The 70,104-nt window shown below is 57.6% G+C and overlaps 1 protein-coding gene across 1 annotated transcript; it reads right to left on the reverse strand.

Moving 5' to 3' along the window:
- Positions 1-5,024: 5,024 nt before the first annotated feature.
- Positions 5,025-59,488, reverse strand: TRPM8 (transient receptor potential cation channel subfamily M member 8). The gene is made up of 24 exons (XM_045845727.1): positions 59,372-59,488; positions 56,499-56,572; positions 53,025-53,187; positions 51,872-52,049; positions 51,367-51,539; positions 48,516-48,690; positions 47,274-47,341; positions 44,700-44,897; positions 41,331-41,433; positions 39,855-39,973; positions 35,326-35,616; positions 33,713-33,808; positions 32,767-32,896; positions 31,195-31,340; positions 29,979-30,091; positions 29,348-29,564; positions 27,253-27,344; positions 25,328-25,469; positions 24,090-24,261; positions 22,018-22,195; positions 17,123-17,313; positions 9,111-9,210; positions 8,023-8,056; positions 5,025-5,075 (listed from the first exon to the last, which is right to left on the reverse strand). The coding sequence occupies exons 1-24, from the start codon at positions 59,486-59,488 to the stop codon at positions 5,025-5,027; spliced, it is 3,321 nt and encodes a 1,106-aa protein (XP_045701683.1).
- Positions 59,489-70,104: the final 10,616 nt, after the last annotated feature.

Here is a 70,104-nt window from a genome sequence, read left to right on the forward strand (position 1 = left end):
CTTAACTCCGCTGCCCCCACAAAACGAAAAGGCTTTTTAAAAAAAAAAAATTGGTTCATGCTTTTGTGGTTTTTCTAATTAGATGATCCTGTTAACAGCTTCCTTCTAAGATTTTCTACTTTAGCCACTGAGTTTTATAGTCTATTCAAAGCTGAAAAAAAAGTAATGGTGAACACCGAGATTGCCTTACAGGCAGCCGGCCCAGCTCTTTGGGGTGACGGTGCCACCGCTCCCAGAGACAGTGGGGACCAGGGGCATCTAGTATGACAGTCTCTCCAATCCCCCACCGGTGCCTTCAGCAGCCATAACATTTATTTACGCAGACTCACCAGCTTCTTCCTACACTGAGGGTTAAATACAATACTTTGCGTTAAGAGTTCTAGATTCACCTAAGATCTCACGTCTTATGTACTCAAGTTAAGGATTCCTATTGGCTATATATTGACGCAAAAGCCTTGCGAGTGGTCTGATCCCCAACACCCGTGCGTGGGAATCAGGCCTCGGGGCAACTTCCCGAAGGTGGGAGGGTGCGTGCGCAAAGGGGCCCCGCCCCCTGGCCGCCCGGGCACAGCCTCCAACGGCCAGCCTTGCGGAACTCGTTAGGGGCTGAACATCATGCACTTACGAACGGAATGTCTAAGAAGACCTCGACTATACAGAAAACATCTGATAAAATGCTGAGTGAAAAAGCTTACATGAAATTGCACAGGGGGTACGACGACACTGTGAAATGTTCTGAAAGAGAACTAAAACCTCCACAGGACAAAGCAGACTTGGAGAAGCGTCCCGAAGCATCAGCGGCGGCTGTCTCTGGGTAGCGGGACGCCTTCCATTCCTTCCACTCCTTCATGCAGTCGGAATTTTCTGTGATGCCCCGGAATCATTTTTAACGGGGAACTAATAAACAGGAGGGGTCGGAGGAGCACGCCGTGGAAACGGGAGCAGCCTCACAAGGTTCCACCTTGGGGGGCGTCTCACACCGCCAGGGACGGGGTGCTCCCGTCGGCCGGAGCCCCCAGTGAGTGAGAGGGAAGGGTGAGTCTCGGGGTGCTCCCCCCGAGACAGAAAGCACAGTGAAACCAGTTCCTCCTGCAAAGAGCAGGGTCCTCTTGCGACAGCACGTTTTAAAGTCTGGCCTGATTTGGGAGACTTTTAAGTATTTGCCAACTAATGAGCCGCACGATACAGAGAGGAAAACAAGGGAGAGCGGACTGGAGGCGCGCAGAGGAGCCCGGCGGACACAGAGGGGAAGGGAGCCTGGCCGGGCCCCCTTTCCCGGGTGAGCCGGGCCCCTGCCGCAGGCGTGGGCGGACGGGGGAGCAGCAAAGGTCAAAGGAGGGGACAGACTCTGGAACTGTCTGCAGCAGGTGCTGGTCACGGGGACCCAGAGGGGCCGGGAGCTGCCGCGAAGCAGACGTGGGGGTGCCCTCCCCCCATCTCCGTCCTCTCGGGTGAAGTCGGTCACACGTCCTGTCGGCAGGCCTGAGCGCAGCAGGGGGACGGAGACCGTCGCCGGGCAGGTCGAGTTGGGGAACAGAGCTGGGCATCGGCCCCCCGGAGTGTCGCCCTCCCAGAGGTCTGACGCCGCCTGCAGGGGCAGAGAGAGAACAGCGTGTGAAGAATGGAGCTCCCACTTTCGTTCTCGCGGCACAACTTATTCCAAATGCACCGGCAGTGGGCCGGTAGTGGGGACAGATGTACTGCCCAAAGCAGAGAGGACTGAAGTGGCCACGAGACCGTCTGGTGGGTTCTGGCCAGTCCGCCGGCGGGCACGGCAGGACCACAGCCGAACGGCCGCGGCTCACGCCGTCCGTCCAGGTGGAGACCCAGGGAATCTCCAGGTGCCTCACCTGCTCTGCGGTTTCTGCACAAGGAGAGGGACGGGCTGATGAGAGAGTTACGAAGTGCCGTTGATTATCCAAATGATGCTTGGTGATAAGTCCCAAAGGAACTCCAAGTTCCCTCGCTGAACTGGAATTTCAGTGCCGCAGATGCAAGAACCGATGGGTTATATGATGTGAGGGTTAGTCAATTTCCAGGGACCACTCCTCCCTGGGGACCCTTGGGTCCCGAGGATGCAGCTACGAGAAAACTGATGGCTTCACTCTCACCCTGGGTCTTACTTCCCCGCAACCTTAGTGCAGGAGAAAGACACACATGTGCAACCGTCTCCCGGTCTCACCCCACGTCACGGGGCCTGAGGCTGGGGCAGGGAAGATGATCCCAGAGGGGCCGATGGGTCAAGACCTGCCGCCAGGTGTCCGTTGCTGCCCTCCCGCCACTGGGGTCAGGCCCCACGCACCTGGGTTGGCCTTCTCCTCCCCTGCCCCTGCCCAAGGAGAGGTGGCTGTCACCCCTCTAGAGAGAGAGAAGGATCCAGGGGGGCGCAGGAAGAGTCGCATTTTAGCAGCGTGTAGCTGGTCGCCTAAAAAACCGCATGTTCAGTGAAGGTCTTAAGGACATGCCAGGTGGAGAACACCCCAAAAAGGAATGGATCTTATGTCCAGATGACAAAAGTGCACCCACAGACGGGACCGGCGCGGTTCACCATGTCTGCAGTCACCAGCGGCTGGGACTCAGGGGACATCTGTCTCCTGTCAGACAGATGTCTGGCATCTGTCTGACAGATGTCTGGCACGCTCCTCCCCCCGGCCTCGGTCTCTCACGGAGGGTCACCCGGAAATGACGGCCTTCTCCCGGCTCACTGTCACTCACTCATGAGTGAGTGAACTCTCCAGGTCCCAGTAAAAATGTATATTTAAGCAAAGGGCCAGCCGACCAGGAGCCAGTCTGTTTTCTCAGCTCACTCGGGGCCCACGCACTCGGAAAGGAAGGAGACGCGTGGAAGTGGGGGCCGTACGAGGTGTTTGAGTGCACCAGGTCTGTCCGGAAAAAGTCCGGCCATTGTCAACGTAACGAGAACAGTTTGCACGCCATCGATGTCACCCAGCAGCCAAGGAGAGTGGACCGGAATGCGCATGTGTGAACAATGACGACGTCACTATGCTCGTCAGCGGGGGCAGTAGACGCCATTGAGTGAGCCTGTGCACTGCATGGCCGTCCCATTCAAACTGGCTGAGCGAGTAGAGCAACGAATCTGCATCAGATTTTGCATTAATCTTGACCATTCCTCCACGGAAACTGTTCAGATGACTCAGAAGGCCGCAGCTGTGGCCAACTGGTGACTGGCAGTTTCATCATGACCATGTGCCTGCTCATGCATCATGTCCTGTGCAGAGTTTTTTTGTGAAACTTCAAGTCACCCAGGTGACTCAGCCCCCCTACAGCCCAGATGTGGTGCCCTGTGACTTCTGGCTTTTCCCAACACTACAATCACCTTTGAAAGGGAAGAGATTTCAGACCATCGATGAGATTCAGGAAAACACAACAGGGCCGTTGAGGGCAATTCCAACCGAGGATTGTGAAGAGTGTTTTAAACAGTGGGAGAGACGCTGGAAGAACTGTGCGAGGTCTCCAGGTGCCGACCTTGAAGGGGACTGAGGCATCCTTGTCCTGCGTACAATGTCTCTTGTGTCTTGTATCTTCTTCAACACACGTCTCTGTTTTTCCTATTACATGAGTGGGCACTTTCTGGAAAGACCTTGTACACACATCTCTTCGTGTATCTTTTCTGACTATGATACCACTATGATTTTTAAAAATCATTATCACTGTTTCATCTCTTCCTGATTTTTTAAAGTATTTGAGCTCATAACTTAAAACAAAATGGCAACTGTTCTAAAACTGAAATTACAATTTCCTGTAAGGTGAAATACTGTTTTCATGTACCGTGATGAAGGAGTTGAAGTACATTCTTCCTAAACATGCAAAGTTTGTTTTCTTGAGCAACTCGGGAGGCTACACCTGCCTTCCCAATGACAGAAAACATGCTGCAACCTCATCCTAACAAAGCCCCCCCACCCTCTGTGATCAGTGTGGGCTTGTCCGTGTGCCCTGTGATTGTCAGGGCTGAGGGAAGGCACCGAGGGCCTGGGTGTGTTGGAAGGAACCTGGTGACCTCAGTGTCCCTGCAACACAGTCACTCGGGGAAGAGAAATGCCACAGCGCACCTAATGCACAGCAGGACGCGGTGCCTGAGCCTCAGCCCGGGTCTGGCAGGGGCCTCTCAGCGCTTAGTAGGCCCTCAGCAGGAGGGAGGGAGGGAGAGAAGGTTTTCATCCCTTAATGTGTTTTCATTCCTTGCAATTCACTTTCTCAAAAGAAAAAAAAAATCTACTCAAAGGGAATGGCTGTTGTTTTCCCCCTGGCTCTTTGTGTCCCTAATGACGTTTTCAGCTTCGGCTTCAGAATCTGGACAGGTAATGGGAAAACATCATTAAAGCAAATGGCAAGGTGGGGGAGCCAACCCTTGGGTTCAAGTTCGCCACTTAATTGAATTCCATTTTTATTGTGCAAATGAGCTGTTGCCGAAACCCTGGAACGCTTGACTGAAACATGTCTGGTCATCAAACGGGATCGATACACGTGTGCCGTCAGCGACACAAGCAGGCGAGCACGCATTTGCCCTGTCCCGCAGCAAAAAGCATCCACGGTGTGTCTTGAGAACGAGGTACGTTTTTCAGGCACTAATGGGTAAAGACAGCAGGGACACAGAGTTAAGGACAAAAGAAAAAGGAAGCCTCTGGACAGTGTGACCTTGATTCAGTTATTGCCGACACAGCTGCACGGGTTGCCAGCGCTTTTAGAACAGCCAGAGGGAGGCGGGACCTCCGGCCGGCTGTGGCGGGGCCCCTGGGCTGGGAGCGAGGTTGGTGCGGAAGGTCATGTGACCAGGGGCGTGGCTTCCTCTTGCTCCTCCCTACAACCCCGTAGTGGTCACGTGTTTTACACCACACGTCATTTCCAATCTGATAATACGTGAACATAGAAGACCCGAGGATAATATTGCAATTTTGAAATCAGTCTGAAAATATGTACATTTTCAGAGCAAAAAAAAAAAAGAAAATCCATTGGAACAACTCACCTTGTGGGACAAGATTTCTCTCCATCGCAGCCCACGAGTTTCATTTGATTTTATTGGCGATCTCCTTCAGAAGACACTTGAGATCGTTGAGCTGGGGAGGGGAGAAAGAACTGGTCTTAAGATCGATGTGTCAACTTTGAAACGTAAATGATCGCACTCCAGCTGTCCCGTGAAACACAAATGTTCTCGTGCACCAGACAGAGACTGTGGTGCGTGCGGGACGGAACAGAATGAGTGACGGCACGTGTCGCCCCTGTCCCTGCTTCCCTTGGAATCACAGCACGAGCAGGGGACCATCCCCATCAATCGGCATTAGCTTCACTCAAATGCACATCACTAGTGAATCCTACGTAGAAATAATAGATTTTCACAACACAGAGAAATACTATTTAGAAATGATGTTCCGGGTGACGAATACCAATACAAATTAGGAGATACAATACAATAAAGTTGTGCTTTGACATAAGGATAATGCTAATGAAAGTAATATGTAATATTAATAAATCAAGTTTTTGCCAAGTGTCTCCCCTCCCCACAAAACAGCGTATGTGGTAGAGAAATGCAGGTAAAAGGCCTGACAAAATTATTTTTGACACACGCGTGTTTCACAAGTTTATTTCACAAGATGCACGAAGCGCGTTCAGAATCACACGCCCCGGCTGTACGTTTGATCCAAGCTGCAGACGCAACACAGTTTCTGCGCCTTGGTTTCTAACTAACTGGCTGTGTCCCTCACTCAGGAAAAAAGCTGTGCTTCCCTTGGGCTCCTTTTCAGCAATAACCTCTTCCCTTAACTTCCTTTTTTTAAAGAACAAAAGGAAGCCCCCGGGGATGGGAGCCCGCCTGCAATAAGCAAGGCGCAGTGAGTGCAGTGCCCCCTGCAGACGGAAGGTGGGCTGTGCATGCCTTCGGTTTCTGGGCGCGGGCAGCGCTCTGCGCTAACTCCTGGGACAGCGGCTCCGATGCGCTGCTTAAAGTAGGAGTGAGATTCCAAGAGCTTGCTCACGAAACAAGAGATGGCCCCTACATTTTCTCCGGATGGAAAGTCTATTTTTGTTGCTCAGGAGAGGAGGCATAGAGGACAGAGGGGGGAACAAACAGGGGGAGGAGCAGGGAGCAGGACGAGGAGGGGGAGAGGTAGGGAAACCCCATGGGTGACCCCCCAGGCTCTGTGCTGTGAACTTGGGGTCTTCCCTGGGACCCGCCCAACGTCTCCCCAGACCTACAGGACGATGGTGGCGGTGGGCTTCTCGCGCCGACCAGCAAAGGGGCTGAGCTCCCCAGCCAGGGACGTGCGAAGGAGACCGGACCTGCAGACACTCTCGGAGGTCCCCAGAGACCCCGGCTTGCACACGTATGTATGGAGACAGCCTTCGGTATGATTCCATGATGCGTGACCCCCTCAGCCCCCATCTGCCATGACCCCCACTGTTCAGGCCCACTGTCCCCACTGACAGTGTCCCCTGCCCGGACCGTTACTGGTTGGGAGGTCACCCCTGGTCCTAGGAGTCAGTGCCCCAGGCTCCCGACGGCCTCTGCACATGCCCAGCAGGCACCCAGGCGGCCCGAGGCTCCAGCCTGCTCCTCTCTGCCCGTCCGCGGCGGTCTCCGTCTTGACCATCCTCTGCACGCCCGGGGCAGGGCAGCACCGGAGCGCGGCTCCCACAGTGTCAGCCCAGCCCTCAGTCTTACTTCCCATGAGCTCCTGGCAGGGCCACCCCGGGGAGCCCAGGAGGGACACGACACACTGAAACAGAGCCTGTTTTCTCTTCAAACACAACACCCGGACGAACACGTCCCCAGCTCCTGGGTCCCCCGACCAGACGACCTGGAAGGCCTGGGGACACGCAGAGGAACCCGCTACCGCACCCAACCCTGCACAGTTCAGCCTGCACATGCTCCTCCCCCGAACCGCTGAACAGGGGGCCCTCCCGAAATCCAGGGGCCACGTCTGCCGTGACTGCACCGGGCCCGATGCCCGGCCCGTGCTATGACATAACACATAAATGTTATGTGTTACGTGGTCCAGGCCCAGAAGCAGCAGACAGTACGAGCATGTGTTTCAATGTAAATGTATAATGTGGAAAGGTGACTATATCACGTAAGGTTTTCCATACCTTACATATCAGCCTGTGTCTCACAGAAATCGTCTTAGCACGTGGTCCCCTATTGCTCCTTTCCTACTATTTCTTAATAGTCTGCAGACTGTTTCTGATCTTCAAACATGTCCGGCGTTTTTCCCTTCCCTCCCGCCGCTAGGATCACGAGCTGCGTCCGGCGTGACCGTGACCGAGAGTGTGCGGCACTCGACCCCACGAACACAGGGGTCTTCCCGGCCCCGCAGCTGGGAATCAGCAAGAGGACCACCGCAGGACGGGAGCGGCCGGGACAAGACTCACTGCGGCGGGGTGGCGTGTCCCCAAAGGGGCTGCCACCACGCCCTCTCTCCCCGTAGGCACGTGCTGCTCCCCCCACCCCCCACCGGGCCCCGGGCTGGCCGGGGACCGCTCTGTTCAGCAGACCCTGGAGGAAGGGACGTCGTGCGGGGTTCAGGTCTGCTCGCCCTATACCTAATGCTCAGTGCATGCTCATGTATCTGTGTTCATGCGCCTGCCACGCCCTGCAGTGTAATAGGTGCCAGATCCCAGTGGCCTCAAAGCCAAGCACAGTGGCTCCCAGACCCCCAAACCATGCCCCGGGCCTCTCTGGGTGCTCCCGTGATGGCCAGCATCTTCCACCTGCCTCTGCAGCCGCGAGACAGGGGGGCCGTCCCGGGTCAGAGAGAAAAGACTTTGGAGATCGTAGAAACGGGACTTCAGGACTATGCCCACTGGGCTGACTGATCACCCCGGAAACAGTTCCGCCCTGGCACCCAGGCCCTGCCCTGTGAACGGAGAAAGCTGGATACGGTCAGCGTCATGTCTGCTTTTTAATAATGAACTTCTTTCATTTTAGACCGTAACCACGGGCTTCCAGTTGAAAGCTCTAAGATAATAGAGATGAAAATATTATTTCTTAAACTATAAACAAAACTGTACCTTTGTATCCAGCTGTCTAAACCGATGCCTCATTCTTCAAGGGGGGGGGGGAGGGCGTGGAGAGAGAGAGAGAGAGAGAGGGAAAACGAAAACTATTAAACTCCATTTTCCAGTCTTTAAAAAAACAAAACACAGATCATTTTCACGTCCAACTAACTCAACATCTGCTGCATTTACCTGCCGTAGTTTCTTCCAATCCCCCACAGAATCCCACTCTCGCCCGGGTTAGAGGTACAGCAGGCAGCAGCCACTGTGCTGAGGGGGTGGTGGGAGGGGCCCCGCAAGGCCCGTCCCTCCCTCCGGACACCAGGGTCTCAGAGTCCAGAAGGGGAGGAAGCTTGGGGCGTCTGCTTCGTCACTCGGAGGGAAAGAGCACGAGCCCCCCGCTGGCTGTGCGGTGGCTGTGCCGAAGCTCACCGGCGGGTCCGCGGTGCCTCTGTCTACTCCTTCCTGTTTGAGTGAATTCTGAGGTGTCCGGAGCTCTCGCATCTGGGGCCCTGCCCAGTACCAGTGTCGCCCCGCACGGTAAGAAGGGCAGGCTCCCAGGGGCCCGGCATAAACGTCACGTGGTGCCACCTGTGCACTTGGGGGCCCACATAGTCCTACGTGATGCTCATGAACAGCTCCACGGACCGGTAAAGGACGTTCTGGACAGTCTCAGGGACAGTCTCAGGGACAGTGTGACACGTCGACCAAACGGCTTTTCCATCTTCTGACGCCCCTCCCTCTCGTCACAGAGACACACACGGGTGGCCCCTGCCAGGGGAGGCCCACTGCCCGTCCCCTGAGGGACTTCCCGGGATCTGCCTCTGCAACCGCGGCAGGGGGACCTGCACTGCGGTCACCTGGCCCCGAGGCCCTGCCCTGCAGGCTCCAAACACCGCTGCCTCCCCGGGGAGCCTTGAAGGATGGTGCGGAACTGACCGCAGGCTGGCGGCTGCGCCCTGCCCGATGGGCGGGCCCACGTTCACTGCCCGAGCTCCGGCTCCCCACCCTGACCCCTCCCCACAGACCCACAGAGCTCTCCCGGCCCCGCCGGCCGCAACACGGGGGGCGCCTCGCAGAGCGGAAACCAGGGGCTGACATACTCCTCTGAGGCGTCGCTGGCCTTCGTGTTGACCTTGACCAGGTAGTTTTCCTTCATGACGCCTTCCCACGCCAGAGTCTCGTTGTCCTCGTTCGTGAAACCTTGAGAAACGAGACAGAGAAAGACACACACGTTGTTCGCATGTCGTTTCGCACGCCCCTGACTCCTGAAGCCACACCCACTGTGCACCTGGCGATTCCGGGGCCGGGAGAATCCCATCGGTCCAGCGCGGGCTGGTCTGACTGCTTCTGCTCACGGGTGACGGCAGCAGAAAGACGGGACACTAAGGGACGTGCTGGTAGCATCAGCAGGGGATGAAACGGGAACATGGTCTTCATTCTACCCCCAGAGGCCCGGAGCCCGCCTCTGTGTTTTGCGACTCAGCACAACCACGTCACTAGTGACTGTGGTTCTCGTTTCACGGTGCTCCTCTCCCGTCGTGACCGCATAACCCTGCTGCCCTGACCGTGCCGTCGAAGGACTGCACACGGGTTGCCCACCCTGGACCTGACGGGGCAGCGACTTCGGCACAGGAGGCCTGCCATCGCCCCCCACCCCCGAGATGGAGTGTCTGGGCGCGGACCTCCGGGAAAATCCTGTCTCCTCTTTTCCTCCAGGGGTGCCTGGGCTGTGCTGCACAGGGGGCCTGGGGCGCATACCAGCAAGGGGCTCCTTCAGCTCCCTGCGGCCCCTCGCCTTTCGGGGGCCCAGCAGGTGAGAGAACGGAGCGACAGCTCACCTGGGTTTCAGACCAGGGACGGCCATCCTCACGTGTCCCTGCAGGTGTCCCCTCGGACCAAATGCATCTAGTTTTCACTTAGGGATTTGTCCTGGACACGGTAGAGCTCAGGGAAAGTTAGACCATCTTCCCGGATTTCGGAAGAAGTGATTGGCCGTCAAAGACAGCCAAAAAGTAGGGGACAGGTTCAAAGCCAATCCTATTATAGCAGGCACGGATTTATTTCTTTTCTTTATTTTTCCCATTTTTCAAATTTTTTCAGATGTACTTTTAAATGGTGGTTATTCACTTTAGAAAATAACTCCTAACCAAATGCCTTTCTGGTGTATTTTCCCTGGCAGTGCCGTTTCCGATGTCTCTTCCGGTCGTTGAAATGCACGCACAGACCCAGGCGGAGCGCGGCAGGGGCCAGGCCATCCTGGGCCCAGATGGCAGCGAGCAGGAACGGCAAACGAACGAGGAAAACCACCCCCCTTAGTCGAGGAAATGCCGGTGGAAGGGACGACGTAGCACTTCCACCAGCCAAACAGGAAAGCAGGAGGTTCTGCCGTAACAACAGCTAGCTCCTGCGTCGGCAACGATGCAGGCGAACAGGCTTGCCGTGTGCTGGGAAACCTGTCACCCGTCACAGCCACGGGGGACGGTGACCGCAGGGGGCCAGACAAGATCAGAAGATGTAAACGTACACGTTCTCTTGGTCTACAGTCGTCTCTTCTGGAAACAGCTCGGAGGATGTGCTCAAAAATTAACGCGTAGAACTGTGTATCATAGTACTACATGATAACAAAGGGGCTGAAAACTCTACACATTTAACCACAAGAGGATGATAAAATTAACTGTGGTACATTGAGATGCTGGAATATTCCAGTTAAAAACTGTCACGCAGATTGGTATTCGTGGACTTGGAAAATGGTTGTGATGTATTACTAGTTAAATGAACAAATCCGATTATGAATGTGCGCGCACAGCTCAAATTATTACACAGCCGCACGGGAACCAGAGAGTAAGTGCCAGCGTGTGGGCATTTATCTGTGGGTGGTGGTTACGTTTGCCTGTGCTCTTTTTCATTCGTGCTTTCTTGTATTTTTCCAATGTTCTATTGATAAATATGAATTCCTTTCTCGTCTTTTATAAAAATAGAATTACTGGGCAGCATCCTTTTTTTTGTTGCCTGAGGGCGTCACCAACCACAGAAGCCTGGACCCTATCTTTTCTGAAAGTTATTTGAAAACCCTTGCATCTCTCTCCAGAGAAAAGAGATTTCCAGCTTAAATTCCCCATCACCGGAGGCAAACGCGAAGTGAAGTCAGGGCGTGGGTCGCCGGGGGAGGCTGTGGCGACCACGGTGCTGCAGCTTCTGCAACGAGAGTCTCCCAGGAGGACCCTGCGCGGTGCGCGGCTGGTCTGTGGTGAGTCCTGGCCCCAGGTTCCCCGCTCCTGCCACCACCGCCGCCGGGGGAGCGGGCAAGGAGCCCATCCTCCGGTGGTCTCCCAACCCTCCGCGATTCCTTCCTGAGAGTGAGGGCCCGTGAGGAGGGCAGATGTCCAGAGCTCACGGGTCTGTCTCTCCACCTGTAAGATCTCAGCCGGCCCGGGGCGGGAAGGAGACAGACGCAGGCTCACAGGCTCACAGGCTCGGTGGGTCACTTCCTGTGACTTCCTGTCGGCTTCCTCCAGCTGAGGCACCCACCCATTTGCTGGCCAAATGGTGACGGGTTTGTTTCCATCTTTCTGTTCCCATTGCGCTTAGCCATGAAGTCTTGAGGAAACGGGATGCACGTTGTCCTGCCTTTCCCGCCGCAGCAGAGCCCAGAGGACTGGCTTGTCTTCACAGAGTATCCAGGCTCCGCTGACCCTGGACTGCGCACGCGCCTCTCTGGAGAGCTGGCCTTCCCCGCACGCAGCCCCCGGCTGCCCACCCCCACCCGGAGTCCCACCGCGGAGAGACGGTCACCACCTCCCTCGGCTGCTCATCCTTCTCCCTGATAGGCTGCTTGTGGGGCTTCGTCTTCAATTTACATGGAGTTCCATCTTCCTCCCTGCACCTTTTCACTGTGTTTGTGTTTTCTCTGCAATGATTCAGGACAACAACAACAACAACAACAACAATAATAATACAGAACCTGTTGTCAGAGTCTCTGGTTGGCAATTCACATCCTTAAATTTGCTTTGCGTTCACCTCCAAATCTGAAGGCCTCGGTGGCCCCCTGCGCCTCCCCCCGGGTCTCGTAGACACTCGTCCTCGTGACGTGGCTTCGGGACAGCAGCCAGAGCCACGTCTGGGGTCCGTCCTCACGTGCCTCTGGCCTTCGGGCACCGTCCTGCAGTACGGATTCCAGACCCGCACTTCCCAGACCCACACTTCCCATCCCCGCCTCTGACATACAGACAGACTGTCCACTCTCTCAGCCTGAAACCACTCCCCTTGCCCTCTGCGGTGCGACGGTGGGCAAAAAGAGGGTCACAACTGTCCTCACAACTCATCCAAACTGTCACAACACCTCTCTTCATCAGGAAAGGCAGGGACATAGCTGTGACGTCTAATGGCGTCCCAAAGGGGACACTTATGTCTCGAAGTGACGCTGTTGGAAGAGGCGACGACAAGGAGTCTTGAACCCGTGACGTGAGGCTGGGCGTCGCCGGCACATTTGCATCCGGAAAGCCCGGCTCCGGGGCGTCGAGGTCCCGGGACAGCACGCAAGTGGGTGGTGACCAGTAAGGAAGGTCATGTTCGTGAGCGTCTTGCCTCCCTTTCTAGGTAGTTAAGGAACTCCACACACACAAAATACAATGATGTTTCTTATCACGTTAAATTTTTCTTAATTGTTTAGGTTAGTAAAATCCATCTTTTGCTTCCTGAATCATCTCAATGTGTGGGCTCCACTGACGCGACGGGAATGATCCTCCCAGTGTGAAACGTGAACCCCCGCAGGGCGGCCGGGGGCCCTCTCACTGGCTACGACACAGAGAAGCCCAGAGGGAGACGCCCGCCCGCCCCCGGTGGCCCCGGGGCCACCCAGCACCTGAGAGCAGCGGGCACAAGGCCCCAGCATAGCAGAAGACCCCCACCTCGCCCTGCAAAACCCACATGGAGACGGGCACAGCGCGCCCGTAAACCCCCAGTGAGCTGTGCCGGGTTCTGCCCGGGTCACCTCTTCCCGAACCGCCCTCCACACCTGCAGGGGCCGGCAGAGGCAGCGCCGCTGAGCATGGTTGGCCGGAACGTGAGTGCCTCACACGAGATGGACAGCCATGTGAACACGCCACCTAAAACGTCACATGGTGTGCGTGAGTGTGCTGTTGTTACGTTACCGAACTACTACAGGCTTATGAGTTTGTAGTAAAAGACTGTTATGTAGTAAAAATGAGGTGTTATGTGTGCCAGACCCTGTACTTTTCCCCCTGTAACAGAGACTTTTTTTTTATCATTAGTTCTCCAGTGGGAGGATCACATTTCCAGACCCTCCCCCAAACTCCAAAGTGACTGCTCCTCGCCAAGGCAGGAGAAGGGGCGTCAGCATCTGCGGGGCGTCACGTTGATCTGGGGCGTCTTGGCTCACTTCCGGTCGAGGGAGACAAGCCCATTCAGCAGAGGGGTGCACTATTGTGATGTGCACTTCGGGACTTGTGTCACCGTTTCTTGCACTCTCGTGTCTTCTGTCTATGTTTTCCCTTCCCCTGGGATTTAGGGCGACACCCTGTGACATGGTGGGCTGGGGACAGGAGGCGGGGGGACTGAGTGGAGCTCGCACCTGGCTGTGGGACACGGCCCAGGGCCTTTCATCAGTCCCCCTGCAGCCCACGGCTCCAGGGACGCCTCTCCTCTCACCTGAGGGCCCCGACTTCCTCCTCCTCCTGACCACCCCCACTCTGCGGCCCCTCCCAGCCTGTGCCCCTTTCTTTGCCTGGCTGACTTCCAGCTCATCCTCTGGGTCTCAAGTTAAATAGCCCCTTCTTCCAGGAAGTCCTCCCTGATTCACTCTAGCCTGGGGCTTAGGCGTCCACAGTGTAGCTCTCCTGGTGCCCTACACGTTCCGTGAAATGAGTGCTTCCCACACTTCTCAGTTCAAGCTCTTTCGTTTTTGGTGATGAGACTAAGCGAATAACCCACACGCATCAAGGCACCCCTTTCTGTCCCAGATTGCTAAAGGTCACCTTCTGGAAGCACGCTGGCGCCTCTCCCTCACACCCGCCCCTATCACAGACGCGGCTCAGGGAGCAAGGGCTCGGCAAAGGCGCTTTTCCAAGGGGGGAAAACATAGCGGATCTTCCGGTTCCTCGTGACATGCATCCGCTGTGGGGGACTGGCAAAGGGGACTCCGCTCAGAACGGAGAAGCACGAAGGGGTTATTTTTTAAAGGTCTGCCTTCACTCTCCCAAGTTCGGGGAGGCTCCGACAGGCGCAGCCAACGGGGTCGGCTGAGTCCTCGGGGTCAGCCTACGTGTGGGGGATCCTATCTTCAATCGTCCGAGGCGCCACAGGTCATTCTGGACCGCTCAGAACGGGCTGGGCAGCGAAGCGCTTCCACTTCCGGCGCGTCGAGTCCAGTGACTGTGGCAGGTGAGCGCGTGGGAAGGAAGACCCTGGCGGGCGGCCCCCCGGCACAGCCCCCACGAGCTGGGAGCGGCGGGGGGGGCGGCCAGAGACGAGCTCGCTCTCCCTGGACCGGCCAGTGCCCGGTGCGGAGGCCCTCCCAGGGGACCCGTGCATCCAGCCATCTGGGCGGGCCCGTGATGTCCCCTGACCAATAGAATGCAGCAGAAATGATGTCATGGGACTAGGCAGCCACGGCTTGATGCGGGAACCCAGCCCCCATGCAGGGAGCGTGAGCTGGGGCACGGGGAGGCTCCCCGCACACACGCGAGTGCACGTGGCCATCAGGCCCAGCCAGCCCACGGCCCACCTGCCCAGTGACAGGTGCAGTGGGCGGCTGAGACCAGCCCTCCCAGCTGAGCCCTCACCTGGGCGAACCCGCAGGACCATGAGCAGAGAGGTGCTGGCTGTTTCAGGCCGCTGGGCTTTGGGGTGGTTTGCCAAACAATCACCTACGACCCGTCTGCTGGGAGGCCCAACGCGGCCCTTCTCTGCTTCCCCCACAGGGGGCGAGAACGCAGACCCTGCGGGCGCCGGGGCCGGGGCCAGCCCGAACCGCTGGTTGATATCCTCCGGCAGTACGCCGGCCCCTTTCTGACTTCAGTGGCCCCAGAGGGTGACCAGCAGCCCCTGGCGGTGATGGGGTCCTGGGATGCCGGACTTACAGTCTCACAATCGGGACAGTCCCTGGTGACCTGGGACGTGTTGGTCCCCTACCTGGTGTCGGGGGTGCAGAACGTTTACTACTAAGACGGGAAGCTCTGAGCGAATGGGCCCCTGTGGGTCACCTGAGGCCCTCTCACTTCTGCCCTGACGCGCCCCTTCCTGGATTAAAACAATGTCCACTAAAATATATTATGACTCAATGAGTATAAAGACAAAATATATTCCAACATGTTTTCTGTGGACTAGCAGTTCATTAGTTTCTCCTGATTTTTAAGAGAACGTGGAAGATTTTCATGGGCCCTGAGCACGTGGTTCTTGGCGCTGCGCCCGATGGGGCAGTGGCCCTGCCGCTGCCCCCCCCCACACCTCCCCCCCACCCCGAGATGCATCGCCTGGCCCAACTCGGAGGTCAGAGGGCCGGGAGAATGGGCCGGCCCCATCTCTCCCTTTGTCTCCCGACCTCCAATGCATAAAAAGAGCCCTCTCCTCCTTTTGTGTCAACATGGCTGACACGTGTCTGCAGACGGGGAGACGAGTCCGGCTTTGCAGCTCTGGGATCAGGTATGGAGAGGACCCAGCCCCATATGGCCAGGAGAGCTGGACAGGTGCTCCCTGCAGCCCAAGGAGTCAGGGGCCAGGCTGCAACCAGGAGTCCGAGGGTGTGAGACCCTGGCCCCCGGAGCAGGGCAAAGGAAAGGGGCCTGGGGGGAGACCCGCCCACAGCCCCGAAGGGGGTCGGAGCTGAGGAGCTGGATGACCACACGAGAGAGAGGATAGACTGGACTGCCGACACAATGACCGCTGCCTTCCAGAAGGAGGTGGGTCCCCCACAGGGAGCGTGGGCTGAACGGGCCCCTGGAGACCAGAGGCTCGGGGGAGCAGCCTCCAGAGAAAGCACTGCCCACGGGGGTCTGTGGTGACAGGCCAGCCTGGCAACCGCTGAAGGGCCCCCCAGCTCCCACGCATCACCCCGTGCCAGGCCAGAGGGCACGGAGCCAGCCTCGGGCAGGGCCCCCGTCTCTCCGAAGGACTGCCTGCTCCTTGCCCTCCACCCTCCCTGGTGGAGGGTCAGCAACAGCAGTGCTGGGTGGGCGAGAGGGAGCCACAAAGACAGGGGCAAGCCAACGGCCCCCCTTCCTGACACCTCCCCCAGCTGAGAGGAGGCGAGCCCTCGGGGGGAGCCCCCCCCGCCCCCGACTGGCAATGCGTAGGCCGGTGAACACACTGGGCTGCGCCTTCTAATGTCTAAGGTGACACTGGTTTACCGAGTCAAGTCATTGCCGGCTTTCGAATTCCATCGGGGCGACCGGAAAAGGCGAGCGCCCTTGCCGGGGTGAAGGCCAAGGTCTCCCGGAGAATAAACTTCGGAGCGGCCCAGGGCGGCCGACGCAAAGCCACGTGTGACAACATCCCGTAAGTCACGCTCAATCAACGTCCTATTCACATCATTGTGTCCGTGCGTCCGTCCCGCAGTTACCCCACCAAACAGGCCCCCGTGGGACGAACCCCGGGTCTCCCTCTCCTCCTCCTCTTGAGGACCGTATTTTGCCGTGTACACTGCGCACCCACATTTTCGACCCAAACTTTCAGGGGGAAAAAAATCTCTCGTTTTAATTGTTTAACTGCAATTATTAATTTATTTATATCTAGAAATGAAGCCAATGATAGAATCCCAGGATATTGTTTTGCATACGGATATCATTCATTCACTGCTTTCTAGAGCTACGCTTTTAACGCATAAGCATAAATAACAGAATTAAAAGCATTTATATCGATATGGAATCAGTAGTAACCACGTGTAATGCGCACTCTTATTTTTCCCTTAAAAGTTTGGGCAAAAACGTGCTCATTACACACGGCAAAATACGGTGATTAATTCTTCCGCTGGCCCGGTGCCCAAGCTTTAGGGACAGACAGACAGACTGACGTGGGCAGTCGGCAGCTGAGCGAGCCCGCCCCCTGCAATTCGCCCCGGCCTCCCACCCCCGCGCAGGCGCAGGCGCGCACCACTCACAGCAGGCCGAGGGCGCGGCGGGCCCCTCCTGGCAGCAGCCGCGGAAGCAGCTCTTGGCCGCCATGTAGAAGTAGGCGAAGACCACGAAGGGGAAGGGGATGTTGAGGCGGCTGCAGTACTCCTGCACCAGGAAGTACCTCTGGAACTTCCACACCTGGTCGTTGTTCTCCTGCACGGTGCCCACGGTGTAGCTGCGGGCGCAAGCGGGAGACAAGGTCAGGCCCGGGCTCCCCGCGCGCGCGCGCGCCCGCCCGTCGTTCCACCGCCGGCGCCGCGCTGGGGGTTTTAAGCTCGGACCCTGACGATGGTTCAGGTCCGGTCGGGACAGGACATCCCTGCCAGCGGCGGGGCCAGAACCGCTCAGCTTGGGGCTTGGCACTCCTTTTCAAGAGGAGTCAGAATGGTTTCTGGTTTGTGGTTTTTGTTTTGCATTTTTTTTTCTTTTCAATCACAAAAATCTAAACTTATTTTTATCTCAAGACTTTTCAAGGAGTCTGTTTTTTCCTTCGTCTATTAGTAAGTCAGATACAAAGAGGCCCAAGGGACTGACTCCCTCGGAAATAACACGCCCTCCTGTTTGCCAAGGGCCTTAAACAGGTTCCTCCCTCTGACCCAGTGACTTTCCTTCTGGAAACTTCCCCCAAGACTAAGGAGGTACTGACAACAGACAGTGTGTGAGTGGACACACACAAAGGGCCGTTTGCCCCACACAACAGAAGGGTCGACCCCAAAGTGCTGACCCCAAAGGGTCGGCACTAACCACATGCTTCACACGTTACGCTTAATCAATATAATTATGTTAGGCAGCCATGAAAAATTATCTTCATAGCTATTTTTTTATTTTGGGAAGACACATATGAGGTCTGTCCAGAAGGTATCCAACCATGTAATATGAAAAACAGAGACATGTATTGAAGAAGATACAAGATACAAGAAACATTGTGCACAGGTCAATGACACCTCAGTCCCTTTCAAAGTGGGCACCTTGGGACCTCACACAGTTCTCCCAATCGCCATCAGCTGCCCTGTTGTATTTTTCTGAATCTCATCAATGGTCTGAAATCTCTTCCCTTTCAAAGGTGATTTTAATTTTGGGAAAAACCAGAAGTCAAAGGGCACCACATCTGGGCTGTAGGGGGGCTGAGTCACCTGGGTGATTTGATGTTTTGTCAAAACACTCTGCACGAGACGTGATGCATGAGCGGGTGCACTGTTGTGATGAAGTTGCCAACCACCAGTTGCCCACAGCGGCAGCCTTCTGAACCATCTGAATAGTTTCTGCACAGGAATGTTCAGGCTTAATGCAAAATCTGATGCAGATTCATCGCTCCACTTGCCCAGTCATTTTGAATGCGATGGTCACACAGTGCACAGGCTCACTCAACCGCGTCTACCACCCCCACTGACTAGTACAGTGACGTCATCGTTGTTCACACGTGTGCATTCCAGTCCACCCTCCTTGGCTGCCGGGTTACATTGATGTCGATGTCACGCAAACTGTTCTCATTATGTTAACAATGGACTTTTTCCAGGCCGACCTATATGACAATTAGGCTCAAACTTGTACTGACAATGTAACCTCACTACATGAATCACATCTGGCCAAAGTGAAGGCCCTCGCTGGACCTTAGACAAAAAAAAAAAATCATCCATCCCTGGTCCAGAATGGATCCAGGCCAAGGCCGTAAAAAAGGTTTCACATTGGTGCGATTCACCACTTTGAAGCCGTCTGCTTCGTACCACTGTGTCCTTGGCTCCTCAGGAAGACCCAGCTGGCTGCAAAGAGCTTCCCTCTGCTCCCCAGCGTGGGGGGCGGGGGGTGGGGTGGGTCCAGAGAGCCACGTTCCTCTCCTGGGTGAACGTACACACCCTCCTCCACGTCCCAGGGGGGTGTGGGTGAGCTGGCCAATGACCGGACATTAATACTCAAAAGCCACTTTGCAGAAATAGCGCATTTCCAGATTGGTGGTGTGAGGTTTGTTTACACACGGAGGTCCACCTTCCCATATTGCAGCAGCTTCCGGAAGCTTCTTCATCTCTGAAGTCAGTTCCCGACTAAGCCAAAGCGACAGGAGGGTTCTGGCTGAAACTGAGTGCTGCCGAAGCAATGTTTATGCTCTTTAGACACGGCTTTCGCTTTCCGTCAAGGAGTCGCTGACTCGTCATCCGGCCCACGCACCCTCCTCGGTAAGCCCGACACCCGGAGCAGCTCGGCGGCCACCCCTCCACCCGGGCTGCCGCCCGCCCCAACCAACCCCCATTTTCCTCGGTCTCCCTGCCAACCACCGACCGTCCGAGTCTCTTCCCCCCGAGAGGTCCTGTGCTGGTCCCTGCTCTGCGTCTCCTGTGACAGCTGGTGTCCTCAGCTCCCCTGCTGGCTGGCGGGAGACTGGCAGCAATAACAGCTCAGTCACCTACAACCGACCATGTGAGCACCCCCGCCTGGGAGCGGGAGGGGAGGGGGAAGCAGGGGAGCCCCCCGCAGAGAGACAAGCTTCCAGAAATTCGCTGACCTTGAAAATGTTACCGAGAGATAACAAATGTTTAGGATTCAGATAGCTGCGCTTAAATGAGATGCAGCAGGATGTGAAAAGGATGAACAGAGGGTGACTGAACAGTGAGAACATTTATATAATTCATCATTTTCATAACCCAGCACAGATCAAAAGGGAAAATATTATTTCAATAGTTGCTGGAGAGCTTTCTGGCAACATTCAACATCCATTTCTGATTAGGGGAAAAAGAAGAAGAAAAGAGCTTAATAAATAAGAAATAGGAGGAAACTCCCATGACATGATAAAAAAAAAAGAGAATAAAAAGAATTCAGTAAGGAGACTTATTCCAAAATAAATGAGCAAAACTTTAATAGCCTTCCTACACATCAAAAAAGTGGTTATTGAAAAATATCTATATTAGAAAAAATATCTCATTCACAACAAAAATGGCTAGAAAATATGTAACAAAAACCCGCCAGGTTCATATGAACGAAACCATAAAACTTCACGGAGAAACTGCACATGAGCGGACAAATGGGGAGTCACACCATTTTTTCTGGATGATGAGATTTTCTTAAAGCGCCAGCTTCCCCTAAATGTTCCTACAAAGTTAACATCATCATCATAAAATTCACAAATGGTTTTTTCTTTTTTGAAGAAGGAAGAGAAAGGATTTCAGAAGATGAGGCTGAGGCACCTTCTATGATTAAACACGCAAGACGAGCCAGGAAAGTTTGAATAAGAAGAATGAGGAAGCTTGTACAGCAGATGTTAAAACGCTATGTTTTTAGGCAGCAATTAAAGCCATTTGGTAGTAAAAACCAAAATAGAAAGCTTGATCAACAGACCAGAATGAAAAGTCTGCAGAAAATTCACAAAGGAAAAGTAGGTGCCGAAACCACGGCAGAATGGAGAAGAAACTGAGATACGAGAGACTCGGGGGCTAGGATGCAATCAGGTGAACCCCCCCTGAAGCCCTCAGATTCCAGGCGCTTGCCGCCTGCTGCTACTCCCTGCCCACCCGCAGGCTGTCCCCAGCCAGCCCTGCCCGTCCATGACCCTGCGACGCTGACTTCTCTGCACCCTCCCAGTGTCCCTGCGGGCAGGTCAGTGTGTTCCCCGCATCCTGGGCCCCCTCTTGTTCTGCAGCATCAAAAAAAGCAGGTTCAAAGCCACCAGGAAGCGACAAGCAGAGGTCTTGCCGCACTGATTTCTCGAAGGACTGACTCGATTTCATTTACTGCCGCCAGAGCAGCACAGCCAAGGGAGTGCCACAGGCCTGTGTCAGGACCCCAGAAATCTACCTACAGGAAAATGTGCAAACCCACCACGTGACATAATAGGTTCTCTGTATCCCAGTACCCGAGCCCTGCCCACCATCCTCGCTGTGCATCCTCCCCAGACCACCTTAATCTCCCACGTCTCCACCAGCACTTCCCCAACCCCCCCCCCACCTCGCCTCACCAGGCTCCTATGGGAAAGACTGAAACCCTTTCACAAGTCTCAGCAGAGCAGTGACCTGTCAGGAACGTCCCCGAGGCTGCAATGCGAGGACTTCTCTGCGCCCGCAAAAGCCTGGTGACCGCTCGCTGCCCAGTCCCTCTGATGGGCGACATCCCCAGAGGCACGTGCCCCACCCGGCCCCATCCAAGGGTCTCTCTTCCTTCCACCTCAAAGCTTAACAGATAATTTTCAAGTTGTGTTCTGTTGCCAAAGCGTCTGCCTGCCTGTGCCAGGATTCACGTACTCCAAATGACTACCTGCCCTGAAGGCACAGCATAAAACGAAGGTGTTCCCACCACGTGGGACTCTGAAACGCTCCTGAGGAGGGCGAGGGGACACAAAAACCACGATTTTCCAAATGTAGCAAGAAGAATTGCCCAAGGCAACGAACATATTTCAGACCACCGCTCACGCTCTCCCTCAGCCTCGGTAGACATGAGCCCCAAAGGGGAGGCACTCATCTGACTCTATTTGGATTCAAACGTAAAATCTTAAAGCAGCAAGTGCATCAAGGCCGAGTCCTTTGAGCCCTAGAATCCTAGGACCCCTGCGTTCCGTGGAAAACAAGAACGTTGGAGGCAAGGTCAGACTGACCTCACCGCACTCGGGGACGTTACTAAGCGGTTGTTACACACCCAGAGTCTGGATGCACCAGAGGGTGGTCCAGTCTCCGGTGTCAAGTTAACTTCCGGCACAGCTCATAGGGACGCGTTGTATTTTTAATATAGACCCTTTGAGGCCCCGCCCACTTCAGATCACCTGTCCCCCAAAGCTCTCGCGAAAGCTCCCCAAGGGTGCCCTCCGGCGCTCTGCTCCAGGTCCCTCTAGCCTCGCCCCCGCGCCCCACCCCCGCCCCACCCCCCGCAGGGACGGGCACGCGCCTGACCCAGCACGCACCCGAACATGGCGACCAGCAGGTTCACCAGCAGGATGTTGGTGGACAACATGTAGATGCACACCAGCGGGATGGTGATCCACTCGGGGAAGCGCGGCAGGTTGTGCTCGTCCAGCTCCACGCACAGCGGCTTGGACTCGTTCCCCGTGAACGTGCAGTGCGCAAAGTCGTAGGTGGTACCTGACGGGAGGGGGGTGGGCAACCGAGAGCCCGTGTGAGGACCCCTGCAGGGGCAGTGCCGGGCCACCCCGGGGGGACACACAACGGCGACTGCTTGGTGTGTCGGGCACTGTTCTAAGGCGCTTTATCCACCCAGGGTGAAGCCTTAGAGTCACACGTTCACCCATTCAACGAGTGTTTATCGAGCAGCTAGTGCGAGCCGGGGACTCCGCGAGGACAGGAGGTACGAGGAAGGGCGAGGCGGACGCGGTTCTGGCCCTGGGGGAGCTGCCCGCCTCTTTGGATGGGCAGAGAAGCAACCCCCCAAGTCCAAAGGCTCAGCCCACGAGAAGCGAGAGGAAGGACGCGCACGTGGGCTCTGCGGGCGGAGCGGAGGCAGCTCCCCGGAACAGCGCCCCCTGGAGGCAGGTCTCCCCTCTGCCCACTGGAAACCTCAGGCGCCATCAGTCTGCCTAAGGCAGGACAGACTCCATCAGAGCATCGCGCCGGCTGCGGCACACGGGACAAGGACCCGGAGGGAATGGGGTGGGGCGGGGCGGGGCGCAGGGACCGGTGCCACCGAGATCCAAGCAGGCAGGTGATGAGGGCGGCTCAGTGGCGGCGGTGGGGAAGGTAAACGTGGCTGGATCTCAAAGTCAGCAGAAAATCAGCACTAGCTGGTGAATGGGACACAGGATGAAGTCCCAGGGGGCGTCCAGGACAGGACATTGATGTGCACAACCGTGTGAACGGCGGCGACAGACCCTAGAACCGGGGCCTTGGAGGAAGTCCGCATCTGGAGGGGAGGAGGGAGAGCTTTCGTTGGGACACGCTGAGACATCGCAGGGACGGCAGTGGCCGAGGCGCCTGGCCCTCTGAGAGTCGCCCAGCGCTGGAGGCCTCGTCTGCGTGCGAGTGAGGGGTGCCCCGCCCCACCGGGAGGGTGGGGCAGTGCTGATTTTGCCGTAACGGAGAGACACGGAGAAGGCGAGTGACTTCCCAGGGCGCCCCGCTGAGCCCCTTGCGCTTTAGGTTACTGTGAGCGGCCGCCCCTAGGGGGCACTGAACCACGTGCGGGGCTCTCCCGAGGACCAGTCGCGCTCACTGAGGAGGCGGCGAGCACAGTGGGCGGATGGGGGTAATGACAACAGGGTGCCTGTCCCTGACTGAGGGGAGAGACAGCTGCTTCCCGGGTCTGGAAAGAGGCTCAGCAGGAGAAGGCGGAAGACGGCCTGAGGGCTCCGGGGTGAGGGAGAGACCAGCAGGGCGCTGGGGAACCTGGCCTCGGGGGGCAAGGGAAGCTCCAGGGCGATTCTTCCCCGGCAGAACGGGATGCGACGAGCCCAGGCTACTGTGGGCATCACGGAGAGGCCTTAGCTCACCGGGGCTCACGCCAGCCTGCACGTGCCGCACCCTCCCCTGACGTGACCTGGGAGTGGCGGGCCACGCCATCGGTGCCACCGGGAGCCTGCGTCCAAACAACAGCTGGCAGTGGGTGGATGTTGGAGGTTTAACTTCCAGGTTCCAACGCAAACTTTCCAATATTGCTCGTCTTTAAGTAAGTGGGCGCCCAGTTATATCAGAGAGCACAACTCTCAACACTCATTTCTGAACTCACGAGGGTTGTCAACCTCAACAGCCACATTGCTGCTGAATATATGAGAAATGCTATTTTTCTTTAAAGTTTAAAAACAACAGGCAGAAATGGTGGGCACCCGCTGGCAAGGCGGACACAAAATTCTGTTCAGGAGCAAATAGAACTTTCCAGGGTTAGTGTTCCCTCCCTGGTGGCGGCCCAACTCAGGCCACGTGCTTCCGAGACAGCCCTGAGGGTCCTAACGGGGAGCCCCGGAGGCTGGCTCTGGAAGCGACAGCCTCCGCCCCGCTGTCCCCGCCCAGGCCACGCCCGGCTCACCGTCCACGTCACTGGGCACCTGGCCGAACATGGCCAGGTACGGCTCGTAGATGACCGAGCGGAATATCCACCTCCAGCGGTGCTCATTATGCCGCAGGATGCCTTGCCTGGCCACGCCGAAGGCCATCATCCACACGGCGAAGAGGAACAGGAAGAAGAACACGTCGATCAGCTGTCAAGGGAAGACGCCAGCACTGAGTCAGGGCGGTGCCAGGGTGCGGGCCCGCTCCGCTGACCGCGGAGAGAGCAGAGACTCCGGGGCCCGGGGACGCTAAGCCGCCCAGCGTTCGCTCTCTCATCTAAAAACACGGCCATCCTCACCTTTGGGTCTGGGGACTCTACTTTCCAGAATTAAAGCCGACTGACTCATGTCAGTTTGGTCGCCAGACCAGCTCTGCGCTAGGAGCTTTCTGCACAAGGGACCAGCCTGAGAGCAAAGGAGGGACCTCCACACCCTTTGAACCCCCAAATTACTCCCTTAGTTGTGTTTTGGAGAAAAATCAAAGCCATCCTTATTAAACAAGAATTGCACGCTTTCATATTTTTTTTTGAGATTTTTCTGCACCCATAACATGACTTCACGGTGATGTGAGGCCTCAGATATGCTTTGAATAAAAACCACAGCCTCAGAGAGCCCCAGCGCTGGAAAGGAAGCTCCGGAGGAGAGCCCGTCCAAATGCCCATCTGACTTACAGGCAGAGGCAGGAGAGATCCGGGGCATCTGGAAAACAAGCTGGGCAGAGCCACGTCGCCCGTGGGTGGTTCTCTCGCAGCTACGCGGTGGGAGGGGCCGCAGGTGCTGCCCCTCTACCTACACTGCACGGCTGTGAGAGTGCTGCCCCAGCCCGCATGGGGCTCTCGCTCCCCGCACATCCCCAGGCAAACGCCGTGACCTCCCAGGACCCACTGTCCCCATCTGTGAAATGGGCGCCGGAGTCCCCGTCCTGCCACTGCTCTCCGTGCACTGTCAAGACTCACATGAAGGCACTTGGTGCCGTGTCAAACCTGAGTCAGTACTTCAGGAGCAATGCACCGGATTATGCTGTTTGCTCCCCGCGGTCACTTCAAGTTCAATTTCAGCCTGGGAGGGGTCCCGCCTGCCAGCGCACAGGGCGAGCCAACCCCACTGACGGGAACTGCAGCGGTCACCCTTGCAGAGGACCCTCCTGTCAACCCCGAGAGAACTCCGGGTGTGGCAGGGAAGTCGACCCCGAGGCTATTGCCACCATCGTGCTCACCATCCTCTGCAGCATTATGATCTTGGGCCCCAGGTTCCTGCTGACAGTGAAAATGTGGACCAGCCTCAGCGTGAATATAATGTAATCCAGGCAGAAAATGACGCGTCCCGAATACAGCGAGGTTTTGTTAGAGGGGTGGAGCCTGTGGAAAGAAGGGGCGCAGCACTTGTGAGACCCTGACAAGACAAAGTTGGGTTTTTTTTTAAATGACCAAAGTGAAGAAACAGCCGGGAGTCAGGTGTCTGAGCGTGCGCGGAAGCAGGCCTCGCACGCCACCCACCCTCCGTCGCTGAAGGCCAAAGGCCACCGTCTCCTGCTCTCGGCGGGGGCGGGGGGGGGCGCCCAGCAGAGGCCAGAGCGTCACAGAAAACCATGTGCAGAGGTTCCGGCCACTTCCGCCCTCCATCCTCCAAGACTGTTGTCGGACCCCATGACATCATCGCCACCTTCCTGGCTCCTGGGGCTTCGCTGGCTCGCCCCACCCCCGCCCCAGCCCAGGCCCCCCCAATGGAACTTACCTCATTCCCACCAGAGCAGGTCATTAGCTAACCACCTGCTGAGGTGTGAATTGGAAACCACCTGTACTTTCTTAACTGGGATGCTCGAGAAATCACCTCCAACCGTGATTCCAATGCTGGGCCCTTAACCCGAGCAGGAAAGGAGGTTACTGGAGGAGGAAATTGAGTTTTTACGCCCTTGAAATGGCAGGGGGGAGCGCCCACTGGGGGGTGTACAGGCAGAGCAGCAGGCTTCTCTGCAAAGGGATCTCTGTGTGCTGCTCACAAGGAACCCTGAGCTCTGCCTGGGAGCCACAAGCGGGAACCCAAAAACTGGAATTATCTTCCAGAGGGCGGGCCCCTTTGTAGGACGGGCTCCCTTCTTTAGGGGCATGTTCTAGGAACCCATCTCTATTAGTGGGCCAGCTGGCGTTGTTGTGAGAGGCTGTGTTTGGTTTCGGTGAAGTTTTTTTTTTAATTCACGATGGATGATTTACAAGCGCACCTGCCCACCCTGCGCTGAGCGTTCAGCAGTTTCTGACCAAAAACGGCCTGACCCCCATGCCCCACCCTCCCTATCCAGCCTGTCGCCCCAAGGAGCTTGTTGTTTGTTTCCATGGATGAAAAATGTCCTCAGAAGGAAACATTTTGCCCAAAAATGCCAGAAGCCACCCAAATCGACAAGTTCAAAAACTGTTCAGAGCAGCGGAAAAAACACCTCGATGGGTGCATTGTATCGGATGGAGAGAACTTTGAAGGTGACTGACGTGTAAACATGTAAGAATGAACGCATGATTTTCATAGACACACTCCAGGCGTTGGGGGCCCCCTCGTAGGTGGGGAAGGCAGGCCTGGAGGGGTGCGGACATGGGCAGCGTGAGCCGCGGTGTTGGGCGGACCCCAGTTCCTCCACCCTGAGGCCTGCGCATTGCTTGTTGCCCTTGACCGCCACTCTAGACTGGCTTTTCTCATGGGATCGCTTTTAGACTGGAAATGTGCTTGTCACGAGGGGGGCAGGCTCCGTAACCAGCCCTCAAGTTGAAGTTGAGGGCCCTTCTGAGGCTTGTGCGGCCCGGAATGAGAACGCCATGCGGTGTTGAACGTTCTCTTCGTTCTCTGCTCCCCCCAGTTCCTGACCACCTCTCCCCAAGGTCTGCGAGCACGGGTGAGAAGCCGTGAAGGGCCCCTCTGCCATCCCAGATCACCGGGGGGGGGGGGGGGGCGGGGGAGGGACAAGGGCACGCCGGCTGGCTGCGTCTCCCAGCAGCAGAGACGGCCGTCTTCTTCTTCCGTAACAGCCTCTGATGGGGGAGGGGGGTTGGGGACAGGCTTCTCTTGGCCTTGAACATCAGAGACCTCTCCTTCACCTTTTCCTCTGGGAGGAGCCCACACCACCCGACACGGGGGGACGCCGTGGGCACCCCTTACCGGAAGGCGATCCCCGCGATGAAGTAGAAGAGGCCGAGCGTGTCCAGCACGTTCCACAGGTTGGTGAAGTAGCCGACCCCGTTCATGTACCACTGCGGCGCGGAAAGGGGCGGGGGGAGGGCGTGAGCCGCATGGCAGCGCCGGCCGCCCCCAGGCCTGCTCCCGTCGGTGCCTGTTTTTCTGGATCCTTCCGGAGCCTGTGATGGGCCCGCTGAGCCCGGACACAGGCCTCATGCCGCCTGGGGGGGTGGGGGGGGGGCCTGGGAAGCGCGGTGCATGCTGGCTGTTCTGTCCCTCATGCATGGGTGGCTAACCAAGTCAACAGCAGGGACTTGTGTCTCCTTCCTGCTGAGCCCGCAGAGAGCAAGGACAGCCCTGTGGGGACAGACTGCGGGGTCCCCACACCACCAGGTACCGTGGTGCAGCCGGGCTCAGCCCGTGCACACGAGCCCCCCAGCAGCCGGCCTGCCTGCCTGACGAGAGAACCCCTCAGTAGATCCGTTCTGGGGGCTCGGAGCACCCCTGCAGTGAGGAAACATTCAGAAAAGAAAACCGAAAAGAGGCCCCTTTTCTGGACGGAAGGCCAGAGATGGGCTGATTCCATAAAGTGCCAGGACCCTATTTCAGCACATCTGTCGGGAGCTGGGGGGTCAAAGGGCCCCAAGGTCGCACAGTGCTCTCCACAAAGGGGGCGGAACTTATTTTAAATAACCGTCCACCACCCATTCAGTGGGCCCAGGAGTTCTTTAACGATGATTTTAGAGCTTACTGTCCGCCTTGGTTTAAAATTCCTTTTTAGCAGACCGAGGTCTGCTCCTGGTCCCGGGCACATGGGAATACATAGGGCATATTTTCTGATACCCGGACACAATCTAAAAAACAGTAACATCCTGGGTTTGCATTGTTCTAACAAGTGTGGATGAGGTTCGTCAGGACTGCACCCAGCCGGCCGGCAGAACTGTCGGAGGGACCCAGCCAGACCGCGGATTCCGCAGCTCGCAGGAGCCTGCAGACACGTAGAGAAACAGCGCCCCCGAGTGTCGGGTTCCCGGCATGACAAGGCTCTTCCAGGCTGTGTTCTGCTCAAAGGGCCGGGCGGCCCTGCGGACCAAGCTCCTAACCCTCCGGCCGAACCCGAAGCCTGAACCCACACCCTCGCCTTAATCCTCGACCTGGCCGAGTCCCAAATGCCCATGCAAAAGCAACTTCCGAAAGGAAGGGGCAGTGGCACTTGGACAAAGCTGTAGGGGGGAACAAACGCAGTCAGAGCTGACACGGTCGTGGAAACCGATGACGTAAGACCGCTCTCCCAGGCAGCGACTTGGTGAGCCCGAGACCCACGCCCTTCCTCCCTGCAAACGCCCGCGGCACCGGACGCAGTGTCTCGTGAGCTGCCAGCACCGAGGCCACGTGTGTCGAGTGGATGTGACCCTGTGTCTGGGCTCCAAAGGGACACGGGAAGCGAGAGCCCCCGCGGTTCCCGTAATCTGAAAACTGCCGGGTACGGCAGGGTTTCCTGGGGCCCCGTTTTCTGGTGGTGCAGGGACAGCACCGCCCTTCAGCGCTGGAATTCACGCGTCAACAATTGGGAGCTGAGCACCGGCCACGGCGTGGAGAAAGGACGCAAAAAAAAAAAAAAAAAAATGCAGATCCCAAGAAACTTCAGGGAAGCACTGTGAATAATTCACACAAACTCGCTGAAATCCACAGAGACTTCTACGACCTTCCAACACAACACGGTCACTGCCACACACCAGGCATACGGATGCGCTGAGCTGGGAGCCCTCCCACCCCCTGCCATTCACCCTGTCGCCTCCTGATGAGGGAGCGGGTTTACAGCCCAAGGCCAAGGTGCTCTCTGAGCCCGCTCAGGACGCTGAGGAATTGCTCCTCCTCTGTGAACGCGAGTTAGAGACCAAAGAGAGAGCTTTGGCTGCCGAGAGATCCGCCGGGGGCGCCAAGATGCTGAAAGGGGGTGGGCTTCCCCCTCACGAGAACAGGTGTCTGGGAAAACCACGACTCGGGGACCTCAGGAGCAGCCTCCGCGCCTCGGGGTGCAAGGAGGACAGCGCCCAGGGAGGGAGGGCCGTCCTACCTGCCTCACTTCGTCACAGAACAGGACGAAGACCAGCACGTAGAGGACCAGCTCGGGCGGCCGCGGCACCGGGTGGAAGTCCATGAGCAGCACGTAGGCGAAGAGCAGCAGGAAGGCGATGTAGAAGACCACGTTCCAGGAGAAGACCACGAAGGGGGACGTGAAGAAGGCCACGTAGTGCCACAGCACCGACCTGGGCCTGTCGCCCGGCTTCTTCCTGGACAGGGCAACAGCGTCCTCGCCGTCCCGGCCAATGAACGCCGAGGCACAGGCCACGGCCCTCCCTCTGGGCACACACAGGTGGACCCGGCCCCACGGCTGGGGCGGGGCGTCCGACTGTGTTCGGACACCGACCAGCCAAAGGTCAGCCCCTGGCATTTTGTGGTTAGCAAATCCGAGTTCTGCCCACAGGAGTGGGGTCAGGGCCCCGCCTCCACCTGATTGGAATCGAACCCAGGGAAAGCCAGAGAGGATCCTGGACCTGATTGCAGGCGGTGGGGCAAACACCCCAAGTTCCAGGCCTTCGCCCTGTGCACAGGAACACACACTCGCACACACATGCATACCTGCACACACCTGTACTCGCATGCACACACACACGCACACACGCTGATGTGCCCTAGTTTCCTACCTAAAGGATACAAAGCCGCAACCGGCCAAGGGTATGAGAAACAGACAGAGGATAATCTTCCAGTTCTTGGTGTCCCGGGAGATCTCCCCGTACCACTGCTTGGAGAGGAAATTCTGCAGGGAACAGAGACCAAGCACATGGCCGCATTAATGCAGCAACGTGCAGGGTGGCACGCAAACCTCTGCTCCCGGCCCTCGCACCTCCCCAGAGGAAGCCAGGTTCCTCTCCGTCTGCATGAGTCGCCCGGACTCCAAGGGCCTGGGACGACTGGAAATTCTGCCTGACTCTCAGCGCTCCCCTTACTGGGGCCCTCTCCGGTGAGATGCGCTTCACGGCTGCTGCCGCTCACTCCAGCGTAGCTGCGGTCCCCAACGATCGTTTTCACAAACTCGGTGCTAATTATTGGCTGCACGGTATAGCCCATAGAACAGGTGATGGGCATGGACTCAAACCCTGGTCCTGCTACTTGCTAGCAGTGCGAGCCAGAGAATGTTCCAGAACCTGTCTGAGCTCCGGACCCCTGCGGTGAGGGTCACCTGGGCGCGCACTGTGGAGGTGAACGTGAGCCTGCGTGGGGCAGACACGTGGTGGACCGTCTGTCTCTCCTGGACCCCACACACACACCCAGGCCCCTCCCATCGGGATTTGGGGAGGAACACCCCGGCTCAGCGACCTGAGACACCTGGGCACACCTGGCAGTAGTAACTCAGCCCAGAGAAGCTCCCTGCTGGCTTTCCCCGTGTTGTACCAGTCTCTCCACGGTCATCGCCAGGACTGGGGACACTACGGTGACAGCCACCGCTGACGCAGGGCCAGCCCCTTCCACTCATCACCACGTGGAGCCCTCACTGCGCCCCTCCCACGTCACCCGTCCTGTGCCCACTTTGCAGGTGAGGAACCAAGGCCCAGGGGCCCGTGGAACCAGGCCCAGCCCACGCACCTGGCTAGGGGTCCGGGGCCTGCAGACCCAGCCGGCAGTGGGCACCGCCCCAACTGCTTTGCAGACACGCTGCTGCCTCCGGCACCACCTCCCGACGCAAAGGCCTCCCCCGACGCCTGTGCGTTGCCCGGCCCCGTACCATCCCCACCGTCTCCTGCCACGGCGTTCACACTGCAGGTGAGCTTCCCTGTCACCACTACGGTTTCTAGGGTCGCCGACAGCACCTGACGCACAGTGCCAAAGGCACGTTCCTGGAGGTGACTGCGTGCTGTCTACCTGGACCCCGGGCTGGGCGATGAAGTGCTGGTCCGTGGCCTCCACCGCCAGCTCCAGGCAGTTGCTCCCGCCCCAGGCCTCGCAGGAGTACACCAGCAGCTGCTCGGCCAGCTCCTCGTCGCTGCTGTAGCACTCGGTGAACAGCTCTGCCGTCGCCGCCGCCGCCGCACGGGCCCCAGAGAGAGAGGAGCTGAGGCTGCTGGCCAGGACCCGCCCTCCCCCACCCCCAACCATGCCCGACTTCGAGAAAACCCAGGGGGTAAGCACCCGCCTTGCAAAAAGCCTAGCGAACGCTGGCACCACACCCAACACAGGTGCCTGCCTCTCGCACACCGTCCCCAGCCCGGCGGCCCGAGCAGCACGTGTCCGGAGAAGCACACTGAGCGTGCCACGCGGAGCGCCGGGAGTCCCCCCACTTTGGGGGGGTTCAGCCACCGGGGAGGGGACCCAGGCCCTCTGCCCCACCCTCCCCAGGGCAGCCCTCCGGCTCATTCACATTCTGGGCTTTCTTCCGGCGAGGTTTCTTTGCAGATAAGGCACAGTGCAAAAAAAAAGCCGGGAAGATCTAACACGACACTGACCTATCCATCGCTAAGGGTGTGCTTGTGTTTCAAGACCTAATGACAAAGAGACTAGCGTGCAGATCCTTAGAGGACATTTTGCAAAGTATCGGAAGCCACTGCCTAGTCAAGGTGGCCAGAAATTAACGTAATTTAGCATCTTAAAAGAAATCATCCGACACTTTTCTTTTTTAACCAATGCAGGCCTGTTTTCATTGGTTACAGCAATAGACATACTGCGTCTGCAAACTGGAAACTCCCGGCTGGAAAAGGAGCCAGCTGGGCAGGTCTGCAGCCCCCAGCTGTCGGAGGCTGAGGGTCCTGGGCTTCTCGCATTCCCACCTCACTCAGGGCCTCCCAAGTCAAGGTCACGCACAAGCTCTGCTCGGGGACACGGACTAGCCAACAGGACATACATCCCCGGAGAGCAGTGCTCAGCACCGTCCCCCGCCCCCACCTTATTCCAGGCACCGTGCAATGTCACCCCAGAGGGGAGCATGGGCTGCAACCCCCCACCCCCCTGCAGCCCCAGGAGGAGGTCCGTACCCCCTGACTTTGGGGAGCTGCAGGGCAGGCGGCGGCAGCCCCTGTTCACATCACTGAAGGGCAGTGAGGGCCTGGGCGGCCCACCTGAGATGCTTCTCAGGCTGCTGCCTTTGCTGAGTAGTAAACCAGGGGTCTGGGGCCCTAACACCGTGTGTGTGTGTGTGTGTGTGTGTGTGTGTGTCTGAATGAATGAAACTGGCAAGGTAACTGGATGACTTGCAAGACAGGTGAAACCTCAGACCTGTCACAGTTCCTTGATAGCCCCCCAGACACCACACACCACCCCTCCCTGTGGTGCTGAGTTACCCTGACCTGGACCTGGAGAGGAAGACAGCCCGACATTGCCCACTTGCATCCTTGGAAAAGTCAGCAAGCACCAGGATCGGGGGGGGCCTGTGGCTTCTGCCACGACACACGGGCCCCTGGCGTACCTGCGCCCGAGGGACGCCCAGCCTGGGAGGCTTACCCACCGCACGGGTCTCGTACTCGTTGGCCAGCTCCTCGGACTCCCCCGCGGCGTTGATGTCGTTCTTCACCTTGGCCAGGGTCTTCAGGAGCTTGCTGGCCCCCAGGGCCGCCAGCGTGCAGCCCCTGGTCTGGCGGGAGAACAGAGGAGCGTCAGGGCTCATGCACGGTTGCTGGGGGCGGTCGGGTCAACACCGATGTCCGGCAGGGGCGAACTCGTGGCAAAGGCAGAAATGGCGAAATCTGAACCGCTCATCACGATTCGGAGCAAAGCATGCGATGTGCATAAAATAGACTAGGACATGAAACCAGCATATCCGAGGAAAACAGCGGGGTGAGTGCCACCGGCAAGGACAGCACGACTGTGACATGAGGGGTCCGACCACCCAGCGTCAACGCTCACAGTTCAAAGGGGGCCACGGATCGGGCCGTGGGAAACCCGACGCGGGTGGGGCAAGACTGTGGGTGGGCTCGATAGTCGGTGCCCGATTCGATGCTCTGAAAACGGAGAGTCACTTCTTTTCGACCCCCATAAATCACTCACAAAACATCCTTAGGTGCGAAACCGCAAAGAAAAACCTCAGTCAGTTTCCCACAGCAGACGGTGTCCAGGCAGGCCCTCCTTCCTGTCCATCATGCAATAAAGCCACATACTGACTTCAGAAATTAGACTTAAAAGCTCATCCACGTGGACAACGATCACCCCCCACACACACACATACATACCTGAGCAGCAGGTGAGCAGCAGGTGCCTCCTGGATCCTCCCCCAAGCACCGCCCCCTTCCAGGGGCCTCTCCTCCCCAGCCCACCCGCGTCCACACGCTGTTGCCGGACAGCAGCCGTCCAGTCCACGGAGGACATGCTAGAGTGGGCGTGAGCGGCTGGAGGAGGTCGGATCGACCACGGCAGAGCGCACACACACGTTGGGCGTGGCCTGCACGCTCACCTGCTCCCAGATGACTTTGGAGAGCTCCCTCTTGTTCTGCAGGATGGCCCAGATAAAGAGCGCTTGCAGGGGGTGCCGCGTGATCGGAGACACGTCCTGGGAGGGTGAGAGCGTGCGGTCAGCGAGGGCCAGGGGGCGTCCCTTTGGCTGCAAAGCTCCCCGAGTGAAAACGGGGTTGGGGTGCAGCCCCTGGGACAGAGCTGCCCCCCCCACCCGTGCAGAGGCTCCGGAACTGGGTGGGTGAGGCCGTCCTCCCAGCACCAGGATGTGAGTCTCAGCTCCGAGGCTCACCCGGCGGCGCGATCTGACACAACACCTTGTCTCTGTCACAACAGACAACGTAACACTGGACGGAGAGGGGTCGTGGGGCAACGGTGCTGAGAACGACGTAAAAACGGAATGACTCTGACAGCTAAAGAGAAAGCAGCTCCCTCATAGAAACTCATTTCTCATCGAGAAAAACTGTTCCAACTACATGCTAACTTTGCTGTAGTTTATGTTCAATTACCACTGCATGAAGCAATGGTTTTTACCTCCTTGCAGTTTCGATTCCTCACACACCCATTAGAGTCCCTGCCCCTACTCAGCACCCCACGCATTCCAGGGGAAGCCACTCAATGTCTGTTTTTCTGGATCTAGGTTCTGCCAAGGTCCACACTAGTTCAGGCACCGCTATGGACACGGCAGAAGGTTTTAACAGAAATAGTGACAGAGAGAAGCTTTCTAAGCACTTCTGATTCTTCCAAGCACCAAGTCACGTTGGTTTTTGCAATACACACAAGCAGATTAAAATCCTAGAATCACAAAGGAATCACGAAAGGAATCCCAGTTTCCCCAGAAGCAATCCTGAGACAAGTAGTTTATTGGAGAGGTGATCCCAGAAAAAGCAATGGGAGACTGAGGAACTGAAAGCCGAAAAGAAAGAACCAATTAAGGTGCGTTGTCAACAAGCTGTCCCGGTGGTTAGCCAGAGATCGGTCCAGCTGGGCAGCCCTAGGAATCCGCGTCGAATACGTGCCTCAGAACTACCTGTCCGCGCGGGGAGCGGGCATGGGGCTGGGAGCAGAGCCAACCGTCAGCCAAGAGCTGCAGGTGCCAGCGGCTGGGACCTGGGCCTGCGAGTCCTTAAGACAGGAGGGCCTAGAGAATACGGGTGGTGCATTCACAGAGACCTCTCCCGGGGAGCCTGGGTTATCCTTTGGGAACTACCTGCTACCCTTTTACCCACAAAAGAACGTCCCCAGTCCTTCGCGTGGCCAGCAGAGAGCAGTTTTAGGCAGGTCACGTCCAAAAGGCTGAGACCCGAGCAGGCAGCCATTCATGCCCCCCCACGCCCCCACAGACGCTTCCGAAAGGGCGTACACCATTCCAAGCTCTGCAATCAAGGCAAATTGCAACAAGTTGCCTTATGCACAGAGCACAAAGCGGACGCCAGAAAATGCACCACAGAGACTCATCTTAAGTAAAGGCAGCAGAAAAAAATTAGGAAGCCGATGCCTTTGCTCCTTTATGGCAACGAGGTAGGGAGTGGGAGAGGCGGGGGCAGAGACACCCTCTGGAAGGGAGGCTCAGCAGAGGAGAGGAGCCAGGCAGCCCGCTCCCCGGGTACCTACGTGGAGGTCCACGTCCGTCTCGTCCCTGCTGTTCCTGTCTTCCTTCCGGAAGCCTCTTCGGAAGTTGGCCACCAGCTTCCAGACGAAGGTGAGGAGGGCGTCGTTGTAGGAGTTCTTGGCGATCTGCAGGTTCCGGTAGACCAGCGTGCTGAAGTGGTTGGAGAACAGCTCGGTGAGGACGTCGCTGGTGAGGAACCTCCGCAGGTTCAGGCCGTTCTCCAGGAACAGGCGGACGAACTTGGGCCTGTCCTTCACGAGCGCCATGAACATGACCTCCCGCAGGTCCGCGGACTGAGGAGAGAGCGTGGAGAGAGGGCTCAGGCCCGGGGCCCCACTGACCGGGACACCGGGCCCTTCTCTGTCTGCCACACCGCGGCGGGCTGGCCAAAACATCCGCGCGTGTGCTCCCGTAAAATAAAAGACACGTGTTTCATTTCCACCAGTAACTTTATTGATTTGGGTATTCTGAGTGTGCCGGCTGTCTCCCGCGAGATAGGACACTGATGGTTCTCAGTTAATGTCCCAGTTTGATTGCTCTCGACTTCAGCTGGTGTACCTTGACCTTGGGGCGTCCAGCAAGAAATCTCCAGCGCGAAACTTCGCAAACCGCTCTCAGTCACAGCACCTTCTCCATCCACTACGCGAATCTTTTTTTTCTGTTTCAGTTGCATTTTTACCTTTCTCGAAATAATAAAGCATACTATGCTCAGAATGTTGCACATTTTCTTCCATCTTCAATTAGAATGGCTGCACAAAAATTCACGCTGATAAGGACGCTGTCACAATACAATCTAACGACATTGTTTCCAATGAAGTTCCAGATGCTACTAGAGCCATCATACAGGGAAAAAACGAAGCGAACTCTTTGGCCAACCCAATTTTTCCAGCCACGAAGTAATACTATCTTCAACTTCCCTTGAGCTCCCGTTTCAAGAATAAAACGTATCTTTGCGATTGTAGTACATTGGATGGTAGTTCAAACATCTAGACAGGGGAAGGGGCCAGCAGGATCCTGACGTCCGCCAGATGCGGCCTGGGTGTGGCCTGGCCTCTGGCTGGCATAAAGTGGAGATACAGACACCCACGCGGGATGGCGCCGGTCAAGGCCTTACCCCGGCGCCTGGCACAGACAGAGCAGCTGGTCACAGGGTGGGGGACACACGGCTCACACCATCTCTGAAGTCTCCGGCGGACACCGACCGTGAGCCACCAGCAGCCAACGCCTCACTCTGGGCCAAGGGGTCGTCCTGCTGTCCCTCGGGCCACACGCCACCAAGCGCGCGTCTGACCGTGTTCTGTAACGACGAATCACCGAAACACCCGGCCGTTATCGTTTGTCTTTATCTCCACGCTCTGGGCTGCTGAGAAAACCTGCCCCGCAGAAGTTTCCCTTAACGGAGGAACAGTCCTGTTCACTTCAGACAGAAGCCCGTGGTCCACGGGCCGCAACAGAACAGCTCCCCGACCCCTTCTGTCTGTCCCCCGCGGCATTTACTACACTTTGATTCAGTTGCCAACGTTCCAGATGAGAAGGCTCACAGAAATCCACATTTCCAGCATTAAAATCTGGAAGCTCAGACAACATGGAGAGCCATCGGCTGGGGCCAAGCGGCAGCTGCCTCCGGAGCCTGAGTGCCACCCCAACCCACCCCCGTCCCCAAGGAGCCCAGCGCCCTCACTGCCATCGCCCACCCACTCCAACCATGGGACTCACCTGCCCCTGGTTTAGGTGCCCATCCCCCGCCAAGGGCAGCCTTCACAGCCACTATGTCTGTCCAGCGCTGGACTCCTGGGGACCACACGCTGCCTGGAGAGGAACCCGTCCAGGATCCTGGGGGCCCCCCCAGGAGGCTCCAGGTGGGGTGGGGTGGGGGAAAGAGGCGGCCGTCCTGAGGAGGGCAGCGGCCCTTTCTCCTCTGTCCTCAGGGAGAGTGTCCCTTGTGCCCAGAGTCTCACGTGTCCTCCTAAATGCACCTGCCTGTCCGCTGGTCACACACGTGACAGCATGGACGTCCGTCAGAGGCACCGCGGGCACTAAAACTCGGGGTGCTGGGGCCCACCTCTGACCCCGTCCTTTAACGAGCCTGAGATCGGGTCGTACCGTTTGCCTTGCTGCCAGGTTCCCGGGCCACACCCCAGCTGCCACGGGCCCGGGGACCACGCTGTGAGAGCCACGGGCCCGAGGGGCAGAGGACAGCTTCCCACTCAGACACATCTGAGTGTCCAGACCCACCGCTCCCATCACCCAGGTGTGCGACCCGGGTCGAGGCCATCCCTGAGGCGCAGTCTGTTCTGCTGGGGGACGGGTGCTTGTGGGGACGAAACGGGGTAACATGGGCCAAGGTGCTTTCAGAAATTCAAGTTCAGAGCGGCCCTCAAAAGAGCCTCCGTTCCTCCCCCTCCTGGGGTCCCCGTGGATCCCTGGCTCGTGACCCAGCAAAGGGAGGTGACCCTCACTCCGGGTCAGTGTGAGGGGCAAGGACAGAGGCACAATGGAGCTGCTCTGCGCAGGTCACCCCGATGTCACCGCTATCCCAACGATTTTGGCGTGTCTTCAAGCAAACGCTCGTACAGTGCTCAGTGGGAGCCAAGGCCTCAAGCACCACAGAGACATCATCCCACCTACTCATCGCAGCCACCCGGGGGGAGGGGACCACTACCTCAGATGAGCGGTGGCGTGCTGGTCGGGGCTCAGCGACCAGCCCTCTGGGAGGACACCGGGGCCCCGGCTGCATAGCCCTTCCGATGCCCGTGGTGCATGCGCCCCGGCTGTGGCTGACGCCCAGCTGCTCGTGGAACCACATCCGAGGCAGAACCGAAAACAGTCCCAGCCCCCAGGCAGCACGGCATTCGGGGTGTGGCCAGCAGGCAGAGACCACGGACAGAAATACAGACGGCATCAAGTGCAGCAAAACCATTAGGAAGGGATGCAATTTGATGATTGATTACCTTTGTTTTCTTAATAAAGTGTATTTCGTTCTACAGTAAGGGCACGTAGTGGAGTGTTTAATAATGATGGTATTTAACGACCGACTCACAAAAATCTCTAACACTGTAGCAGTCAGCTCCTGCGAGCCAGCACGGGCAGGCTCAGGCAGGCCTCTGTCCCAGGGGGTGGGGGCCCAGGGGGAGGGGAAGGATCAGCCGAGCGGCCACCTCCGGAGCCTGTCCCGACACTTCACCTCTGTGCCCTCTGCCCTCCACTGTCTGGGGCCGAGTTAATAAAACCAGAGGTGCCGTTGGATACGTGCCGGAGCCTATGTTTATCCGTACCCTCCGATCGGACGTAAGCAGACCACTGCACACGCAGGCGTCCCTTTATGAATCCACTAACAGCATCGTCTTACAATGCTACTTCCCCTCCACGCACAAACGCTTTGCCGTGCGCCGCGGCGCACACACTAAATGCAAACACGAGACAACACGTGCTGCAAGAATCGATCCTTTACAGACCCCCAAGCCGTGACTCCGTCTGCCTTCTGTGATTAAAACCGATCACGGGCCGACATACATCAAGTTGTCGCCACTGGCGAGATGACGGTAGGCCTGAGGGTGCCTTCCCAGCCCAGCTGGCCGCGGGGGACGACCGCTGCCGTGATACGCGCGGGCCTGCACGGCTCTGCACGCGCGCATGGAGCTAAGGAAGGCCTCGCCGCTCGCTGAGGACTCAGGTCAGTTCGGGAGAGCTGAAAGCAAAGACAAGCACGGCCTCGCCGGTCCCAGTGGGACGGCCGGTGACTGTCCCTGGGGAACCGAGCCCCCGAGGCCGATTGAAGGTCTGTGGCCCGCGCGGGAGGACGCTGCTGGCGAGGGCGGTGTTCTCACTGTGATTAAACTGAGAATGAGGAGAAACGGCGCTCTGCTGGAAAAAGTCGTTTCTTGGGGGAGCGAGGCTTCCGTGTGGGCTGGGAGCGTGGTCTCGCAGCTCTAAGACGCTCACTGGGCGTCTCTGATCACTGCGCGTCTCTGATCACTGCGCGTCTCTGATCACTGCGCGTCTCTGATCACGTGGTGCCTCCACCCCCCACCCCCCACCCCCCCACCCCCCGCGCATACACCTCGCTCCTGGCCATGTTCCCGCCCGCTGGAGCGCGGCTGGGCAGACCAGCAGCAAGGAGCAGGGGTGCTGCTGCCTCCACTTTCAGTTGATCTACTTCGGATGCCCGTGGCGGTCAGGCAGCAGAGGTTCCCCCCATTCTCCGCCCACCCGCTCCCAGGAGCTCCGCGCCTCCACCCCCAGGGCGCCCCCCAAGGCCCGCCCAGCCCTGGCGGTGTGGCCTAGGGCTGCCCATGCGCACTGAGACGTTCTTCCACGAGCGCTTGCTGTGTGATCCCTGCGCAGCAGCACCCCTCGTAAGTCAGCGTTACCGTCCCGCACCACCGCCGCAGAGGGCGGGGAGGCTCGGCAGCACAGACCGGCCGGAATGGACCAGGACGGACCAGCCCTTTACAAGACTCAGTCCCAGAGAGCTCGCGAGCAGTGGGCAGACCTGACGCCGCCCGGGTGACCCAGGAGGGCGCGTACTTGCCTCCCAGCGGCGGTCGTTGGTGAAGATCTCCTCGCTGGCCAGGTCCAGCTGGTTCCACTCCAGCAGCAGCTTCAGCTGCCCGTTCCAGTTATCCTTGTCTTGCTCGTTGGTGCTAAAGGCTGCAAGGGGCGGGGAAAGGGGGTGGGGGGGGCGGGGACGGAAGGGGTAGGCTCATCCCAGGCCCAAAGGAAGAGGGTCAGCACCACCCTGTGGGACCTTACGACAAAGGCACCTGTCCCAGGGGTTCTGAGCACGCTGTCTTGGGAGCTGACCCTCACGAGTGTCCCTTTGCTTTCGCTTCACTCGTTCTCCCCAATATTCTGTGTGTCCCACCGTGCATGATGAGGCTCAGTCCAGCAGATACTAGTATCATTCCCCTTCACGGCCTAACCATGTAACTATGGTATACTGGTATTTTTTTCCACAGACTCAGGGCCCATAAACACTGTATTTCAAGAACCGTATCTGACATGCTGCATCTACCTCTAGGAAATAATGACTCCTATTACAAAAACGTTCTCCTTGTCCTTCCCACAGCTCATGGATTCCGATCTGTTTGTCTGCAGACACGACCCCACTATAACAGACATTCTTCCAGCCAAACTTCCAGCAGGCACAATCAGGATGACCCCAATAAACAGCAGATGTCTGCGTGGCACTTCCCACGCACCCCGCCCTGCTCCGCGCGCCCTCCATCCGCGATCAGGCAGCTCAGCGCGCGCCAGTCTCCGCCCAGGTTCCGTCTCCTTCAGGCGACAGGCGCCTGGACGGAGTTCTAAGACACCAGAGGTCACAGGTGGGGCGTTTTACCCTGAGCCTCACTGCTAAGCCTTGGGAGATCTGTAAACCCTGAAACCGGTGCAGAATCGACGACATGGGTGAAGTGTGTGCGTGAACTGTGCGTGTGCGTACTCACACAGGACAAACGCCCGTGGCCCTATCACATTCTAGAGGAGAGAAAGATGTTGAGACCAGCGGTAGAGACAGGCCTCCGAGAGCCCTGGGATCGAATGTGACTAGTACTTTAATGACATAAACATTTCTGCTCTGCCTGGCTGGTGCGGCTCAGTGGATCGAGCATGGACTGCGAACCACAGGGTCGCTGGTTCAGTTCCCAGTCAGGGCACATGCCTGGGTTGCGGGCCAGATCCCCAGTAAGGGGCTCGTGAGAGGCAACCACACATTGATGTTTCTCCCCCCTCTCTTTCTCCTTCCTTTCCCCTGGCTCCAAAAATAAATAAAAATAAGATAAATAAAAATAAAATAAATATTCTTTAAAAAATTTTTTTGTTCTATTAAAAACATATGACCAAGGAGATTTAGCTCAGGAGGTCGACGGTAGTTAACTCTGACTGCTAATCTGTAATAATCAAAATGAAGTACGAGGTTCTATTGCAATAAAGCCACTGAAAACATGAGTGCACGTCCCGGGAAGCGACACAGAGCCGGAGCCTGCAGAGCGGCGGCCCCACTCACCTTTGTACAGGGCGTAGGAGATGGCGTTGCTCACGATCTCGTCCCCGGCTTCTTCCATCTTGATGACCGTTAACAGGTGAGAGCTTTCGAGGATCTCTTTGAGCTGGCGACATTTAAAGAGCAGCTGTCAGGGATGTCGGGAGCATCAAGTCCACTCTTTGGGAGAGAAATCTTTTATTCCACTTTGTCTAAAAAAACCACCCACAGCCCTGGCTGGTGTAGCTCAGTGGATTGAGCGCGGGCTGAGAACCAAAGTGTCGCAGGTTCGATTCCCAGTCAGAGCACATGCTTGGGTTGCAGGCCATGGCCCCCAGCAACCACACATTGATGTTTCTCTCTCTCTCTTTCTCCCTCCCTTCCCTCTGTAAAAATAAATAAAATCTTTAAAAAATGTAAAATAAAAAAAACCACCGACAAGGGGGCTCCTGACCTCCCTCCCCCGCCTGCCGCTCCTGTAACCCAGTCTACTTTCCAAGTCGGAATCAGAAGCCTGCGGCCACCATGAGAACACAGGCCACGCAGGGGCACACACAGCAAAAAGCTGAAGGACACTGGCTAACCGTGCGGGGTGAGTATGTGTGCACTTGCACAGATGTGAGTGTGCACATGTGTGTGTGGCCAAGCCCGGCACACTGTGCTCAAGTGTTGAATGACCAAATAAAGGAGGAAGGGGCAGCAGAAAATCACCGAAATCGTCAGTAAGGGCTTCAACTATCAGAGGGGAACTTCCCACGTGGACCAGAGCCGAGAGGACTCAGCGATCGGATAAAGAGACGAGGGATTGGCTCTGTCGTCCTGTGTGATTCTTCTGCAACGTTTCATTGTAAAACACTTTTTTAAAAAATCAAGGAACTCGGGGAGAGGCAGCGCCCCCCAGTTCCGAGGTTTCGGGCGTTGGCGGGCTTGGCGAGGGAGCGCTGCTTCTGGGGAGGAAGCGGGTCTGGATCCGGTTACACTGAGTTTGAGGCGGTGGAGGGTTCTCCCGGCGGCAGCGTTTGGGAACAAGGACCAGGAATGACAGAGCGCCGGCTGGGCGGAGGAGGGGAGTCCCAGGTCAGGGTGGAAACTGGCGCACTCACAGGGCCCCCCAGGTTTGGGGAGGTGACCTTTGAGGCCGCGGCTGCCTCGTGCTGGAGGCTTTGGTTCGGAAGAGGGGGCACCCCGGGAGATGGAGGAGAGCTACAGGAGAACACAGCCGTGGGGAGTCGGACAGAGGAGGGTGGGAGCACGCGGGGAAGGCCTTTGTTCCGGCAGAGGGAAAGGGGTCCCACTGGAAATGACTCGGGGTGAGGGGTCCAGGCCCCACACTTCTGGGGCACCCATGGGAGGGGGCAGCACAGAGGGGCTCCGAAATCTCTTCCCGTGAGATGAAGAGGAGGGAGGAGAGGGGCGTGTGGACCCCGAGCAAACCCAGGGGGACCCAGACAGAGCCACGGGGAGGGGGGGACATCTCCACTCCCCCACATGCTGGTGCCTCCTCCATCCTGTCCCCCTCCCGCCGCAGCCGGTGTGGGCTTCCCTGAACACGCCCACACCTGCGTCAAACCTCTCGGCGACTTCCTGTTCCACCTGAACGAGACCCAACTCTCCAAACGCTGTTCAAGGAGCTCCCATGATGACCCCCAGAGAGCGTGCCAGCTTCCACTCACAGCTGCTACCCCCACCGCCATCTCCCAGCTCCTGGCCCCCCCCCCCGAAAGGCTTTCCCCACCTGGCCAGCCCCCCACCCCTGCTCACGATCCTCCGAACCCACGCAACCTGCCCTCAGAACACCCATTCGTTTGAAAGCGTGTGATGCGTTCCGCTGTGACCGCTCGCCCCGAGCGTCTCAGTGTCTGCTGCTCTCTGAGGACAGGACTCCCTCCGGTGCGTGCACTCTTCTTTCTCGAGGGTCTGCTCCGGCTCCCGTCCGAGAGCACGTGTTCATTTAACGCCAGTTCAATAAACCAGAGTTTGACATGCAGGAAGGGCTGATAGCCAGGCTGGCTGATAGACTGGGGGACGAGGAGGGGTCAAGTTCTTGAGACGTGAGGGGCAGGTGGTGGGGAATAAGTCTTAGAGAGCTGGCGGGAGTGGAGGGCATGGTCCCGGGAAGTCCTGGGTCTCCTGGGGAGATGGAGGGACTGTGACCCCGGACTCTGGGGCTGGTCCTGCACCCGGTCACTGACATCACCCACAGCCCACCGGGGAAGCTGCTCAGCCGATGGCTGACGGAATGTGCACATTCACCGGTGAGTAATTCTACTCTCGGGCACGGTCTTCTGGGAAATCTGCACCAACTGCAAAAGCCCTCATGAGCACGTGATTAAAAGTCCAGGCCATTTTCGCTGTTGATGTATGTCTTCTGCCTGCCGTGGTCACCATTACGATGCCTGTAGCATATCCGATGAGTATGAATTGGACGCGAATCCCAGAAAGGGTAATATAATCACAGAACCTGAGAGGTGTCTGGGTTTTAGCCTGAATCAGACGATTTCTGCCCTGAAGCAGAAATGCCACTCTAAGTCAGGAATATTTCCTTATCATGTACAGGAAGTCCAGCCTCCGACGCTCGTGACGAAATGGGCTCCACGATGGAAGGAACTCTAGCTGAGTGGTGCCTGGTGTCTCCTCCGTGGGAGAATCTCGAAGGCAGGCTCAGCCTCCGACAAACATCCCAACGCCAGAGGCCGCCCCTGAGTGAGCCGATGGGAACGCACCTGCTGCTGCTCGTGTGAGCTTTCCCACGGACAGGACCAGCCACGAAAACGAAAGTCATTTCAAGGCCACAGCAATTGTAAAACAGAGACAAAAACAAGCAAGGCGTAGCGCTGTATTAAAATACTCCCATGGGCTTAGCAAGAAGAAGCATGACAGATTCTGCGACAAGAACACATTTCTCACGCGACCTAACGAGAAAGGGGAGAGACTCGGAGCTGAATCGCAGGCCAGCTAATTCGGAAAGACAATCATTCTGTGGTAACAGCTTCTCCAGTCCGGGTCCACGCCGACTTGGTGTGGAATCTGCATTTCTAAAACACTGGGGATTTCCTTCCTGCCCACCACAGCCGCATCCAAAATGCAGCGCCGCCTGTGCTGGCATCACGGCCCAACAGAAGGATTCCCAGCTTTGCAGACAGACAGACTTGAGTGCAAACCCCGTATGCTACCCCTTATGAGATCAGGAACTCGGCGAGTCCTTTATCTTACAGGCGTTTCCATGTCCACCAAGAAACTGGTTTGGGGCGGAGCACAGGTTCGAAGTCACTGGGACAGTACAGAGCCCCCCACAGCCGCCAGCCAGTGCAGGCGGGCCCCGGATGTGTCCTCCCTCCCCACGACCTTGGCTCCCCTCCTTCTCCGCCCCCTAAAGCCTCCCCCGTGACTCACCCACTTGATCCAGCTCTCCGTCTCCTCCTCAGGCAGCCGGGACACCGTGCGCGGCAGGAAGCGCACCAACTTCTCCTTGACCACGGACGACGTCGGGGCGTCCTCCAGCTCCACCAGGCTGGCGATCACGTCGGCGATCTGCCCCGAGCCTTCCACCACCACGCAGGGGATTTTACTCTTGACCGAGGTGTTGATGGCCTGGGGGAGGGGAGACGGGGCCGCGGACGGGAGAGACACTTAGGATGGGCGGAGCCCGGCTGGGGACCAAGGGTCTAAGTCAAGGCGGGTCACCAGACCCACGGACACATCATCCCCACACGTGTCCCTTTGGGGTTTCTTTGTCCGTCGGGAGCGAGCCAAATGCTCGCCACGGCTTCATGAACAAGAAGTGGGAGCCAGGGGCGCCCCACCCCGTGCTGGCACCAAATCCCGTAACAGGGACACGTGTGACTCGCTGACGTTCTCCATGAGTAACAGCTCGAAAGTGCCCCTAGGGTCAGAATCCGTCATTCCAAATGCTGACACCCCAGACGTGAGTGGCAGCTCCTAAGACGGCTCCTCTGCCCGAGGTTCACAACAGTCATCCTCTCGGGCGCGAGAGCACCTTCAAAGCAGCAGCCACAGCGTGTGCATTATGCGGACTCCTCTTCCCTCCTCAAATAGCTGCCTTTGCCCCTTTCATTAGAAGAGAAAGGAAACACCCCTGCTTCCTGCATGGACACCCGTCCTGTGTAAACACCGCAGAGGCCGGCAGAGGGGGGTCAGGGGTGAGAGTGTCAACCCCCTCGCAGCCAGACCCAGCGCCCACGCTCGGGCACGGAGAAGCGGTGGAGCCCCTTACTTCCACCGAGACTCAGCGCTTCCCTCCGAGGGGACGCCGCCCTGCAGGGTGTGGCCCTTGCATCAGAGCAAGCAGAGGGCCGACTCCCAGACCGGGCCGGGGAGCCATCCGCGCCCCAGGGCCTGCACTAAGGGCTGTGCGGGGGCGTGAGGGGGATGATGAAGAGGCACCGAAGGGGAGGGGACAGAGAGCTGAAGGGATGCTCAGCGGGCACGGTCCCTCTTGCTCTCCCCTCTCCTGGGCTCCCAGTCCCGGGCTGTGTATCGGCTGAGCCGACACCTCTGGAAAACGCTGCAGGGATGCCCCACCCCAGGCCTGCAGCAGCTCTCTGAACATCTGGGTTCTGAATCGAAAATCTCAGAGAGCAGCCCTGGCTGGCATAGCTCAGTGGATTGAGCGCGGGCTGAGAACCAAAGCGTCGCAGGTTCGATTCCCAGTCAGGGCACATGCCTGGGTTGCAGGCCATAACCCCCAGCAACCACACGTTGATGTTTCTCTCTCTCTCTCTTTCTCTCTCCCTTCCCTCTCTAAGAAATAAATTAATAAAATCTTTTAAAAAAAGAAAAGAAAATCTCAGAGAGCAATAATAAATGTAACGGTCTTTCGGTGCTTTCTCTCCGTTTCTCTTCCTCTTTTCTGCGGCTGCTGCTCCTTCAAGCACTCGCATACCGACAATCCCCCACTGAAAAAGAATCTCTGCTCTAACGTAACAATGGTCTCAGCAGTGCATCTCACAGCAGGTGCTCAGTCAGCACCTGTGATGAACAAATGCATGCATGCGTGCATGCATGGATGAAAGATATCACTGTTAGGTAAAAGAATAAACAGAGAGAAATGCTAGATTACAAGATTCCAACTAACTTTGCCAGGCACGTGTAACTCGGAGGGGGTCGTGTGGTGAAGAGAGGGGAGAGGGTCAAGGGCGCCAGACGCCTATCATCTAACCCTGTCTTAGCGGCAAAGGCAGTCAGGGGGAAACGGGGTGATGGGCAAGTCCACATGGAAGCTAGCTAAGAGGGGGCTAGAATTACTTTCTGCGCGTGTCCTATTCCTGGGAAGGTGCGCCAATGGGAATGGTGACCGTGCCTTCGGACACTGGCTGGCCTGCAGCCTCGCTAACACCCTCCCAGCAGTCAAAGGGCAGCCGGGCTGCGGGCAGGGCGACCTCAGCGACGCCCGGTCTGCAAGGAGGGGGCGGGAGGCAGAGTCCATGCTCATCCGCTCAATGTGGCAGGTGCAGGATCCCTGGAGAAGCTTCCCAAGGTGTCAGAACCACCGGGGTTTCAGATGCCTCCGTGTGGGATGCCCCAGGAAGTCCCCGGGTGGGCTCCAGGGGGTCTGGGAACAGCGACTGGGGGGCGATCTGTGTGTGTATGGCCACAGCCCCTCCCCACCCAGGTGGGGGGGGGTGGCACGCAGATATGCATTGGTCGTGATCTTTAAGTCTCAGGAGTTAACACCGACCCTTCTCTTTGGCGGGTTGACAGCCAAAGCCAACAATGAGTGTTCAGGCTACTCATGTCACTTGAAATTCTCCCCCTAAATCCCAGCTGGGGAAGCACCTTGGCCTGCCAGGGAAACACCGTGTGGGGGGCGGGGGGAGAACACTACAGACTCGCCAGAGCAAAACCGTTCAGGCAGGTGAGACCAGGTGAGCCCCGCAACCCTGAAAATATGAACTTGACGAACGGGCTTGTTAACCCAGCCTTCTCGAAGACCAAACCAAGACTCACTTTCAAAGTCTCCTTTCCACCTCCTTGGGCAAAGCACACGATGGGGATCTTGCCGCCGTAGTTGGAATCTGCAAGACACGAGAGGCCGCACTTGACCTTGGGCTCACCGGAAACACGCCCCCGGCGTCGCACAACCATCTGCTGAGCGACCACCTGCACTTCAGTCACAGCCCCACCCTTGAAAATAACGGTACACGCACAGAGACCTTTCTAACCAAATAAACGACGTCGATGCCTTCTTTCAGAAAGAGACCCCTACTCAAGGAAGAGCAGGACCGGCAGCTGCTGCGCTGTGAGCCCAGCGTGCGGGCCTCACGGACGGACGGGAACCCCTATTCCTGCGTCATGACCGCTGTGTTTTGGGGTCCCTAACCACTCCCCGCCTGGCACAGGTCGCGCTGCCGTTTGCTACTGGCGTTTGAAACGCTGAAGTCGGTAAAGAATGTACTTCTGCTAACACACGTTAGGCCGGGTTGGAGTTTGTCCTCACGATAACTCACTCGTTTGCATAATCCTGAGCCTTCCTGCGGCGGGTGGAAAACCCGCAGAACTCTGCGTCCTCTCGGGGGAGAGTGCTGTGGGTGGGAACGCCTTCCCTCCCTGCCTGTCACACTGACGCACGCCTGAGCGGGAGAACCCCCTACACACAGGCCCCTGGGGTGAAACCTGTCCCCGCATCACGAGCAATCTGGTTCCACCCAGGCCACGCGTCAACAACAGGAAGAGTGCGCCACTCTCCACGGCCAACACAGGCTTTCCTTCCATCGTGCGTTCCCCCCTCCCTGGTGGTTCTGTCCTTCAGAAGTAGCCAAGACTCAAAGAGGTAAACCCCTCCACCGCTGAACTGGAGGGTTGGTCTTCGTCATTCCCACACTGGCTAATCGCGTGGCTCTGTCAGCCCACAGTGGCCACCAGGGATCTTCATCTGTTCTGAAGCGCTGTCCAGCAGAAGGCACAGCAGGCTTCCTATCTGACGGACCGGCGTGGGACAAGGCAGCCTCGGGCATCGCTCCAGCAGGTTCAAGGGCACCTGTCCCGGTGACCCTGGCAAAGCACTGCCAGTGTGCAGAAGACAGTAACAGCTCTTCTCTGGCAATGGGGCACACCTAACGGGGGGGGGGGGGTTGCCACGCTTGACTCAGCGACAGGTCACTATCGTTGGTGCCGCCGCCGCTGCTCTGGTTATTATTACACGTGTCCCTGTCCCTAAGTCCCGACCTTGAACTCTCGCGAAGTCCTGACCTTGAATGGTGCGCTCCGAGATGTACTTCTCCAGCTGGTTCCGGAGCTTTGCCTCCACCGAGGGGTGGCCGTGGCAGCCGTTGTCCACCAGCAGCAGGTGGGTGTGGTTGTTGTCCAGGATGTACAGGGGGTCTCTCTTGAAGTCGTCCATGATGTACTGTGCGGAGAAGCAGCCCTGGAAGGCACACGGGGGCTTGTCTTTGACATTCTGTGTGCCTGATGGCACTGCCGTGCGCCCCTGTGAGGGCTAAGCTGTCGGGTTCAACTACAGCGATGTCCCCCCCCCCGCCCCCCGCCAGGTTCCTAAGTTCAGGACGTCCTACAGACACTATAGCACAGGCCTTCATTTCAGCACAAAGAGATGAAGGTTCAGAATGGCCGAGTCACTTCCCTGTGGTCATCACGTAAGTGGCTGATGACCCTGTGAGGATCGCACTCCCGACCCAGCTCCTATTCCACCGCCTGTGCTCTTTCCCATGGATTCGCCGCAACGGGTGCTGTTCGGGATGGGGCGGCGCACATGCGTGCACGTCCGTGTCTCCGCACATGCATGCAGCGACCACACAGCTTCTCCCAGTGTGCGTTACTGTCTTTGGTTATTGGTTCTATGTATTACTGAAGCTGTTCAAGTTATTTCAGATAATAAAGACTATTTCTAGTCTTTCTCGTTTTTTCTAACTTATTTCTGATTAAATAATAGTGTTTTCCTCCTACTCTTCTTTATTGGGTGTTATTACTTTTCAAGACTATTCACTTGAAGACTGTAGTGGTTACAAGACCATGAACCATGGCTCTCCCACTTACTAGCTATGTGAGTTAAGGTTTCTCACTCCTTCTGTGCCTCAGTTTCCTCACCATAGTGAACAGTACTGAACTCCCAGGACTGTGGGGAAGATCAATGAGTTACTATGTGTAAAGTATTTAGAATGAAACCTAACACATACCAAGTGCTGTTAAATAAATGTTAGGTGCTATTGTTATCATTATTGAATTTCTTTATTTTTTGAGTCATAAAGATACATGGCTATGCATTTCACTCTGAGTGCAGCTTTGGCCATCTAGCATTAGTCTTAATATATCATGTTTTCATTTTCATTGCTAAGTGATCTGCGATTATATTTTTGAAAGTTTATTTTTGACTCAATAGTTACTTGACAAGAAAGTTGCCTGTCTGGTTCCTAATTTCCTGGCAATTGGAGCACTCTGTTTCATCTGGATAGGTTTATTTCAAGTCGTGTGTGCTGACAGGGGACGGGCCCTACACACTGCCACCGGGGAAACATTGAATTGTTTTGTTGTTGCTGTTCCAGTTCGGCGGTAAAAATATCTACTTTTCAGGGTTGTGCCATGAGTCTATGAATGAATAAATGCAACGTGTCCACCACCGATAAGCTGACTCCCATGCCCAGGACAAAAGTCACCGGCAGATAACACGCTCTTTCCCACCCAGCCTGCCACTGTCCTCACATCCTCCCTCGGGCCACGGTCCCCCTAAAGCTGGCATTCGATGTGAAATCATTTTTCCATCCCTGGCTGAGGACCTAGCAATAATCATAAAAACTACCATTCAGTTAACTTATCCTATAACAATACAAGGTTGTTATTATAATAAAAATCCAGAGAAGGAATTGTTCTTAAGGCGATACAGGTGGAAAAGGAGTGGTGACTGTCACCCAGACTTCCCTGTCCCCAAAGCCCACCCTTCACCCTCCCCGCCACACACGCCCTAGCAGGTGCTCAGGAGACACCCCCGCCCTCTCCTCTGCCCCTTAGTAACCTCAAAGATGCCAATGGACACAAAAGTAAAATAATTTTAAAACATAAAAAAGACCTGGCTGGCATAGCTCAGTGGATAGAGCATGGGCTGTGAACCAAAGCATCGCAGGTTCAATTCCCAGTCAGGGTACATGCCCGGGTTACAGGCCAGGTCCCCAGTGGGGGCCATGTGAGAGGCAACCACACATTGATTCTCTCTCTCTCCTTCTCCCTCCCTTCCCCTCTCTAAAAATAAATAAATAAAATCTTTAAAAAAAATAAAAAGAAAGAGCCCTGGCTGGTGTGGCTCAGTGGATTGAGTGCTGCCCTGTGAATCCAAAGGGTCGCTGGTTTGATTCCCAATCAGGGCACACGCCTGGGTTGCAGGCTAAGTTCCCGGTAGGGGGCGCAAGAGAGGCAAACTCCCCATTGATGTTTCTCTCCCTCTCTCTTCCCTCCCTCCCCCTGTCTACAAATAAATAAATAAAATCTTTTAAAAAAATAAAAATAAAGTAATTCTCCAGATCCTAAACACGGACCACCTTTCTCAGGCGTCCCGGGCAGAAGGTTAAATTGGAATTTCTGAGCATCTGGCTCACAGTTTCCGAGTCAGAAACACCTGTGGCTTAAGGAGGTCCTCAGCTCTCTGCCGTGTTCAAGATTCCACACTTCCGACAAACCCCACTGTCTGCCTTGTATCGCAGACACAACTGTCTAACAGGGGCTGCCTGGCAGCCTCTCCATGCCTGATGAGCCTGGCCACATCACTGACTTCAGCTCCCCGGCGTGACCAAGAAACGGGATATGGAAGCCAGGCTGGGGCCTCTTGTGATGTGATGGATTCAGGTCATCCGTGTAAAGAACAAAGAACCCGACTCCACCCAGATTCGCTGGGAAGAGATTTTAAAGAACCAGACACGACCATTGGCACGTCCTTCCCGGAGTTCTTGGATTATGTCAGCCTTGTTTTGAATCCCTGAGGTCCCAAAGGCCTTCCCTGCAAAACCTGACTTTCGGGTGAGTTGACCCCTCCCCACCCCCCCCCACCCCCGTCTTCCCCCAGGGGACCTGACCGGCCTCCGCCCGCCCGCCCTACCTCATCACCGCAGCTCCGGATGAGGGTGTCCCTGTTGGAGACCATGCCCCAGGCCGCGATGCCGATGGCCGCGATGTTCTCCTCCGAACTCCTGCTGATGGTGTTGTCCCGCACCACCTCCCCGATGAACTTCATCAGGCCGTAGTGCGTGCCGCCAGTGAGAATCCAGGCGCCTGTCCCCGAGGGAGACCAAGGGCTCAGCGGGCTCCGAGTGGGGTTCTCGCCCTGCGCTCACAATGAGCAGCACCCCCAATTTCACGAGAAGTCACCCTAACGCTGATTTTAAAGTTACTCTGTGCCCCCACCCCCACCTGCCAGAGCTCCCGGTCCACTCATGTGAGGGTCTCGCTTGTTCTACGACAATGATGAACCTTCTGGTTCTGGAGCATCTGGGTTCTGCGCAGGAGCTGCGTGGGAGAATCCCGCTCTGTCCCCGAAGCCCACGCGGGCAGAGACCCCCAGACCCGTGGGCTGGGGACCTCCCGCGGCGGCGGGGACAGCGCACCTTTGGACTGCGCGATGTAGATCAGGCGGCTGAAGATCTTGCGCATGCGCGGCTTCAGGGCGAAGTTCTTGGCGCCGCCGGTCACGGAGATGACCAGGTTGGGCGTCTTCAGGTGCCAGTGCTGCGTCAGCAGCTCGTAGAGGACTTCGGCGTCCGTGTCGCACGACAATCGGATGTACTGTGGGGAAGAGGGGAGGCGTCAGGGTCGGCGCGTGCCCTCCTGATCACGGGACTTGCCTGGCGGGTTTACCTGCTCGCACGGGACCAGGGAGGAAGGTCCCCGTGGGGAAGTGGAAGGACAGCAGTGGACTGGGGGTGCGGGGGAGGGCCACCAAAGGTCGCCCCAAGCCAGCCGGAGAACTTGGGACTTCGTCCCAAAGGCATGGGGCACCTGGGAGGTGTGTTCCTTGCAGCAGACGCAGGGCGGGGTCTAGGGTGTTTTAGGGCGCCCTCCAGAGGTCGAGATGACAACGTGCTGAGGAACAGGGCGGGAGGGGGTTGGAGGGAGCGCGGCGGAACTAGAGACTTGGGTTGGTGTCCAGGTAGCAGGGTACCTGGGAAGAGATGGCCTTTCAGGTGGCCAGGTCACCTCCTGGGGCTTCCACGACAGGGCTGCGGGGGGGGTAGTGGGGAGAAGAGAGGAGTCAGGGCCCCGGCTCCCAGCTGCCTGTGAATGGTTCCGTCCTCTGAGACGGAAGGTCCGGGGGACTTAAGGATGCGCTGTTAACTATCATTACACATTGTTGTAAAACTCCGTGTAAGAGCCTGCCACGTGGGTGTGCAGGGGGTGTGTGCAGACCTTATTCGGACCACCTGCAGTCTCAAGAATGCCACAGGCCACACGAAACAGGGCTGATCAGAAAGTGCCGGCCAGGCCTCTGGCAGCAGTGAGAGTCTGCATGGGCATTCCCCAGCTGCCTGCAGGATGCGAGGCTGCCGGGTGAGGGCCGGTCATCACCGGAGTTTCCCCGAGGCACGCAATCAAATCTCAGCTTTTATCCTTGTACAAGGTTTGTCTTGTGTTGTCATAGTTTTTGGATGGCGCACCTGCCTCTCCCGCCTCTGCACTGTTAGACAGTTCAAGGTAACTCCAGCTAGCCCCAGTGGCGTTCATGCATGCATTAGCTGGCGAGAGTAGAAAAACATCGCTCACCTTCCCCTTCTTGCCCAGAGTCTCAAACTGAATATCCCCGAAGGCATCAGTGGGAAACTCCTTGGTGTGTTTCTTGTAGTTCCATTTCTCGTTCTGGTTCTGGTTGACCTGGGTGCCCTCGATGTGCTGGCTCTGGGGGTGGCCACACTTGCACACGTTTTCCCTGCGAGGAACGGCGTGGATGCGGAGAACGCATTTCATCAACCGACTTACATAGGTTCATCGCGTCTTTCAAACAAACCACACAGTACCAGCTTAAATTAGCACAAGGAGAGAGTTGGCCGTCCAGCTTTATTTAGACGATTGTCGTCATCTCAGTTGGTGGTTGAGAGACTGTCCTGGTGTTTCAGGCCTGGTGTCTACCCGTCCACCCACCCGAGGGAGGCTCCGTGTTGAGAGCTGGGTCGTAAGGAGGGCCGACGCTGCCCGAGTGGAGTCTGGCTTGTGCACGAGGAGCCGTGACGCTATCCCGGAAACGGGCCTTACAAATGTGGATGCTATGTATTCAGCTTCCTGCAGAAGGGTCCTAATGCCCAGGAGGCCTGGGCGAGCCTGGTGCCACAGTGCCAGCCCTGCCAGCTGGCCCGGCCACTAAACCTGTTCTGAATCTAGGCGGGCCCTCCTTCTCTTGGGCCGTACCCACTGGAGAGGGGGGTTCCCTGGCAGGGGCCCAAAGCATTCTGGAGTTTAGAGGGACCGTCCTTTCCGTACTGGACATCGGCTGCTTGGGAGACTTTTGATCATGTGGGCAAGACAAGGTCAAACTGTGCAATCAGTAAACACCAGCTCTTCCCATTCAAAGTGCAAAAGAACTAAATTGAATTGTTAAGTGATACATATGCAGGATACGAGAGTGGAAGGGGATGAAAAGACAGGCAGTAGGTGGTAACGCCTCTTCCCCTCCTTCCAGCCAGCAAACTGCAATCATTCAGCAAACGTGGACAGAAAATCCACCCGGAGTCAGACCTGGGCGGAGCTCCACGGCATCCACAGATTAACCGGACGAGATTCCGGCCCTCGAGTTGCCAGTGTTCTCTCGGGAATAGCCAAGGACAGCACCTGGCGGCATGCGGTGAGGAGCAAACCAACTCCTGCTTTTGTCCGAAAGACCCTCCCCTCTCGGGCTTGCTGGGGGGCTGGAGCCAAGCAAAGCATCGCCGGGCCGGGCACACAGCGCATGCTCTAGCCCATGACTCCAGGCTGTGGTGGTGCCGTACATGCAAATCAGGGAGTAGCGAAGGCAGTGGCAACAGAAAAGAAGCAAAATGCAGTAAAAAAAAATCTAAAAACGCACCTGTGACTACTTGGCCCCTCTGTCCAGGCCTGTGCTGCATCCCGAGGGCTGTGGTGGCCACAGGGATGAACAACCAAACAAAAATGGTGCCACGGCCAAAGCCACCCCTCGGGAGGTGCTGCTCCCCCTCCTCCCGGGTTCCTTCTGCCTGTCCCACCCCCTCAATTCTCCCGGTTCCCTCTCCCATCAGCCTGCACACGAGGTTCAGAAGGGTGCTAAGGACTCAAGGGGGCCGTGGCCGGTGGACAGGAGAATGGAGTTCTGTCCCAAGAGGCAGGAGAGTAGCCAAGTGTTTGGCCACTGCCACCAGGCAGAGGGGCAGAGCTCTCCTTTGTCCAAAACAGCATGGGAATAACGGAGCTGACAGAGCCACTCACCTGGTAAGTGAGCACACGTCCCAATCACACCCCGTTGCCCAAGCCCTAGCAGGATCAGTGCCCCCACCACTCTCCACAGGGCCCCAGAGCCCCCAGGAAGGTATGGGGTCACTCTAGCCGAAAACCTACTAGGAAAGGCAGCCCCTCTGGCAGACATGGGTCTGGCCAGGGTGCAGGGACAGCTCAGGGTTCAACCCCACTGACCCCTGGGCGGCACACCGCCCGCACAACCGTAGCTGGTGACCCGGAACCTGGACCCCCTGCAGGGCAGGTGCAGGAGCAGAGAGTCGGTCAGAGGAGACCTGCTAGGGCCGGCTGCCCGCTGGCCTCTGGTTATCTCACACCCGCTGTTCCCGGCAGGGGGAGGGGGGGCATTCAGCAAACACCCTCAGGACGAGGAAGGACGCCCTAGGAATCGGAAGACATGGGTCCCATCCCTCATCGGCAGTCTCCCACGGGCCACGTGACCTTGGGGAACATGCCGAACCCCCCAGACCTCAGGCACCTCGTCTGTCCAGGGACACGAGCAGCTCCTCGCAGGGGGAGCTGCAGAACTAGCCGTGGAGGACGGAGAGTCCCCATGACACGGTGGAGGCCCAGGGAGCGTGCATTGAATGCATGCGTGCACCCAAACTGCACCTTGTTCCCGTTCAACCAACGGATTAACAGCAAAACCTCCCGGGGAGACACTCAGGGAATTTCCACTCCGTCCCCTGACTCATGATGAGTAAGTTCATACCGACGACAAAAGAAAGAGTCTTTGTTTTTCTGATGCCCATTTTCTGATTCACACGAAGTGAGAAAACCCACGTGTTAAGAATCTGGGACGCTCTGGGGCGCTGTGGTAGGTGTTACGTGTTACCCCCCTGAATCCGAGCCACGCCCACGAGGAACACTTGGCCGGCACCCCAGGGTCGGAGAACTGGTTCAGAAAAGACAGTAACTGGCTCCGGGTCATGCCGGGGGCAGGCAGCCAGGCTGAAGCCCGCCTCGGGCTGGTTCTAAGGCCCCTGCTCTTGCTTGTCCTTACACCTTGCTCTGTTCCTGCATCCGCTCAACACAGGGTCAGCGCTTTAATGATAAACTGCAGCACTTTAATGATAAACTCTCCCTCCAGTTTACAGCTGGACTTTTTCTCCTGTCAGCAGCAGGCAAAAGGAAAAAGGCAGAGAGGACCGGGAGGAGAGGGAGGTGGGACTGAATTGTTCGCTAGGACCCAGGGGCATCTTCTGCAGGACAGACAGGACATCCACCCATTGGCTCACTTGCTGGCTTACCAGGCAACACCCACAGAGGGCCTCCCTGGGGCGGAGCTGCTGGGCCACTCCTGCTGCCTGTGCAGCCTCGCCCCGGCGCTCCAGCACGCGGGAGACTCACAGTAGACCAACGCCCGATTGGATGGGAAGGGCCAAGGTCAGCAGCCCGACAGGGAGCCTGTCAGATTCCATGCATGCACATGCGTGGTGTCGCCTACCAGCCAGCCAGCATAAAATAGCAACATGCACGGCCACGGCCACACGGGTGGGCTCACAGGCCTGTGGGGGTGCTGAAGGGGTGACAGCCTCTCTTGGAGACTTTACCCATGGTTGCCGAAGCTAAAAACAGAGGACAAAATGCTTTCACTCTAGGGACCCACTTCAAGTTTCTTGCCGAATTCTTCCTGCTCACACACGGTTTCTGAGCATCGCAAGGGGGAAGCGACTTCAATAGCAAACCACAGAGCGTGTGCCTGTTTGTTGAAACAACTATTAACAATTTACGTTCGAACACGGAAGCAAAAACGGAGGGAAAAGAGTTGCTTACGTGGCTTTGGAATCTTTGGTGAAGAAGACACATTCTCGTTTCTTAAAATTTGCTTGAATAAAGTTCACCAAGTCCTTGGGAGAAAGAACATCGGACAACACGTTACTAATTTATCCCCGCCCCCACCCCCCCACCCCCGCACTGTGGCTAAGGAGCACTAAGCGTGGCCTGAGCCTGCTTCGAAGGTGCTAAGAACTCACTGCCTGTTCGTAGCGTCCAGCATCCATTCCTGCTCTCACAGCACTCAAAGCTCTTTAAAAAGGCATTTGCTTATATCTTTCTAACTAAATGCAAATTTTTCTAAAAATCACTTGGAGGTATCTTACAATAAATGTCATCATATGCATGAATTATGTGTTTCCATCTCTAAGGCTACGGGGGGAATTTAAGCATTTGTTGGTAGCTTAGCATAAATAGTGCATTATTGCCGATTGTACTCCTCTCATGCTCGCTTTTCAAAACAAGACAGATTCCCAGACCCCTGTCCATAGCTGTGTTCCCCCCAGGGTGCAGGGTGGTGCCCTGCACCTGGGCCCTAATTCTGAGAAGCAGCCAGAAGACTGTGTCAGCCAAAAATGTCCCTTGAACTGGCAGAAGCAGCTATTTGGAAACAGATGAAAAATGCTGGGAGAAGATATTTGTGAACAGCACTCATCACAGGGTTGGGAAACAGAATACGTAAAAGAACTAAAAATCGCTGAGAACAGGACAGACGACCTGACGGACACACGGCAGAGACGTGAGCAGGCGCTGAGTAAGCGAGGACCCACGGACGCCCCACCGACGTGTGAGGAGACACTCAACCCCACCGGTAACGAGGCAAACCAGAAATGAAGCCACAGTGACAGCCCCTCGCACGCCCACCACCGGGTCGGGAGGTTGGACAAGCAAGTGACACAGAATGTGGGTGAGGGGCAAGGCGGGGCCTCGTGCCCACGGTGGGTGGGGGGGTGGGGGGGGCGCAACCCGGTGGGACCACCCTGGACCACTGTCCACTGCTGCCTGCACAGTCACCCCCAAGAAAGGGCCCCTGTGGAGAGAGAGCGACTGGCAAGCCCAGAACGCCCGGCCGTGGGTGGTCCGCCCCCGGGGAGGCGGCGCTGGCAGCCCAAAGCCACCCCCCTCTGGCCACCGGGCGCTGGCAGCCGGAGTTCTCAGACAGCCGTGCACACAAGCTGGTCCTCCCAGGTCAGGCTGCTGGCCCCAGAGTCCGCCCTGACCTCTCGCCCCCAAAAGGGAGGCCTTTACCAACCAGAGTGCACCCCAAAAATGGGGATGCGGCAGTGCCCCTCCGGGAACAAAGTCCTGGTGCATCCATCAGTCTCCCCGCTTTGCTGCCCCCCACCCTGTCCACCCTCGGACATCAGAGAGCGTGCCCCTCCGGCCTCCTGCTCCCTGCCTTTGGAACAAAAGCTTCCCCGGTGATCCTGTGTGTTAAACCCGACGCCCTGGGAGAGAGGTGTTTGCCCCCCACCAGCCGCAACCCAAAGGACTTCCAGGAGCCGCAGCTCACACGCTCCAGAAGGTCCAGAGTGGCGTTGCTCCCAAGGGCAAACCTGGAAGCCCGAATGGTGTGTGTCTCTCTCTCTCTCTCTCTCACTCACACACACACACACACAGGGCGGAACAGGGAATCAGTAGCTGCCCCTCTCATCACTGTGGAGCTGGTGGGAAAAACGGCTTCGCCTCGGCCCCCCTGTGCTTGCTGCTGTGTATCAGTAGAACTACTTTGACCCCGTGTCTTGGCAGTGTGGCCTAAGGTAGCAAGTGTCCCGTAGGGTCCGGTGTCACAGCCTCTGCCATCACCCGAGCTGGGCGCTCGGGGCGTACCGGAAAGTTCCCTCTGAGCACGCGGTTCGCACAGCCATGCGTTCTCAGGGGCCACACGGGATCCTCCAGACCCGAGGCGTCCCAGGATGGCCTCCAAGTTCTAGGCGCCCACATCTCTGAGGGGGCGACCAGCAGGGGTGGGGGGTGGGGTGGGGGATGGGAAGCCCACCCAGGAACGCAGTGGGAGCCCGCAGGGGCCACAAGAGAAAGACCCAGCCTGGCCCTTCTCCCCGAGGCACGGCCGCCCGAGCCAGCGCGAGGTCCAGACGGGCGGGAGGAGGGCACCAAGAAGGTCACCCCAATCCCTCGTCCCCTGCGTGCTTCCCACAGGGCCAGGGCCGAGACGTGGAGAGTGGACAAGCACAGGGGCCCATGCCCGAGGGCCAGCGTCCCCTGGAAGACCCGGGGTGGGAAGGAGGGGTGGGGAGTTGCCTGCAGCTCACGGACACATCCCACGGTCAGCCCCGCGACCACCAGCCGGGTGAAAATGCCCAGTGCCCGGCACCGAGGGGACGGCCTTCGGCGGGCACCCGACCTGGGCCCGGCTCACCCACCAGCAGGGACGGGTGAGCCTCTGCAGCGTGGCCGCCGGCCCGGAACAGGTGAGAGGCCGTGGCAAGAAGAAAGTGAGCCGCCAGCCTTACTTAGAGCTGAAGACAAGGACTCAGAATCAAGAGGCGTCTCGGCGGTGCCCGCACAGGGCTGCAAGGAAGACCGCCGAGGCGGAAGACTACAATGATCGCCGAAAGTGCCGTGTCCACGTCTCCGTGAAGGGCCGGACGAGAAATGCATCATGCAACAGCTTACTCGCGCTGCAGCCACAGCCTTTAAAAAGAACGGCTTGAAAGACCACACAGACAAGAAAACGCTTCTGCCTTCGACCAAAATAACCCACAGGACAGAACACTACCTGTGGCGACGTCATGTTTTTAAAGAAGGAGTATTTGCGGGGCGGGAGGGGAGGGGCGTCCCCAGAGAACCCCAGCCGCCGAAGCCAGGCCTTGTGGCGCGAAGACCGCGTGGGCGGGGCGCCCCGGACTCACGCTTTCGCTGTAGGACACCTCCATGCTCCGCGACACGCTGGAGTACAGGGTCCGCGTGCTGTCCAGCGTGCCGTTCCGTCTGTTCCACATGCTGAGCCTGGTGCTCTTGAAGGACATGCTGGCCTGTGGAGAATGGGGGCGGGAGGGGTCAGCGGGGCTCCAGGCAGCAAAGGGACTCCGCGGAAGGCTCCATCCATCACAAGGCCTTGTCCCTCCACCCGTGCTCTCGCTCCGCCCTCTGCAGCAGCGCACCAGGCTCCGCCCCCTGGCCCTGATGCTCCCGCCTCCCTCCCCTTCATCCTGGAGACCCAGCTTGAGCCTCGGCCCTCCTCCTTCAGGGTGTCTCTGGTCCCTCCCGCAAGGGCCAGGCCCTCCCGGGTGCCCCTCCCCGCGGTGGGGTGCGCATCACAGACCACCGCCCGCTGCGGCCTCAGCACCTATGGTAACAGGCAGCTTGTATATCAGCTGGAGGACCAGGCTGGGGGGAGCGGGGCGGGGGGAGGAATCGGGCCCCGACCCTGGCGGGTGCAGGGGAAAAAGGGCCTTGGCAGGGGTGGTGGGAGGGCCTGGGGGCCAGCGTCGGCCTCCCGGTCCCCCGAGACTCGGACAACCTGTGGGGACGCTGGCAATACACCCCAGGCTCTCACAGGTTGTCTGCTGGGGGGTGTCGGGAGCCTCGGCTGCTGTGGAGACCTCTCCAGGCCACCCTCCCACCCCTCTCCCGCTCAGACCGCACCCCCGCCCAGACATGGCAGGAGCCCCCTGTCCCCGTCGCCCGGAGACCACAAACCAGACTGCAGACTGAACCCATGCTGTCCACCGACACGGTGATGGTGACGGCACTGTTTCTAGAACAAAGCCGTCATCCTCCCTGTACATCCCGTCCTCCCCCTTCCCGTCTCCTCCCGGCACCAAGCTCCCCAGGGGTCCCTGACGCCCTCTCCGGGGCCCACTGCTGCCCCCCAACCCGGGCCACTAGCTCCGTCTCCCGTGGGCCTGCTCCTCATGAGGACCCCCCCTCTCCCACCTGCAGCCCCACCCCGGCCTGGCACCCTCTCCCCGGACCCTGTCCTCCTGGTCAGCTGTTGCTCCTCCTCCTCCTCCTCCTCACAAAGCATTCCCTCGGGGAGGCGCCCTATGAGCCTCTACCCCCTCCCCCTGCCCTGCCCTGCGGGTCCTGACTGGGGTCATGACCCCTGTGCCCTCAGCTTGCTGGTCAGGGACCAGGTCTTGCTCATCCCGTGCTATCGTCCCGAGGTCTGCACAGTGCAACAGTCAACCTGTACACGTATGTACTGAGTGAGTCATTTGAACGAATAGGCAGCACCCCCAGGCCCTCCAAATCCTCCTTCCGTTTGCAGGCCACCTGCACATCGCCGCCCGCACCCCTGAGGTGGAGAGGGCCGAGACCCACGCCCAGGTCCTCCGTCCAGGTCGCCGCCCCAGGTCAGCCTCCGACCCCCCACGGGAGGAGCTTGGAAGCTTCTTTAAACCTCTTTCGGAAAGGCCAGTCCAGGCTGTTTAAAACAACGAGAGCTTCCTTTACTCCTCTCCCCAGGCACTTCGAAGAGAGTATTAATTGGCGCTTTACATACATTGTTGCAAAACCGCAAACCAGCGCTGCCGGCCGGGTCTTTACCGGGATCCCATACAGCAAATGGCCTCTAAGTAGGAAACGATTTCATCTGCCTGGCGAGGAAGAAACGGCTTATTTCGTCCCAGCGGGAAAAAAAGGGCAGTTTAGCTTTTTGGTCACAGGCCAGTGGAGGCAGACTCGGGTGAGGGGAGACGCAGGCCGCTCCGGCCCGGCGTTGCAGACGCCTGTGCTGGTGTGAGCTTCCAGCTGGTTCTCGGAGGCCAGTCGGAGGCCACAGCCCCCGCGAGGGTGGGCATCCTTCACAGCGCAGTGCCCAGCAGGTATCCAGGCGACCGTTCAGCCTGGGGCTGCGGCCAGCTGGACCGATTAGCTGGGCACACCCAGGGGCCGAGGCTTCGGTGGGAAGGGGCTGGGGCATTGGAAGGAGGGACACGGAACCCAGGACGGAGGGGAAAGGTCGGAGAAGGCCAGGGTGGGGGCCTGGAGAGAGAGGAGAGAGTCCTCGAGTGGCCCCGGGCTGTCGATAGCAGGGACACTTGGAAAGGACCGAAGTGTCCGTCTGTCCACAGGGGGGCATTCCACCCAGAAGAGGTAAGGGGATGGTGCCGGGAGGGGTGTGCTTCACCGACATAAAAAGGTCATGATGATTCGTAGTGAAGGGGGCATGGGGGGGCGGTGGGGGGGAAGCAGGAGGTAAGAAATCCTCGGGGTCAAGAGCTCTGCCTGGAAAGACAGTGAGTGTGGGTTCGGCCACTAACCCAGCGACCTTGAATGAGGCCTTGACCCTCTCCCTTCCTTGGAAAGGGGGCTCAGCAGCAGACACAGGAGGCGCCTTCAGGACAGGCCGTCGGGGCTGTGGGCCACGTAGACGCCTTGAGTACACGAGCCCGCAGCCTGCGGGCGTGAACACCCCCGGATGGGAGGCACCGCTGTCCGTGGGGGGTGGGACTAAGGGCGAGTTCCCTTTTATTCCTTTACTTGTTAGCCTTGCCGAAATCAAGGGCAGTGCTTATGTCATCGGGAAACTGTACGTAATGACAGGAAAAGCGTCTAGAGGCTGGACAGGGCGTGGGAGGCCGGTGCGAGTACGTGGGAGGTGAGACGGCTCCCTCACAGGTGCGAACAGAGTGGGGGAGGGGAGGGGAGGGGGTTCTGGATCGCTGAGCTGTTCCCTCTAAAAGAGGTGGGACCGTGTGTGAGGTCCTGAGGCCGGGGCTGGGCGCGGCAGGGTGGGGGCGAGGGGAGACCAGTGGAGAGGGAGAGACAGAAGCACAGGCCGAGTAGAATACCGTAGCGACAGCCTGGCACAGCAGGGCGTAGCGGGGTGGGCAGGATAAATGAAAGACAAAAAGAAAAGGAAGTCCACGAGAAAGTAACCAATACTGACGAAAACCCTTGGTGTTTTCTCTCTCCTGCCACATTCGTAGCAACCCATCCTGGATGTGAAACTGATTTCCCGCCCCTCCCCCACGCCGGCCCTCCCTGCACTGTGACTTACTCTGGAGGAGACACGGCAGGCTGCCCCGGAGCGGGGGCTTCCTGGGGGCGTGGCGTGGGTCCGGGGGCTTCTCTCAACAGCCGAGGCTGGAGTGGGGACTGCAAAGGGGGTCTCCAGGGCCTCCCTGCTGTGAGGGGCTCAGGACCCCCTCCCCACACCAACAGGAGGTTCTAGAAGGTCCCCTCGGAAGCAAGGCGTCTGCTGCGGGAGCGCAGCCCAGAGCACTTGCTGTGGGGCTCAGTCTGCCCGGCCCGTGGTCTCCCAGCCGCCTGACGGCACAGGCCGCCGGGCTCGTCCACAGCGTCGGCCTCCGGAACAAATAAGAGAGCCTCTCGAGGAAAAGCAAGTTTACAGAGGATTTGTTTGGCCCCACCCCCACCCACAGCCCGAGGTGGCAAAGACGGGCACCAGCGTGTGACCCGACATCAAACCAGAGGACGTGCAGGCCATGCTGGCCAGGCTGTGCTGTGCAGCGACCCCTCACACAGGCCGCGGGCTGAGCAAGGACGGCCCAGGCCCCGAGGGTCACGGGGCTCGGCCCACCCACCCGCACCTGTGCGATGGAGCCGGGGCTCCTCGGGGCAGCTGGGCAGCGGGTCCGGGTTGTCCTGGTGAAGCTGTTTAAGGATACGAATAAGCATAAGACCACGCCGGCGACACAGCAGAGAAATATGTCACCAAGGAGCAACCAGGCTGGCCTCCAACCTCTCCAACACTCTGGTGGGGGGTGGGGCCACCCTTGTGTTTGGAGGGAAGAGCTCATCACGAGGAAGGCGTGTGCTCGGCCAGTCCCACGGGGAGTGCAGCAGGAAGACAGCTCAGGAGCTGGGGGACCTGGGGCGGGGGGGGGGCAGGGGGAGGGAGGAAAACCCAGCGCCTGCCAGCAGCTCAGAAAGGGGGGGTGGTCCTGACAAACCTAAGGAACACACAGAGGAGACACAGTCGAACTTTTTTCTTCCTACAGTTTAAATGTTTCTATTTCACCTTGGCACTGGAAGATCTGCGGAGACTTCCTGAAACATTACTGCACGCGAACAAAGGAACCAAAGACAGAGGCGGAGGCGAGGAGAGGGTACAAGGAGGAAGAATCTGGAGAATCGCTGGGCTCCGGGACTCTGAAAAGCCGCTTCTGGGAGCTGGGGCGGGGAGCGGGTTGCTAGAAACACATCCTCCTCTTGCTGGGGGCCAAAGCAAAGGGATGAAATTGCAGGCTTCACAGGGTCCCTAAAGTAAAAGTACACCCGCGGGAGGGACACAGAGGTCAGGGTGCAGAGAGCCCCGGTGGCGTGCGGGGTGGGGGGCAGGGGGGCTGCAGAGGATGGGGTGGGGAGAGATGTGGACATAAAAGGGCAGCTGCAGCGATCTTTGTAGCAATGGAAGGATTCCACCCCTTGACTGTGGCCGTTTTCACACAAAGCCCCTCGTGCTAAAACTGTGTGAGACGATGCACACGCGCGAGCACACGCAAACCGGGTGAAATCCGAATCTGCCGTGTGGGTGCCGAACCTGGCAATGACATTGCCTGGTGGTCGGTTGGGTCGGGGGCGGCGCTGCAGTTGGGGTGGCCTGGCTGAGGGGGGCAGGGACCCCAGGATGCTGTTTTCTTTTTGACTTCCGGTGAATCTATCATTATTTCAAAATAACAAGTTAAAAGGAAAAAATAAAACTGCTCAAAAAAAAACCCCACACCGGGCCATGCAGTGACGTGACCCTGAAAACCCACGGCACCGGACTGTGGCTCCTCCCCGGACTCCTGAGCACAAGGTGAAGGTCAGTCCCGCGTGTAAATGCAGGGGAGCAGCAGCACTCCCGCAGCAGCCCCCAGGGGTGGGTCCCCGTGCAGATGCCCGCGAGTCGGGCCAGACCGAGGGCCTGCCTCGTCTGACTCTGTACAACCTTTGCTTTCATATCTGTGCCGGCATCTTCGTTGTCTTTATTCACGGCCCTTCCTCCCAGAGAGTGGAGATGGCTCGGGCGGAGCTGAGGGACGCTCATGCCCCTTGCAGAGGTGGCCTCTGAAACGCCTGCTGTCCACGGCTCCCAGGACCTCACAAGAACCAGACCCGGAAGGCGCCGACCGCCCGCCGCGCACACCGGAGGACGGCGGTCCCAAACGCCAGCCGGGCAGCCTCCCCCGTCTCCATCCAGACAAGCGCGTGCTCCCTGGATGCTCGAGTGGCCAGGGGCCTGGTTAAACTCCGCTCGCTGGCCCCGCCACAGTGCTGGGCGGCTCTGGGGTAGTGGGCCCCAGACTCTGCTCCTCTGGTGGTCCCGGGGGCAGCTGGCACTGCTGGTCAGGGGGCCGCCGGGATGCCCCGAGTGACACCGATGCCTCCCTCATCTTAGGCGGCCAATTTTCTCAGAACTTGGAATTGGGCCTTTTTGAAAACACAAGCATAGAAGTGACTGGTGCTTAATAGGCACCAGTGTGCTGTGTCCCTTCTGTGGCTTAGCACTCATCTGCGATCCCCACTGGACTCGGTGAACAGGACAGCGTGTCCTGCTAGCCCACGAAACGCACATCTCACCAGGCCAGGGGCAGCGTCACAACGCCAGGAGTAAACCACAGCTACGGCTGCACTCCTATGTCTCAACGCTCAATCCTCCCACCAGTTACTGGAATTATTATTTTCCCACTCAGGCAAATGAGGAAACCCGGGCCCAGAGAGGCCAAGCAACTTCTCCCAAGTCACACAGCCGACAAGCAGAAGACAAGAGGATTCAAACCCAAACTGGCCGGCCCGAGAGCACAGTCCTTGCATGCAAGCTGCTTTGTGCTACTTTAACCCAAACTCCTCTGCGTGAGGGGTCGACGTCCACCTCCACTGCACTAACACGCTATCGACATGTGGGTACACGGCTAGGAACCTCATCCTGTCGGTTGGGGGAGGAAGGGGCCTCCTGTTGTTTTTGTTACTGATTTCATGAGTCAGTGTAAATAGTCCAGACGTCACCTGTTCACAACAGAACAGTTTTGCATCCTCTCCGCCCAGTGCGGAAAGGGGACCGGTGATCGGTCTGCGGCGGTACCGTCCTGACACAACAAGGACGGCGCCCGGCGGTTTTTAGACCTGCATTTGAGCCGCTGCTCACGTGCTCACGCCAGCCCTAGGACGCTGCCGGTGGCAAGCCGGGTGGACAGTGCTGCCTCTTTACAGAAAACAAGAAACTTGAAAAAGGATAAGTAAGGTGCCCCCATGTGCAACCCGGAAGGGGAGACCCGAGTGGGGGAGAACGCGCCCAAAGGCCCCTCCCAGCCCCAGCCTTCTCCTCTCCTCTCCTCTCCTGCCGGCCATCAATTATTCATCATCATCATGCTGCGTGTGACCCTCGCAGAAGCTTCCAATGTAAATGACGCCGCCCAGAGGGACCTTCCCGACGCCCCTGGGGGTGCGCGCCGCCCCTGCGCGGGGAGTGGCGGCGACCTGCCCTGTGCAGTGCTGACCTGCACCTGCCTTCCGCATCACGCTCGCCACCGCGGTGCCGAGACGTGCGGCCCCGCGGGCATCATTCTGCCACTTGTCGCCGCACTTTGGAAGTTCGAATAGGTGCATAAAAACTGAGACAATGGTTGAACGCCAACGAAGGTTTCCGAAGTCTCCGATCCCAATGTCTCCCACACCAAAGAGCAGACAGGAGGGATAAGCAGTGGGACCAGCAAGAGGTGACGCTTGCAGGTACTGTTTTCTGAGACTCCCCTAGAATAGGGGGAAGGGGGGGCCCCTATGGCACCTGCAACCCTCCTGTCCTCACAGGTGCCATGGGTAACATCAATTATTAGGCAAGACAAAAAATAATAACAACGGGTGATAGCTGTTTCAAGGGTTAAAGAATTATAAATCCAAAGTCACAACTTTAAAAGGAAGTTCCTGACACACTCAGGATACTGCTGAGCTAAAACTTCTACGGTGGTAAGTACACTTGTACCAGCACAGAAATAATAGAATAAAAAAATTACCACTTTCTTATTTTCAGCTTAAGAATCCTCACACTGAAATCAGCGCTAGCCGTAATGGATTCAAAATTAAATAGGAATAAAACCTTTAATTATTCATCCATCTCCTCAGTGTTTCTTGCTTCTGAATAATACAAATGATGAGCTTGAGCATTTCAGAAGCAGAAGAAAAAGAAACCTCGGTGTATAAAAATAATTCAAATATACATTTCCCCTTTGATTATCAAAGAACGCTGACTATTTGACGGCATTCTTTCTTGGCATTAATTTGCATTTCAACGTAGTTTTGGTTTAGGGGAACCTTCTTTGTTCTGTTCTCGATAGGTTTCAGAACATAAAATTGGGCTGATAGTCAGCTGTGGCCTTCAGAGGTGAATTTTCTAGTAATGCGCCTTTGAGGAAATTTGTGACTCTGTCCATGGGGGGGAGAGAGAGAGAGAGAGCTGTAATTCTATTTTAAACCATTCCCAAATCTAGCAAAGAGGTCTGCGTTTCTAAATGCATCCAGGTGAGTGCGAGAGGCATCTGTGAACTAGTATGTGCATCTCCCCACAGCTCTTTGAGAAATTCCAAAGCTCGTCTTCCTTTAGTTTCCCACCTTCACAGGAAACTAGAGGTTACCGTTCCCAGAGACACTCGACACGCATCTGTCCTGCTCGTTCCAGCCAGCGGAGCACTTACGGAAGCGACGAGAGCAGAAGAGGGTACCGGCGGAGGGATCTCAGCAGGGCTCGCCTTCACTCCGGGGGTCCTGCTTCTTGCAGGAGAGACTCAGGCTTTTATACCGGGGAGCTCCCTGGGCCCCGCCTTCCCGCTGAGGTCCTTTAAAGAGGAGGAGCAGAAAGAACTTCAGCCGCTGCTGCGAGAGGACCGGTGGAGCCCTGCAGCCAGGGGGTGGGAGAGAGGCCAGCGCGGCTGTAAGACGCGGTATTCCCAACGCTCGTCCAGGGAGGACCCGCAAGGCCCGCTCTGGGCTTGCCAGTAGCATCGCAGCACGACAACATGCTAAAACTTAATTTCTACAATTAGTGGCGTGGTTTTAAAACCAAAAATAAGAGAGGACAGGGTCGTGATGGAAAGTAATGACAAGAATAATTAGTTAGGTTTGAAGCTTCTAATTAACAGGGGCAGGGGCGGGGGGGGGGGAGTACTAAATAGAGGAAATGCAGTGAGCCCCAGGGGGGTGGCTGGGTGGCTCGCAGGTCTTGCTCCCGCTGTCCTCACCGTCCTGTGTTCAGCCTGGGGCGAGCCGGGCAGGGAGGCTGGGCACGGCTGGCGTCACTGGTTCCGGGCAACTCCCACGCCCCCGGGGAACGGCACTGGGTCTCTGGGAAAACTGCTCCGGACCGGTGAAGGAACGGCCGCCAGGGAGCAACTTCGAGTCCCTTCACTGAACTGACGCTCAGGGACACCATCTAAGCAGTTTTGTTACAGCGAAGGCCTCTTGAGTGACGGCCGTTATTCCTACTAGGTATTTATGTATAAAGGATACACCACAGACAAGCAGAAATAAGGTAGCCTAACTTAAAAATTGATTATGCAGCACACACCAAGGCCCAGGGGTTGGAGACGAAGCCTGGTGAGTGCACGTACAGTAGGGTCACAAACTCAAGTACCCCAAGGGCCAGACAGGCAATGAAAATGAATGGAGTATAAGGCAATAGGGAAGGGTAGAGACTATGAAAAAGCGAAAATGGTAGGTGTTTGATCCAAAGTGAGGACCCGTGTTGGAAGAAATCTAGCCAGAAACTTTTTAAAAAATCTAAACAGAATCAGAGGGGGAAGAAAAAACTAGAAAATCGGAGAAATCTCAAAATCTCCCTTAATATGGACCCCTGGCCTAAAACCTCCCGTACCCCTCTGACTTCCTCCCCTGCCTCCCCACCCCACCCCCCCACACCCAGGCACAGGCACGCAGACGGAGCCATGCGTCTGGTCCACTCCCTCCTAACCCTGCAGTCCACACAGCTTCATCCCAAGTACTTTCAGAAAAGGAGAATTGCAAAGAACCTAAAATCTAGTTTGAAAACCAAAAAGATGATAGGAAGGGAAGGAAGGAAGGAAGGAAGGAAGGAAGGAAGGAAGGAAGGAGGAACTGGAAAAGACTAGAAAGCTGGACAACTACCGAGACTGAAGAACACAGTGCGTAAGGAAGGAGCCCCCTTGTGGAAGGTGGCAGGTGACTGAGCAGTGACCCCCGGCGGGCACAAGGAAGCTGGCGGCAGAAGGGGAGTGAGCATGGGGCGGGCAACGAGAGAACCGGGCGAGCACGCCACCTTCCTCGGACGCAGTGCTGTGGAGACACCCGTTTCTTCCTGACTTAGAGCTGTATGTACAGGGAGCGCCCCAACATACGTGTTGCCCAGTGATTGGTGGAGGCTGCGGAACAGGGCGAACGAGTTCAGCTTGGGTTTAACTTGCACCCAGAGAGGGAGACCCCCCGAGGTCAAGGAGACTGGCTCGGGGGCTGCTGCAGCGGGTCGGAGTCCGAGAGCCTCGGGGCGGGGGCCCTGCGGAACGGAACGGCGGCGCTCTGAGCGCTGGGGAGGGCCCCTGGTCTGATCTGACGGCCGTCTGCTGTACAGCCTTGACAGTGACCGCGAGAGCCACCCGCACACAGGAAGCGACCTGTAGCTGCAAGTGCGGTGGTCGGCGGTGCGGAGGGCAGAATCCCCAGGCGAATGCGGTCCCTGGAGGTCTCCGGAAAGCCGGCGCTTCTGAGCGCCTACTGTATGCTTCCCGAGACCACCGCTTAGCCCTGCTGCCTCCCCGAGAAGTCTGGGTCCACCCCTGCCCCCCCATTTATATGGTGCAGTCCTGCCCCCAGTGTCCCAAAATGGGACTGCCTTCGGAGGTGGGGCCTTCAGAGAGGTCATTCAGTCACAGGGCGGCCCTGAGCGCGGGCCCTCCGCCCCTCGGACCGGAGTCCGTGATGGAAGAGGCCGTGAGACACGGGCCAGAGGGCCCTGGACAGACCCAGGGGGGAGACGGGAGGCCTCAGAGGAACCAGCCGGCCGACTTGACCTTGGTCTTCCAGCCTCCAGACTGCGAGAAAATACATTTTCGTTGATTAAGCCCGCCCACCCCCCAACCCCCAACCCCCCACCCCGTCTGTGCATTTGTTATGGCAGCCCGAGCAGACGGATACCACCCCCGAGGTTGGAGGTAGCTGTCAGCCCCTCTCTTGGGACAGCCAGGACCCCCCCTAGACACCCAAGGGAAGAGCAGAGAAGCCCCCGTGAAGCCTTTGACTCCGCCCCCCGCCCCGTCCCGGCCACCCCACCCCCCTCCATCTTCAGCAACGCACGGCCACGTGGGCCCCTCATTGGAGCAGCCAAATGGGCCCTCGCTGGGACCGGCGGAAGCTGCAGGAGCCAAGGCAGCCTGTGCTGCCCTCCAAGTGAGGTTCCTTGGCCAGTGCGGACTTTCCCCTTCCGTGTCTGATGATTAAGCTATCACGTTATTTGTTCGAGCCCAAGTTTCATCGTAATCCCAAACTCATTGTATAAAATCTTCATCAGCCTAAACAAGTTCTCTCCAAAAGTCTCCAGTACGTCCTTGGAGCCTCACGTGAATGGACCTCTGCTGTGCGGGGCAGGGAGCGGAGACGTACAGGCACCGGCAGAGATGTACAGGTGAAGGTACACATGTATAGGCATACGTGTACACCCTGCAGATTTGTC

The sequence above is a fragment of the Phyllostomus hastatus genome, unplaced genomic scaffold, assembly GCF_019186645.2.
Source record: "Phyllostomus hastatus isolate PE091 unplaced genomic scaffold, TTU_PhHast_1.1 phas_contig_477, whole genome shotgun sequence".
In the NCBI taxonomy this organism is placed as follows: Eukaryota; Metazoa; Chordata; class Mammalia; order Chiroptera; family Phyllostomidae; genus Phyllostomus; species Phyllostomus hastatus.

Coding starts and splice junctions, on each gene's coding strand:
- TRPM8 (XM_045845727.1), bottom strand. CDS start 59,488: ATGTCCTTCAAGAGCACCAGGCTCAGCATGTGGAACAGACGGAACGGC. Junction 25,470..27,252: donor ATCGCGGGGATCGCCTTCCG/GTAAGGGGTGCC, acceptor TTCTTTCCACAG/GCTCCACCCCTCTAACAAAA. Junction 17,314..22,017: donor CTGCTGGTCGCCATGTTCGG/GTGCGTGCTGGG, acceptor TTGCGCCCGCAG/CTACACCGTGGGCACCGTGC.